The sequence below is a fragment of the Dendrobates tinctorius genome, unplaced genomic scaffold, assembly GCF_039654945.1.
Source record: "Dendrobates tinctorius isolate UK_male_01 unplaced genomic scaffold, ASM3965494v1 ptg000152l, whole genome shotgun sequence".
NCBI classification, from domain to species: domain Eukaryota; kingdom Metazoa; phylum Chordata; class Amphibia; order Anura; family Dendrobatidae; genus Dendrobates; species Dendrobates tinctorius.
Window position 1 is genome coordinate 2,185,988 of NW_027361819.1, and position 72,089 is coordinate 2,258,076.

At 43.2% G+C, this 72,089-nt stretch overlaps 4 protein-coding genes across 5 annotated transcripts in view; 2 read left to right on the top strand and 2 right to left on the bottom strand.

The window, feature by feature from the left end:
* Positions 1 to 921: 921 nt before the first annotated feature.
* CLN3 (CLN3 lysosomal/endosomal transmembrane protein, battenin) lies at positions 922 to 19,506 on the bottom strand. Its single transcript, XM_073547323.1, has 15 exons — positions 19,361 to 19,506; positions 10,582 to 10,657; positions 10,394 to 10,484; positions 9,727 to 9,777; positions 9,550 to 9,629; positions 8,602 to 8,687; positions 8,447 to 8,519; positions 3,706 to 3,849; positions 3,038 to 3,159; positions 2,907 to 2,959; positions 2,751 to 2,819; positions 2,609 to 2,664; positions 2,035 to 2,128; positions 1,806 to 1,952; positions 922 to 1,717 (listed from the first exon to the last, which is right to left on the bottom strand). The coding sequence occupies exons 1-15, from the start codon at positions 19,404 to 19,406 to the stop codon at positions 1,598 to 1,600; spliced, it is 1,308 nt and encodes a 435-aa protein (XP_073403424.1). The 5' UTR covers positions 19,407 to 19,506; the 3' UTR covers positions 922 to 1,597.
* Positions 19,507 to 19,597: 91 nt separating this feature from the next.
* LOC141050718 (uncharacterized) lies at positions 19,598 to 40,176 on the top strand. Its single transcript, XM_073547318.1, has 6 exons — positions 19,598 to 20,674; positions 21,092 to 21,208; positions 32,907 to 32,997; positions 33,174 to 39,043; positions 39,184 to 39,482; positions 40,009 to 40,176. Exons 1-6 carry the CDS (start codon positions 20,618 to 20,620, stop codon positions 40,082 to 40,084), a joined length of 6,510 nt encoding a protein of 2,169 aa, XP_073403419.1. The 5' UTR covers positions 19,598 to 20,617; the 3' UTR covers positions 40,085 to 40,176.
* Positions 40,177 to 42,007: 1,831 nt separating this feature from the next.
* IL27 (interleukin 27) lies at positions 42,008 to 46,412 on the bottom strand. Its single transcript, XM_073547217.1, has 4 exons — positions 45,836 to 46,412; positions 45,048 to 45,146; positions 44,786 to 44,959; positions 42,008 to 44,604 (listed from the first exon to the last, which is right to left on the bottom strand). Exons 1-4 carry the CDS (start codon positions 46,061 to 46,063, stop codon positions 44,434 to 44,436), a joined length of 672 nt encoding a protein of 223 aa, XP_073403318.1. The 5' UTR covers positions 46,064 to 46,412; the 3' UTR covers positions 42,008 to 44,433.
* A 13,507-nt stretch (positions 46,413 to 59,919) lies between these two features.
* Positions 59,920 to 72,089, top strand: part of LOC141050733 (large neutral amino acids transporter small subunit 4-like) — a 20,572-nt gene continuing 8,402 nt past the window's right edge. Inside the window, exons 1-7 of one of the 2 annotated variants that reach the window (XM_073547348.1) lie at positions 59,920 to 60,573; positions 60,649 to 60,711; positions 61,324 to 61,386; positions 61,490 to 61,673; positions 61,778 to 61,833; positions 69,313 to 69,389; positions 70,897 to 70,989. In XM_073547348.1, the coding sequence (XP_073403449.1) occupies positions 60,435 to 60,573; positions 60,649 to 60,711; positions 61,324 to 61,386; positions 61,490 to 61,673; positions 61,778 to 61,833; positions 69,313 to 69,389; positions 70,897 to 70,989 (675 nt within the window). In that variant the 5' untranslated portion in view covers positions 59,920 to 60,434. Of the gene's footprint in view, positions 60,712 to 61,323; positions 61,387 to 61,489; positions 61,674 to 61,777; positions 61,834 to 69,312; positions 69,390 to 70,896; positions 70,990 to 72,089 lie in introns of both variants that reach the window. The other variant, XM_073547347.1, reaches the window with a different exon arrangement.

The window sequence follows — 72,089 nt, forward strand, 5'->3', positions numbered from 1 at the left end:
CGGCTTTTGCAAGCTTAAGACGTTTGGAATGCCCCTTTTTTTAATTAGCTGCGCTACTGCCTATGCACAGCAGCCGGTGATAAAGCCTCAACTGCTGCTCTCTGCACAGGTAGACAAGCAATCAGGAAAATGAAGAAACAGCGCTCAGTGGATTCTGTTGCAGATGGCAGATTTGACAATGGAGCTGGCCCGGGGTGATCCCTACTGCCCCCAAGTTTTGTTGCTGAGTCACATAGTTATTCACATGACCAGCCAGTATACAGTGGGTACAACACTGATCCTTACCCTCCACCATCTTGACTAGTGCAGACGCGGAGGTGACGATGAAATGTAGAACGAGTTAAGTATTGACCTTACAGTCAGGAGCCCAAACAAATGTAATTTTCAAATCGTTTTGCCGGCATGTACATGTAATGGGTAAACTGGGGGTGGGACTGTGGGGAAGCTGCATAGTGAGGCACCTGGCACACTTTTTTGCAAGACCCATCATTATGTATAAACATACAGGACAGATTAAGTGGTACCGTGCAGCGTATGGCTAATTGGACAGGGAAAGGGGTACCGCGCAGCCTACTGGACGGGGAAAGGGGTACCGCGCAGCCTACGGGACGGGGAAAGGGGTACCGCGCAGCCTACAGGATACAGAGAGGGGTACCGCGCAGCCTACGCCTACAGGATACAGAAAGGGGTACCGCGCAGCCTACGGGACAGGGAAAAGGGGTACCGCGCAGTGTACACTTACAGGACAAGGAAAGGGGTACCGCGTAGCCTACGCCTACAGGATACAGAAAGGGGTACCGCGCAGTGTATGCCTACGGGACAAGGAAAAGGGTACCGCGCAGCCTACAGGATACAGAAAGGGGTACCACGCAGTGTACGCCTACGGGACAGGGAAAGGGGTACCGTACAGTTAACACAGACTAATCATAAGAGCTTTTATTACATACAAATAACATGTTCCCCCCCTGATCATTTACAATACAGTACAGCAGTGTAATCATCATTAGGAGCCGATCCTTACGATTCTGCTATAAAGCAGAAAGTTTTTCATTGATTTAATCAGAAAACTAACATTGTAAAGCTTAACAAAAAAAATTCCATGTGTTGGGAATACAAGACTGGAAAAAAAACAAATCCAACATCTGAAGCCCAGTGAATGAGGGCAGTGCTCGCCGCCCGAGAACAGCAGCTATCCTTCCACCGAGAATCACATCTGTTACATACTGAGCGTGACCAGTAGGGGGCGCATCCCGCTCGATATTGACCGCTGGATCAGGCTGAAGAGTTTGCATATGATTGACGACTCCTTTCCTGATGCCATGGAGCTGATATAGATGAGCATTTTTGGAAAGTCCTTCATGAAAATCAGATTTAGAAAATATCACATGATGGACGAGAAAAGCGGTGCTGAGCAATGTCCGTACACCAAGAGCAGATCTGGGAAGTTGCGCTGTGCGGAGTAGATGTATATTCTCCAGACCCAATGCACAATGCAGCTCTGACATATAAGGCTGTAATATCAGTGTTTCCTCCATCCCAGAATACCTCACGTATCGCCTCCTACTGGTACGGATCCAGGCAGCGCTGGATGGCACTGTCATGATAGGCGACAAAAGTAGTTATGGACAGGTATGGCAATGGCTCCTGACAGAGATATTCCCAGGGTGTCTGACACGCAGGCCACAGACATGGCAAATTCCTGGTCTTCTGGTTTACTCTGTGGGTGACAATAAAGGTACAGGTTACAGCAACATAACCAAACAGTCACAAAAATACAAAACCGCGCCGACCGTAGCCTCCATTACCTCAATAGCAATGTTGTTGAATGTGTTGACATAAGCGGCGCCCCCGAGCAGACCCTCGAATATGATAATCAGGAATATTCCTGGCAGCGTCAAACTCGGGAGGAATAAATATGCCACCCCCACAAGAAGAAAGATGGCGAGTCCACACTACAGGGAGAAAAAAAAAAAATCAATGACATTACTACAGACATATTAGGACTTCTCTCCTGCTCTGAGGATGATGAGTTACCTGTAGACAAGCAAGGATCCAAATGTGTCGGATCTTGAAGCACTGGACTGACGATCGAGAAATAAACACACCGGCCTGATACAGCATCTGGTACCTGAAATGAAGGTTGATGGCAGTTAGTTTCGCTCCTGCGAGGGGGTAGGACATGCTATTATGGGAATCATTGAACTGTCCAACTCACAATTTGTTTTAGAGATAGGAACCGTAATGGGGTAATGTGTTATCCCTTCCCAATTGTACCAATGGATCAGCAATGTTTGGGTACTGATTAGTAATAACCCATACTGCTGATGATCTTTGGGAAGGGCACAACCCAGCACCAATAAGATAACCCCCTCTCCGCATAAACAATTTTTACAGGCCTTATGTCTAGCCCCATCACGGTTCCAGATTTTAGAAATGGAAATCAAAGCATATGTGACTGGAGAATTAGTAATTGATGATACTCATGGCTTTTTTTTTCTGCTTAAAAGAAGGCAATAGAAATAATGCACCCTCTTTTTCACTGTAAGCAATTAAATGGCCCCATCTAAGACTCCAGAATACCTCCAAATGGATATCATTTGACCCTTACCATCGGTATTGCATCGAGTGACTCATCTTGATGTTCGGAAAATAGATTAACTCATACTGCAAGAAAAAGAAAAAAGTTAATAAAAGACTACTCACCCCTACCTGCACACAATATCAATACACTGTCATATGTTCACACTTACCAGACCCTGGTTTATGAAATATTCTGCAAAGTAGACAAGCGACAAGGGAAGCATGTACTTCAAGAGAGACTGTATGCAGGAATACAAGGATAGGGGTTACATGACGACTGTATACAGCAGTGATCACAGTGTATATAGAATATTGTGTTTCCTGACCCTGACTATCTTCCACTTTTCCGCCATTGTCCGATGAGAGCTTGTCCCTTTAACTAATGGATAAAGAAAGACGCAGTCAGACTACATAATCCACATTACTACCGCTCCTGTCCAGGAGGTGTCTCCATTACCCGAGACTCGAGGTGATGGTCCATCTAATAGGGGACGCTCGTCAGACCTGTCCACTGAAACATAACTGGCGGGGAGCTTCCATTGTGGGAGAGAGGACGGCGGGAGCAGAAGGACAAAGTAACTACGAAGAGACAGGAAAACAATGGACATTATCCAATATTAGTGGTCAGAGAATTAGGGCCCCGTCACACATAACGACTCACCAGCGATCCTGACAACGATAACTTGTCAGGATCGCTGGTAAGTCGCTGCATGATCGCTGGTGAGCTGTCAGACAGACAGCTTCACCAGCGATCAGCACCAGCGACGCCCGGCGTCGCTGTGTACGTTAGTTACCAGCGCGCTGATCGCTGGTCTCCCGCCTGTCACACGCAGCGATGCATGCTGGCCAGCGGGAGACCAGCGATCAAAAAAATGTCCTAGCTATTCCAGGACGATCAGCGATACCCGGCAGGGGGGCCGGTCGCTGGTCAGTGTCACACACAGCGATCTCGCTGGTGAGATCGCCGTTACGTCACAAAACTTGTGACTCAGCGAGCGAGCGAGTCGCTATGTGTGGACGGGGGCTATAGTGAGAGCCTTCAATCAATTGCTAAGAAAAATAACCGCATGTATGTCCTCGCAGTCATCATTGCCATCATCATCATCATCTCTCCCTCCAACTCACCTTATGAAGAGCAGAGCCGGAATAACAAGCATAACAAGCAGCGAGGTCCGGGGAGAAAGCCCAGCCGCAGTGAGACCCAGGTAGGAGAGGGCACCCAGGATCCCTGCACCACCAGTGCCACTGGACCACCATGAGACCACATCACTAGAGAAAAAACACTGCTATAATACTGCCTATATCTACAAGAATATAACTACTATAATACTGCCCCTATCTACAAGAATATAACTACTATAATACTGCCCCTATGTACAAGAATATAACTACTATAATACTGCTCCCTATGTACAAGAATATAACTACTATAATACTGTCCCTATGTACAAGAATATAACTACTATAATACTGCGCCTATGTACAAGAATATAACTACTATAATACTGCCCCCTATGTACAAGAATATAACTACTATAATACTGCCCCCTATGTACAAGAATATAACTACTATAATACAGCCCCCTATGTACAAGAATATAACTACTATAATACTGCCCCTATGTACAAGAATATAACTACTATAATACTGCCCCCTATGTACAAGAATATAACTACTATAATACTGCCCCCTATGTACAAGAATATAACTACTATAATACTGCCCCTATGTACAAGAATATAACTACTATAATACTGCCCCCTATGTACAAGAATATAACTACTATAATACTGCTCCTATATACAAGAATATAACTACTATAATACTGCTCCTATGTACAAGAATATAACTACTATAATACTGTCCCTATGTACAAGAATATAACTACTATAATACTGTCCCTATGTACAAGAATATAACTACTATAATACAGCCCCCTATGTACAAGAATATAACTACTATAATACTGCCCCTATGTACAGGAATATAACTACTATAATACTGCTCCTATGTACAAGAATAAAACTACTATAATACTGCCCCCTATGTACAAGAATATAACTAGTATAATACTGCCCCCTATGTACAAGAATATAACTAGTATAATACTGCCCCCTATGTACAAGAATATAACTACTATAATACTGCTCCTATATACAAGAATATAACTACTATAATACTGCCCCCTATGTACAAGAATTTAACTACTATAATACTGCCCCTATGTACAGGAATATAACTACTATAATACTGCTCCTATGTACAAGAATAAAACTACTATAATACTGCCCCTATGTGCAAGAATATAACTACTATAATACTGCTCCCTATGTACAAGAATATAACTACTATAATACTGCCCCCTATGTACAAGAATATAACTACTATAATACTGCTCCTATATTCAAGAATATAACTACTATAATACTGCCCCCTATGTACAAGAATTTAACTACTATAATACTGCCCCTATGTACAGGAATATAACTACTATAATACTGCTCCTATGTACAAGAATAAAACTACTATAATACTTCCCCTATGTGCAAGAATATAACTACTATAATACTGCTCCCTATGTACAAGAATATAACTACTATAATACTGCCCCCTATGTACAAGAATATAATTACTATAATACTGCTCCCAATGTACAAGAATATAACTACTATAATACTACCCACTATGTACAAGAATATAACTACTATAACACTGCCCCTATGTACAAGAATATAACTACTATAATACTGCTCCTATGTACAAGAATATAACTACTATAATACTGCCCCTATGTACAAGAATAAAACTACTATAATACTGCTCCCTATGTACAAGAATATACCTACTATAATACTGCTCCCTATATACAGGAATATAACTACTATAATATTGCCCCTATGTACAAGAATATAACTACTATAATACTGCCCCTATGTACAAGAATATAACTACTATAATACTGCTCCTATGTACAAGAATATAACTACTATAATACTGCCCCCTATGTACAAGAATATAACTACTATAATACTGCTCCCTATGTACAAGAATATAACTACTATAATACTGCCCCCTATGTACAAGAATATAACTACTATAATACTGCCCCTATGTACAAGAATATAACTACTATAATACTGCTCCTATGTACAAGAATATAACTACTATAATACTGCCCCCTATGTACAAGAATATAACTACTATAATACTACCCCTATGTACAAGAATATATCTACTATAATACTGCCCCTATGTACAAGAATATAACTGCTATAATACTGCTCCCAATGTACAAGAATATAACTACTATAATACTGCCCCCTATGTACAAGAATATAACTACTATAACACTGCCCCTATGTACAAGAATATAACTACTATAATACTGCTCCTATGTACAAGAATATAACTACTATAATACTGCCCCTATGTACAAGAATAAAACTACTATAATACTGCTCCCTATGTACAAGAATATACCTACTATAATACTGCTCCCTATGTACAGGAATATAACTACTATAATATTGCCCCTATGTACAAGAATATAACTACTGTAATACTGCTCCTATGTACAAGAATATAACTACTATAATAGTGCCCCCTATGTACAAGAATATAACTACTATAATACTGCTCCCTATGTACAAGAATATAACTACTATAATACTGCCCCCTATGTACAAGAATATAACTACTATAATACTGCTCCTATGTACAAGAATATAACTACTATAATACTGCTCCTATGTACAAGAATATAACTACTATAATACTGCTCCTATGTACAAGAATATAACTACTATAATACTGCTCCTATGTACAAGAATATAACTACTATAATACTGTTCCCTATGTACAAGAATATAACTACTATAATACTGCCCCTATGTACAAGAATATAACTACTATAATACTGCTCCTATGTACAAGAATATAACTACTATAATACAGCCCCTATGTACAAGAATATAACTACTATAATACTGCCCCCTATGTACAAGAATATAACTACTATAATACTGCTCCTATGTACAAGAATATAACTACTATAATACTGCCCCCTATGTACAAGAATATAACTACTATAATACTGCCCCTATGTACAAGAATATAACTACTATAATACTGCTCCTATGTACAAGAATATAACTACTATAATCAGGGCTGTGGAGTGGGTAAGCCAAACCTGCGACTCCGACTCCTCAATTTCCCTTACACTGACTCCGACTCCAACTCCGACTCCACGACTCCGACTCCCACACATATTGCTTATATTTAAGTGAAAAATTTATTGTGGTACAATGTGAACCTCAGACATTTAATCATTTTTATGATCCAATAATCAAGATATTTAGATAAAACATAATATGAATATATATTGGTGTACTACCCGGTTTTCATTCTTTTTGGTACAGATACGATATGGATAAATGGATATATAGATAGAGCAGATTTCTAATCTGCTTTTGCTATTGAAAACATTATCTATGAGCTCAAAAACCTTTCAGGTGATGCAGTTTTTTAAAAAGATGATCAGCTTTTGCAGCTGAAAAACGTATCCTCAAAAAACACAGGAAAAACGCTGTGTGTGAATGTAGCCTTAGATCAGGAATAGAACAGCCATTTATAGGACATTTCATAACTTTCCCAAACTCCTATAAAAAAATATTCAGCACATCCTGCATTGAATTACTGTACCCAATTTATTATATATTTTAGGAGTCGGAGTCGGTCCATTTTATACCGACTCCGACTCCACCAAAATGAGCACCGACTCCGACTCCTCAACTCCGACTCCGACTCCACAGCCCTGACTATAATACTGCTCCTATGTACAAGAATATAACTACTATAATACTGCCCCTATGTACAAGAATATAACTACTATAATACTGCTCCTATGTACAAGAATATAACTACTATAATACTGCCCCTATGTACAAGAATATAACTACTATAATACTGCTCCTATGTACAAGAATATACTATAATACTGCTCCTATGTACAAGAATATAACTACTATAATACTGCTCCCTATGTACAAGAATATAACTACTATAATACTGCTCCTATGTACAAGAATATACTATAATACTGCTCCCTATGTACAAGAATATAACTACTATAATACTGCCCCTATGTACAAGAATATAACTACTATAATACTGCTCCTATGTACAAGAATATAACTACTATAATACTGCCCCCTATGTACAAGAATATAACTACTATAATACTGCCCCTATGTACAAGAATATAACTACTATAATACTGCTCCTATGTACAAGAATATAACTACTATAATACTGCTCCTATGTACAAGAATATAACTACTATAATACTGCTCCTATGTACAAGAATATAACTACTATAATACTGCTCCTATGTACAAGAATATAACTACTATAATACTGCTCCTATGTACAAGAATATAACTACTATAATACTGCTCCTATGTACAAGAATATAACTACTATAATACTGCCCCTATGTACAAGAATATAACTACTATAATACTGCCCCCTATGTACAAGAATATAACTACTATAATACTGCTCCTATGTACAAGAATATAACTACTATAATACTGCTCCTATGTACAAGAATATAACTACTATAATACTGCCCCTATGTACAAGAATATAACTACTATAATACTGCCCCCTATGTACAAGAATATAACTACTATAATACTGCTCCTATGTACAACAATATAACTACTATAATACTGCCCCCTATGTACAAGAATATAACTACTATAATACTGCTCCTATGTACAAGAATATAACTACTATAATACTGCCCCCTATGTACAGGAATATATCTACTATAATACTGCTCTTTATGTATATGTATGTTACCTGTAGAAGAACGCTGTGAGACTGAGGAAAGCGATTTCTCCCACTCCTGATGAGATACTGGCGAATACGACCCCTGGTGACAGGAGATTGGGATTAGATAAGATCCAGACTTAATATCTGATTATTTCATTACGTTGTTGTCATACGGATCTCACCAAGGAGACTGATGGCGACATGTGTGGAGAACGACACGATCAAGAAGCTGGCGGCAGCAGTGACGATGCACAGAGACACCCTGTAACTGAGTCATAAGAAGAGCAGATGACCAGGAGATCACAGAAGAGACAGCAGAGGAGCGGGAGATCACAGAAGAGACAGCACAGCAGAGGAGCGGGAGACCACAGAAGAGACAGCACAGCAGAGGAGCGGGAGACCACAGAAGAGACAGCACAGCAGAGGAGCGGGAGACCACAGAAGAGACATCACAGGAGAGGACCGGGAGACCACAGAAGAAGCAGCACAGGAGAGGAGCGGGAGATCACAGAAGAGACAGCACAGCAGAGGAGCGGGAGATCACAGAAGAGACAGCACAGCAGAGGACCGGGAGACCACAGAAGAGACAGCACCACAGAGGAGTGGGAGATCACAGAAGAGACAGCACAGCAGAGGACAGGAGGATCACAGAAGAGACAGCACAGCAGAGGACCGGGAGATCACAGAAGAGACAGCACAGCAGAGGACCGGGAGATCACAGAAGAGACAGCACAGCAGAGGACCGGGAGATCACAGAAGAGACAGCACAGCAGAGGACCGGGAGATCACAGAAGAGACAGCACAGCAGAGGAGCGGGAGACCACAGAAGAGACAGCAAAGCACAGGTCTGGGAGACCAGAGAAGAGACAGCACAGCAGAGGACCGTGAGATCACAGAAGAGACAGCACAGCAGAGGACCGTGAGATCACAGAAGAGACAGCACAGGAGAGGAGCGGCAGATCACAGAAGAGACAGCACAGCAGAGGACAGGAGAATCACAGAAGAGACAGCACAGCAGAGGAGCGGGAGAAGAGACAGCACAGCAGATGACCGGGAGATCACATAAGAGACACCACAGCAGAGCTATAGCTATCTTCAGGGATGGAGGGGACATTGGGATTAACCCTTACTTGTACGGGATCTGGTGGATGTAGAACGGAGCTGTGAACTTTATGATCAGGGTGGGCAGGATGTCGGCCAGGAGCACGGCCTGCAATACAGAGGGCGGTTATCATCAGACCTTACAGGGGTCTCCGCCGTCCCTGAGGCCCGGAGCGGTGGAGTTCACGTCTATGGTGAGTGCTTACAGCGGTGGAGATCTCATTGCAGTCGTATCGGCTGGAGTTCGTCACGTTGAGCTGGAAAGGAAAACGAGATGTGAAAGCTGAGTGACCGGGAGCCGCAGCAGCAGCTCGCACCCCGGGCGCCGGACGGTCACCACGCTGCACTCACACGTTCCAGGCTCTCTGCATCCACAAGTCTCACTTCTTCATATTAACCAATATCACTAGCTGAGATATAAGGAGAGACTACACACAACGCACCCCCCACCACCTCCGTGCCCCCCACCGCCTCCGTGTCCCCCCACCGCCTCCGTGCCCCCCCACCGCCTCCGTGCCCCCCCACCGCCTCCGTGCCCCCCCACCGCCTCCGTGCCCCCCACCGCCTCCGTGCCCCCCACCGCCTCCGTGCCCCCCACCGCCTCCATGTCTCCCACCGCCTCCATGTCTCCCACCGCCTCCATGTCTCCCACCGCCTCCATGTCTCCCACCGCCTCCATGTCCCCCACCGCCTCCATGTCCCCCACCGCCTCCATGTCCCCCACCGCCTCCATGTCCCCCACCGCCTCCATGCCCCCCACCGCCTCCATGCCCCCCACCGCCTCCATGTCCCCCACCACCTCCATGCCCCCCACCTAGGAAATCAGATTTGTTGCAGGGGGTCTCCCCAGACCTCTCTTTAAGGAACACTCACAGTTGCCGTCTGATTGGTCTCCGTCTTCAGGACGTCGTGCGCCGCGCTCAGCATCACCACGTAGGCAAAGTTATTACACAGCCCCAGGAACCTGAGAGCGAGAACCATAGGCGATTACTCCAATCACATCCAAAGCTGCATCATCCGTGCAGAGGACGGCTCCTAAGTATGTGACCCCCAGAGCGTACCAGAAGGCGGACAGGTTCCTCCAGTGAGAGCGGCTCTGGGCCCGGGTTTCAGGAGGTGACGTGCCATCCTCCTCCTCTGTAACACATGACACATATGCGGTAACAAACGGCTGCTGCTGCAGAACCTCTTCATACATTACAAGAAGACATTTCATTTCTGCAACTGTAGTGGTGATAAGTGATGTTGGGACTTGTAGTGCCACCTGGGTCTAGAGCAGGCAGAATGCTGGGACTTGTAGTGTCACCAGGGTCTATAGCGGGTATAGTACTGGGACTTGTGTCACCAGGGTCTATAGCGGGTATAGTACTGGGACTTGTTGTGTCACCAGGGTCTATAGCGGGTATAGTACTGGGACTTGTAGTGTCACCAGGGTCTATAGCGGGTATAGTACTGGGACTTGTAGTGTCACCAGGGTCTATAGCGGGTATAGTACTGGGACTTGTTGTGTCACCAGGGTCTATAGCGGGTATAGTACTGGGACTTGTAGTGTCACCAGGGTCTATAGCGGGTATAGTACTGGGACTTGTTGTGTCACCAGGGTCTATAGCGGGTATAGTACTGGGACTTGTTGTGTCACCAGGGTCTATAGCGGGTATAGTACTGGGACTTGTAGTGTCACCAGGGTCTATAGCGGGTATAGTACTGGGACTTGTTGTGTCACCAGGGTCTATAGCGGGTATAGTACTGGGACTTGTAGTGTCACCAGGGTCTATAGCGGGTATAGTACTGGGACTTGTAGTGTCACCAGGGTCTATAGCGGGTATAGTACTGGGACTTGTTGTGTCACCAGGGTCTATAGCGGGTATAGTACTGGGACTTGTAGTGTCACCAGGGTCTATAGCGGGTATAGTACTGGGACTTGTTGTGTCACCAGGGTCTATAGCGGGTATAGTACTGGGACTTGTTGTGTCACCAGGGTCTATAGCGGGTATAGTACTGGGACTTGTAGTGTCACCAGGGTCTATAGCGGGTATAGTACTGGGACTTGTAGTGCCACCAGGGTCTATAGCGGGTATAGTACTGGGACTTGTTGTGTCACCAGGGCCTATAGCGGGTATAGTACTGGGACTTGTAGTGTCACCAGGGTCTATAGCGGGTATAGTACTGGGACTTGTAGTGCCACCAGGGTCTATAGCGGGTATAGTACTGGGACTTGTTGTGTCACCAGGGTCTATAGCGGGTATAGTGCTGGGACTTGTAGTGCCACCAGGGCCTATAGCGGGTATAGTACTGGGACTTGTAGTGCCACCAGGGTCTATAGCGGGTATAGTACTGGGACTTGTAGTGTCACCAGGGTCTATAGCGGGTATAGTGCTGGGACTTGTAGTGCCACCAGGGCCTATAGCGGGTATAGTACTGGGACTTGTAGTGCCACCAGGGCCTATAGCGGGTATAGTACTGGGCCTTGTAGTGTCACCAGGGTCTATAGCGGGTATAGTACTGGGACTTGTAGTGCCACCAGGGTCTATAGCGGGTATAGTACTGGGACTTGTTGTGTCACCAGGGTCTATAGCGGGTATAGTACTGGGACTTGTAGTGCCACCAGGGTCTATAGCGGGTATAGTACTGGGACTTGTAGTGTCACCAGGGTCTATAGCGGGTATAGTACTGGGACTTGTTGTGTCACCAGGGCCTATAGCGGGTATAGTACTGGGACTTGTAGTGTCACCAGGGTCTATAGCGGGTATAGTACTGGGACTTGTTGTGTCACCAGGGTCTATAGCGGGTATAGTGCTGGGACTTGTAGTGTCACCAGGGTCTATAGCGGGTATAGTACTGGGACTTGTAGTGTCACCAGGGTCTATAGCGGGTATAGTACTGGGACTTGTAGTGTCACCAGGGTCTATAGCGGGTATAGTACTGGGACTTGTAGTGTCACCAGGGTCTATAGCGGGTATAGTGCTGGGACTTGTAGTGTCACCAGGGTCTATAGCGGGTATAGTACTGGGACTTGTTGTGTCACCAGGGTCTATAGCGGGTATAGTACTGGGACTTGTAGTGTCACCAGGGTCTATAGCGGGTATAGTACTGGGACTTGTAGTGCCACCAGGGTCTATAGCGGGTATAGTACTGGGACTTGTTGTGTCACCAGGGCCTATAGCGGGTATAGTACTGGGACTTGTAGTGTCACCAGGGTCTATAGCGGGTATAGTACTGGGACTTGTTGTGTCACCAGGGTCTATAGCGGGTATAGTACTGGGACTTGTAGTGTCACCAGGGTCTATAGCGGGTATAGTACTGGGACTTGTAGTGCCACCAGGGTCTATAGCGGGTATAGTACTGGGACTTGTTGTGTCACCAGGGCCTATAGCGGGTATAGTACTGGGACTTGTTGTGTCACCAGGGTCTATAGCGGGTATAATACTGGGACTTGTAGTGTCACCAGGGTCTATAGCGGGTATAGTACTGGGACTTGTTGTGTCACCAGGGCCTATAGCGGGTATAGTACTGGGACTTGTAGTGTCACCAGGGTCTATAGCGGGTATAGTACTGGGACTTGTTGTGTCACCAGGGTCTATAGCGGGTATAGTACTGGGACTTGTAGTGTCACCAGGGTCTATAGCGGGTATAGTACTGGGACTTGTAGTGTCACCAGGGTCTATAGCGGGTATAGTACTGGGACTTGTAGTGCCACCAGGGTCTATAGCGGGTATAGTACTGGGACTTGTTGTGTCACCAGGGTCTATAGCGGGTATAGTACTGGGACTTGTTGTGTCACCAGGGTCTATAGCGGGTATAGTACTGGGACTTGTAGTGCCACCAGGGTCTATAGCGGGTATAGTACTGGGACTTGTAGTGATTCAAGATTCAAAGAAGCTTTATTGGCAGGACTAAATACACATTAGTTTTGCCAAAGCAGGTGTACAGAAGGGAATAGGGATAGGGACTGTAGGGATGTTGGGAAGGGGCTGTAGGAAAGGTGGATGGGGCAGATCCAGGATGGGGCTATAGAAGTCCATGGTATAGGGAAGGTGGATGGGGGGTTGGGGCATATCCAGGGTGGGGGCCATAGAAGTCCATGGCAAAGGGAAGGTGGATGGGGGGTTGGGGCATATCCAGGGTGGGGGCCATAGAAGTCCATGGCATAGGGAAGGTGGATGGGGGGTTGGGGCATATCCAGGGTGGGGGCCATAGAAGTCCATGGCATATCATAGTTCTCTTTCTCGCAGTCTATGGCATGCGCTCACATATTGCGCTGCTATCTCCACTGCTCTCTCTTCTTCCCCCAGCAGGATGTATGTTTTCTCTTCCTCCTTCATGGTGATGAAATCCGGGAAGAGATGTGAGAGTCTCCTGAAGTGAGTGTCCCTCACTGCTGAGTACTTGGAGCAGTGTAGCAGGAAGTGGGTCTCATCCTCCAGGGCCTCCTGGTCACAGTGTTGGCATACTCTTTCCTCCCTGGGCTTGTAGCTCTGCCTGTGTCGGCCGGATTCGATGGTCAGACAGTGGGCACTGAGTCTATACCGGCTGTAGTCTCACCAGGGTCTATAGCGGGTATAGTCCGGGGACTTGTAGTGCCACCAAGGTCTATAGCGGGTATAGTGCTGGGACTTGTAGTGTCACCAGGGTCTATAGCGGGTATAGTACTGGGACTTGTAGTGTCACCAGGGTCTATAGCGGGTATAATACTGGGACTTGTAGTGTCACCAGGGTCTATAGCGGGTATAGTACTGGGACTTGTAGTGTCACCAGGGTCTATAGCGGGTATAGTACTGGGACTTGTTGTGTCACCAGGGTCTATAGCGGGTATAGTACTGGGACTTGTAGTGTCACCAGGGTCTATAGCGGGTATAGTACTGGGACTTGTTGTGTCACCAGGGTCTATAGCGGGTATAGTACTGGGACTTGTAGTGTCACCAGGGTCTATAGCGGGTATAGTACTGGGACTTGTAGTGCCACCAGGGTCTATAGCGGGTATAGTACTGGGACTTGTTGTGTCACCAGGGTCTATAGCGGGTATAGTACTGGGACTTGTAGTGTCACCAGGGTCTATAGCGGGTATAGTACTGGGACTTGTTGTGTCACCAGGGTCTATAGCGGGTATAGTACTGGGACTTGTAGTGTCACCAGGGTCTATAGCGGGTATAGTACTGGGACTTGTAGTGCCACCAGGGTCTATAGCGGGTATAGTACTGGGACTTGTTGTGTCACCAGGGCCTATAGCGGGTATAGTACTGGGACTTGTAGTGTCACCAGGGTCTATAGCGGGTATAGTACTGGGACTTGTAGTGCCACCAGGGTCTATAGCGGGTATAGTACTGGGACTTGTTGTGTCACCAGGGTCTATAGCGGGTATAGTGCTGGGACTTGTAGTGCCACCAGGGCCTATAGCGGGTATAGTACTGGGACTTGTAGTGCCACCAGGGTCTATAGCGGGTATAGTACTGGGACTTGTAGTGTCACCAGGGTCTATAGCGGGTATAGTGCTGGGACTTGTAGTGCCACCAGGGCCTATAGCGGGTATAGTACTGGGACTTGTAGTGCCACCAGGGCCTATAGCGGGTATAGTACTGGGACTTGTAGTGTCACCAGGGTCTATAGCGGGTATAGTACTGGGACTTGTAGTGCCACCAGGGTCTATAGCGGGTATAGTACTGGGACTTGTTGTGTCACCAGGGTCTATAGCGGGTATAGTACTGGGACTTGTAGTGTCACCAGGGTCTATAGCGGGTATAGTACTGGGACTTGTTGTGTCACCAGGGCCTATAGCGGGTATAGTACTGGGACTTGTAGTGTCACCAGGGTCTATAGCGGGTATAGTACTGGGACTTGTTGTGTCACCAGGGTCTATAGCGGGTATAGTGCTGGGACTTGTAGTGTCACCAGGGTCTATAGCGGGTATAGTACTGGGACTTGTAGTGTCACCAGGGTCTATAGCGGGTATAGTACTGGGACTTGTAGTGTCACCAGGGTCTATAGCGGGTATAGTACTGGGACTTGTAGTGTCACCAGGGTCTATAGCGGGTATAGTGCTGGGACTTGTAGTGTCACCAGGGTCTATAGTGGGTATAGTACTGGGACTTGTAGTGTCACCAGGGTCTATAGCGGGTCTATAGCGTCCCCCTGACGAAGGAAGTTTTATTCCGAAACGCGCGTCGGGGCGCGTTCACAGGCATCCCCAGGCATCATTCTCCGGCTCATTAGGTATTATTTTATTTTCCGCTCCCATTACTTCTTTCCCCTCTCACATTGTGTGACACTCTCGTAGTGTCTTTTTTTGTTCACTGCACTATTTTTTTTTTTTTCATTGCACGGTTCATTTTACACATTATTTGCACAGCTGTTGTTGTTATTATTCTTTATTTATTATTTTTTGTATACTGTGTTTACACAATTTTTTGGATATTCATTATTACATGGTGCACTGTATACACAATTCCTTTTGGGGGATTTATTAAGGTTCCATTAATATTTATTTTAATTTTCTTTTTTCATATTCCTTTCGAGCCTTGCCTTATGGGTATACATTTTACCCTATGTTGTAGGATATCATAATCCAATATTACGCATTTATTTGGGATGCCTTTTTATTATTTTTTATTTTATTTAAGTGTACACCCATTTATATATTAATAAAGGTGTTTTTATCTATCCTCACGTGTTGCTGTATACAGTATATTATTTCTTCTTGGCACTCTGTCAGTATCATCTTCCACCATACTCATTGGTATTAGTACTGGAACTTGTAGTGTCACCAGGGTCTATAGCGGGTATAGTGCTGGGACTTGTAGTGCCACCAGGGTCTATAGCGGGTATAGTACTGGGACTTGTAGTGTCACCAGGGTCTATAGCGGGTATAGTGCTGGGACTTGTAGTGTCACCAGGGTCTATAGCGGGTATAGTACTGGGACTTGTAGTGTCACCAGGGTCTATAGCGGGTATAGTACTGGGACTTGTAGTGTCACCAGGGTCTATAGCGGGTATAGTACTGGGACTTGTAGTGCCACCAGGGTCTATAGCGGGTATAGTGCTGGGACTTGTAGTGTCACCAGGGTCTATAGCGGGTATAGTACTGGGACTTGTAGTGTCACCAGGGTCTATAGCGGGTATAGTGCTGGGACTTGTAGTGTCACCAGGGTCTATAGCGGGTATAGTGCAGGGACTTATAGTGCCACCAGGATCTATAGCGGGAATAGTGCTGGGACTTGTAGTGTCACCAGGGTCTATAGCGGGTATAGTGCTGGGACTTGTAGTGTCACCAGGATCTATAGCGGGAATAGTGCTGGGACTTGTAGTGTCACCAGGATCTATAGCGGGTATAGTGCTGGGACTTGTAGTGTCACCAGGATCTATAGCGGATATAGTGCTGGGACTTGTAGTGCCACCAGGGTCTATAGCGGGTATAGTACTGGGACTTATAGTGTCACCAGGATCTATAGCGGGTATAGTGCTGGGACTTGTAGTGTCACCAGGATCTATAGCGGGTATAGTGCTGGGACTTGTAGTGTCACCAGGATCTATAGCGGGTATAGTGCTGGGACTTGTAGTGCCACCAGGGTCTATAGCGGGTATAGTACTGGGACTTGTAGTGATTCAAGATTCAAAGAAGCTTTATTGGCAGGACTAAATACACATTAGTTTTGCCAAAGCAGGTGTACAGAAGGGAATAGGGATAGGGACTGTAGGGATGTTGGGAAGGGGCTGTAGGAAAGGTGGATGGGGCAGATCCAGGATGGGGCTATAGAAGTCCATGGTATAGGGAAGGTGGATGGGGGGTTGGGGCATATCCAGGGTGGGGGCCATAGAAGTCCATGGCAAAGGGAAGGTGGATGGGGGGTTGGGGCATATCCAGGGTGGGGGCCATAGAAGTCCATGGCATAGGGAAGGTGGATGGGGGGTTGGGGCATATCCAGGGTGGGGGCCATAGAAGTCCATGGCATATCATAGTTCTCTTTCTCGCAGTCTATGGCATGCGCTCACATATTGCGCTGCTATCTCCACTGCTCTCTCTTCTTCCCCCAGCAGGATGTATGTTTTCTCTTCCTCCTTCATGGTGATGAAATCCGGGAAGAGATGTGAGAGTCTCCTGAAGTGAGTGTCCCTCACTGCTGAGTACTTGGAGCAGTGTAGCAGGAAGTGGGTCTCATCCTCCAGGGCCTCCTGGTCACAGTGTTGGCATACTCTTTCCTCCCTGGGCTTGTAGCTCTGCCTGTGTCGGCCGGATTCGATGGTCAGACAGTGGGCACTGAGTCTATACCGGCTGTAGTCTCACCAGGGTCTATAGCGGGTATAGTCCGGGGACTTGTAGTGCCACCAAGGTCTATAGCGGGTATAGTGCTGGGACTTGTAGTGTCACCAGGGTCTATAGCGGGTATAGTACTGGGACTTGTAGTGTCACCAGGGTCTATAGCGGGTATAATACTGGGACTTGTAGTGTCACCAGGGTCTATAGCGGGTATAGTACTGGGACTTGTAGTGTCACCAGGGTCTATAGCGGGTATAGTACTGGGACTTGTAGTGTCACCAGGGTCTATAGCGGGTATAATACTGGGACTTGTAGTGTCACCAGGGTCTATAGCGGGTATAGTACTGGGACTTGTAGTGCCACCAGGGTCTATAGCGGGTATAGTACTGGGACTTGTAGTGTCACCAGGGTCTATAGCGGGTATAGTGCTGGGACTTGTAGTGTCACCAGGGTCTATAGCGGGTATAGTACTGGGACTTGTAGTGTCACCAGGGCCTATAGCGGGTATAGTACTGGGACTTGTAGTGTCACCAGGGTCTATAGCGGGTATAGTGCTGGGACTTGTAGTGTCACCAGGGTCTATAGCGGGTATAGTACTGGGACTTGTAGTGCCACCAGGGCCTATAGCGGGTATAGTACTGGGACTTGTAGTGCCACCAGGGTCTATAGCGGGTATAGTACTGGGACTTGTAGTGTCACCAGGGTCTATAGCGGGTATAGTGCTGGGACTTGTAGTGTCACCAGGGTCTATAGCGGGTATAGTACTGGGACTTGTAGTGTCACCAGGGTCTATAGCGGGTATAGTACTGGGACTTGTAGTGTCACCAGGGTCTATAGCGGGTATAGTACTGGGACTTGTAGTGTCACCAGGGTCTATAGCGGGTATAGTACTGGGACTTGTAGTGTCACCAGGGTCTATAGCGGGTATAGTACTGGGACTTGTAGTGTCACCAGGGTCTATAGCGGGTATAGTGCTGGGACTTGTAGTGTCACCAGGGTCTATAGCGGGTATAGTACTGGGACTTGTAGTGTCACCAGGGCCTATAGCGGGTATAGTACTGGGACTTGTAGTGTCACCAGGGTCTATAGCGGGTATAGTGCTGGGACTTGTAGTGTCACCAGGGTCTATAGCGGGTATAGTACTGGGACTTGTAGTGTCACCAGGGCCTATAGCGGGTATAGTACTGGGACTTGTAGTGCCACCAGGGTCTATAGCGGGTATAGTGCTGGGACTTGTAGTGTCACCAGGGTCTATAGCGGGTATAGTGCTGGGACTTGTAGTGTCACCAGGGCCTATAGCGGGTATAGTACTGGGACTTGTAGTGTCACCAGGGCCTATAGCGGGTATAGTACTGGGACTTGTAGTGTCACCAGGGCCTATAGCGGGTATAGTACTGGGACTTGTAGTGTCACCAGGGTCTATAGCGGGAATAGTGCTGGGACTTGTAGTGTCACCAGGGCCTATAGCGGGTATAGTGCTGGGACTTGTAGTGTCACCAGGGCCTATAGCGGGTATAGTACTGGGACTTGTCACGTTCCCGGCTCTGTGTGATAGAGACTGCTGGGACTTGTAGTGCTCTGCCCCCTCTCACCTTCCCAGTCAGACCCGGAGCTGCCGGTCACTCTCCTCCGCTCCATCTGCGCCGGCTCCGCAGCTTCCTGCAGCCACAGCACTTCCCGCTCCTCTGGCCACGCCTCCTCCTAGTTACTGTAACCAAGCGCAGGAAGCCTTAAAGGGACCGTCTCTATAAAGAGAACCATAGCGATTGAAGGGATCACGGTTGTTATTTTAGATTTCCCATCACTGGAGCTGAGGGTCCGAGGCCGCCACCCCCCATAACAGCCCCCAGCATTATCCCCCTCCACCATCTGTACAGGGGGCACAGTACAGTCAGGGGGTAACGTCCTCCTGGAGTCCCCAGACCCAGACTCCTCCATCAGAGGACAGAGAGAGAAGTGGGATCCGTCACCGCACAGAACACGTCTCCTCCAGAGTCCAGTGGTGGCGGCTTTACACCACTCCATCCGACGCTCCGCATTGGGCTTGGTGATGTACGGACTTGAAGTTCCCGGCGGGGGTGCAGGGTTTGTACAGGGGAGGTCTGGACTCTGCAGTTATGGGGTCCGCAGAGCGGTGGTGTCTTCTGCCCTCAGTGCCCCCCGCTCTGTAACGTTACGGGGTCTCCAATTCGAGGCTGAGCTGCTGCGGTTCTTTCCTTTTTACGACTACAACCCCCATCTGGGCTTTAATCTCCCCGGCTGCAGTGCATTGTGGGACGTGTTGTCGCCTCTGCTGTGCGGTCAGTGTGACATACACCACATCCCATTACGACACGTGCGGCGGCTGAAAACATCGAGTCCTCTGAGCAGCAGCGGACCTGCACGAATCATGGCCGCACCATGAAGTGTTACCTCCGCCGCTCAAACTTACAGATTGTCCCGTAAAAAGAAGGAGAACACCTGGGGGACGACGGACAGAGGAAGCCATGTTGTCACATGAGAGGGGGTCGCGTACGACCTTACAGGGACACATTATTTTCAGACATTGGAGACAGCGTGATTTAAGGGAGAAGTGCGCTAATCATTTGTGATCTCTGCAGACAGAGGCGTAAAATACCGGAGAGGGAGAACGGCGCAGTGGGCGGGGGCGTCTGGCCCTGAGAGGTCGGTGTCTCTGGCAGTGAAGGGGTTAGGGGGACAGAAGAGGAAGTGGATATTGTACAAGGAGAAATGCGCTGTGTACTGACACATTGCTGCGGTTTTATGGCCACTTCCCGCGACAAAGTCACATCAGACAGAAGCAGCCGTGCAGAGAGACGGCCAAGAGACCCTCCAAAGGCGACGGGAGCATGGAGTTCCTGCAGAGACATCTCCCCCGCGTGTACCAGGCCGTGCACAATGCGCTGGTGAGATTTGTGGGGGGAACAAATTATGTGACGCACCTGCGGGGATAATAATGTGACGCACCTCTGGGGAGGAAATAATGTGACGCACCTCTGGGGGAGGTAATAATGTGACGCACCTCTGGGGGAGGTAATAATGTGACGCACCTCTGGGGGAGGTAATGTGACGCACCTCTGGGGGTAATAATGTGACGCACCTCTGGGGGTAATAATGTGACGCACCTCTGGAGGTAATAATGTGACGCACCTATGGGGGTAATAATGTGACGCACCTATGGGGGTAATAATGTGACGCACCTCTGGGGGTAATAATGTGACGCACCTCTGGGGGTAATAATGTGACGCCCCTTCCTCTGTCTCTAGGGGAGGTACCGGTGATTCTGCCCCTTTGTCTGCAGTCGATTTATGTTTCTTTTGCAGGTCTATGTGACCAATATGACGGCGCAGATATTCGGAGCACCACCCAACGCCCCGCAGCCTAGAGACGCCCGCGCCAAGACCCCTCTACAGTCCGAGGACGCAGCAGCAAAGTCACAGGTCGGTGACATCCACATCTGCACCCAGAAAGCTGCTGTTTTGCTAAAGTGTTAGGAAACTACAATTCCCAGCATGCATTTTTTTGTTAAAGGGATTCCCCATATTATTGTGCACATTTGCTGTAGTTTAGCCATCGTCCACTAGGAGGCAGCAGTCTCTATGACTGTCATCACTAAATCTAGTAGATCCCAAAAGTGAGAGAGGAAGAGAGAGAGGACAGAAATCACCTCCTGGTGCTGTGGAGTCACATTGTGATCACATGACATCTCTCGCCATTCTGGGGAGATGAAGAGAGAGAAAGGAAGAGAGAGAAAGGAAGAGAGAGAAAGGAAGAGAGAGAAAGGAAGAGAGAGAAAGGAAGAGAGAGAAAGGAAGAGAGAGAAAGGAAGAGAGAGAAAGGAAGAGAGAGAAAGGAAGAGAGAGAAAGGAAGAGAGAGAAAGGAAGAGAGAGAAAGGAAGAGAGAGAAAGGAAGAGAGAGAAAGGAAGAGAGAGAAAGGAAGAGAGAGAAAGGAAGAGAGAGAAAGGAAGAGAGATGAGGGAGAAGGAGGAAGAGAGAGAGGAAGAGAAAGAGAGAGAGGAATAGAAAGACAGAAAGAGAGAGGGAGAGAGAGAGAAAGACAGAGAGAGAGGAAGAGAAAGAAAGAGAGAGAGGAAGAGAGAGAGAGGGAGAACGAGAGAGAGGAAGAGAAAGAAAGAGAGAGAGGAAGAGAGAGAGAGGGAGAACGAGAGACAGAGGAAGAGAGAGAGGAAGAGAAAAAGAGAGATGTCGCCATATAATATTATTCTACGAGCTTTAACTTTGATTATTTATCGGAAATGGAAACTATAAGAAGTTGCTATTGTTATAGTGCAGAGTGTATAAAGACACAAACATTAAGTGGAGTGTCACTTTAAGGAAATTCATAGGATCTCCTGGCCATGTTTTTTTTTTATGTTCTGGAAAGAAGAAGATTTTGTGGACAAACCTGATATTTATCACTCAGAATAAGTAATGTATGTACACAGTGACTACACCAGCAGAATAGTGAGTGCAGCTCTGGGGTATAATACAGGATGTAACTCAGGATCAGTAATGTAATGTATGTACACAGTGACTGCACCAGCAGAATAGTGAGTGCAGCTCTGGGGTATAATACAGGATGTAACTCAGGATCAGTAATGTAATGTATGTACACAGTGACTGCACCAGCAGAACAGTGAGTGCAGCTCTGGAGTATAATACAGGATGTAACTCAGGATCAGTAATGTAATGTATGTACACAGTGACTGCACCAGCAGAACAGTGAGTGCAGCTCTGGGGTATAATACAGGATGTAACTCAGGATCAGTAATGTAATGTATGTACACAGTGACTACACCAGCAGAATAGTGAGTGCAGCTCTGGGGTATAATACAGGATGTAACTCAGGATCAGTAATGTAATGTATGTACACAGTGACTGCACCAGCAGAACAGTGAGTGCAGCTCTGGAGTATAATACAGGATGTAACTCAGGATCAGTAATGTAATGTATGTACACAGTGACTGCACCAGCAGAACAGTGAGTGCAGCTCTGGAGTATAATACAGGATGTAACTCAGGATCAGTAATGTAATGTATGTACACAGTGACTGCACCAGCAGAATAGTGAGTGCAGCTCTGGGGTATAATACAGGATGTAACTCAGGATCAGTAATGTAATGTACAGTGCCTACAAGTAGTATTCAACCCCCTGCAGATTTAGCAGGTTTGATAAGATGCAAATAAGTTAGAGCCTTCAAACTTCACACAAGAGCAGGATTTATTAACAGATGCATAAATCTTACAAACCAAAAAGTTATGTTGCTCAGTTAAATTTTAATAAATTTTAAACATAAAAGTGTGGGTCAATTATTATTCAACCCCTAGGTTTAATATTTTGTGGAATAACCCTTGTTTGCAATTACAGCTAATAATCGTGTTTTATAAGACCTGATCAGGCCGGCACAGGTCTCTGGAGTTATCTTGGCCCACTCCTCCATGCAGATCTTCTCCAAGTTATCTAGGTTCTTTGGGTGTCTCATGTGGACTTTAATCTTGAGCTCCTTCCACAAGTTTTCAATTGGGTTAAGGTCAGGAGACTGACTAGGCCACTCCAACACCTTGATTTTTTGCCTCTTGAACCAGGCTTTGGTTTTGTTGGCTGTGTGCTTTGGGTCGTTGTCTTGTTGGAAGATGAAATGACGACCCATCTTAAGATCCTTGATGGAGGAGCGGAGGTTCTTGGCCAAAATCTCCAGGTAGGCCGTGCTATCCATCTTCCCATGGATGCGGACCAAATGGCCAGGCCCCTTGGCTGAGAAACAGCCCCACAGCATGATGCTGCCACCACCATGCTTGACTGTAGGGATGGTATTCTTGGGGTTGTATGCAGTGCCATCCAGTCTCCAAACGTCACGTGTGTGGTTGGCACCAAAGATCTCGATCTTGGTCTCATCAGACCAGAGAACCTTGAACCAGTCTGTCTCAGAGTCCTCCAAGTGATCATGAGCAAACTGTAGACGAGCCTTGACATGACGCTTTGAAAGTAAAGGTACCTTACGGGCTCGTCTGGAACGGAGACCATTGCGGTGGAGTACGTTACTTATGGTATTGACTGAAACCAATGTCCCCACTGCCATGAGATCTTCCCGGAGCTCCTTCATTGTTGTCCTTGGGTTAGCCTTGACTCTTCGGACAAGCCTGGCCTCGGCACGGGAGGAAACTTTCAAAGGCTGTCCAGGCCGTGGAAGGCTAACAGTAGTTCCATAAGCCTTCCACTTCCGGATGATGCTCCCAACAGTGGAGACAGGTAGGCCCAACTCCTTGGAAAGGGTTTTGTACCCCTTGCCAGCCTTGTGACCCTCCACGATCTTGTCTCTGATGGCCTTGGAATGCTCCTTTGTCTTTCCCATGTTGACCATGTATGAGTGCTGTTCACAAGTTTGGGGAGGGTCTTAAATAGTCAGAAAAGGCTGGAAAAAGAGATAATTAATCCAAACATGTGAAGCTCATTGTTCTTTGTGCCTGAAATACTTCTTAATACTTTAGGGGAACCAAACAGAATTCTGGTGGTTTGAGGGGTTGAATAATAAATGACCCTCTGAATAAACTTTTCACAATTTAAAAAAAAATTAAACAAAGAAATAACATTCTTTTTTGCTGCAGTGCATTTCACACTTCCAGGCTGATCTACAGTCCAAATGTCACAATGCCAAGTTAATTCCGAATGTGTAAACCTGCTAAATCTGCAGGGGGTTGAATACTACTTGTAGGCACTGTATGTACACAGTGACTGCACCAGCAGAATAGTGAGTGCAGCTCTGGGGTATAATACAGGAGGTAACTCAGGATCAGTAATGTAATGTATGTACACAGTGACTGCACCAGCAGAATAGTGAGTGCAGCTCTGGGGTATAATACAGGATGTAACTCAGGATCAGTAATGTAATGTATGTACACAGTGACTGCACCAGCAGAATAGTGAGTGCAGCTCTGGGGTATAATACAGGATGTAACTCAGGATCAGTAATGTAATGTATGTACACAGTGACTGCACCAGCAGAACAGTGAGTGCAGCTCTGGAGTATAATACAGGAGGTAACTCAGGATCAGTAATGTAATGTATGTACACAGTGACTGCACCAGCAGAATAGTGAGTGCAGCTCTGGAGTATAATACAGGATGTAACTCAGGATCAGTAATGTAATGTATGTACACAGTGACTGCACCAGAAGAACAGTGAGTGCAGCTCTGGAGTATAATACAGGAGGTAACTCAGGATCAGTAATGTAATGTATGTACACAGTAACTGCACCAGCACAATAGTGAGTGCAGCTCTGGAGTATAATACAGGATGTAACTCAGGATCAGTAATGTAATGTATGTACACAGTGACTGCACCAGCAGAATAGTGAGTGCAGCTCTGGAGTATAATACAGGAGGTAACTCAGGGTCAGTAATGTATGTACACAGTGACTGCACCAGCAGAATAGTGAGTGCAGCTCTGGAGTATAATACAGGATGTAACTCAGGATCAGTAATGTAATGTATGTATACAGTGACTGCACCAGCAGAATGGTGAGTGCAGCTCTGGGGTATAATACAGGATGTAACTCAGGATCAGTAATGTAATGTATGTACACAGTGACTGCACCAGCAGAATAGTGAGTGCAGCTCTGGGGTATAATACAGGATGTAACTCAGGATCAGTAATGTAATGTATGTACACAGTGACTGCGAATAGTAAGTGCAGCTCTGGAGTATAATACAGGATGTAACTCAGGATCAGTAATGTAATGTATGTACACAGTGACTGCACCAGCAGAATAGTGAGTGCAGCTCTGGAGTATAATACAGGAGGTAACTCAGGATCAGTAATGTAATGTATGTACACAGTGACTACACCAGCAGAATAGTGAGTGCAGCTCTGGAGTATAATACAGGATGTAACTCCGGATCAGTAATGTAATGTATGTACACAGTGACTGCACCAGCAGAATAGTGAGTGCAGCTCTGGAGTATAATACAGGATGTAACTCAGGATCAGTAATGTAATGTATGTACACAGTGACTGCACCAGCAGAATAGTGAGTGCAGCTCTGGAGTATAATACAGGATGTAACTCAGGATCAGTAATGTAATGTATGTACACAGTGACTGCACCAGCAGAATAGTGAGTGCAGCTCTGGAGTATAATACAGGATGCAACTCAGGATCAGTAAAAGTATGTATGTACACAGTGACTGCACCAGCAGAATAGTGAGTGCAGCTCTGGAGTATAATACAGGATGTAACTCAGGATCAGTAATGTATGTACACAGTGACTGCACCAGCAGAATAGTGAGTGCAGCTCTGGAGTATAATACAGGATGCAACTCAGGATCAGTAATGTATGTATGTACACAGTGACTGCACCAGCAGAATAGTGAGTGCAGCTCTGGAGTATAATACAGGATGTAACTCAGGATCAGTAATGTATGTACACAGTGACTGCACCAGCAGAATAGTGAGTGCAGCTATGGAGTATAATACAGGATGTAACTCAGGATCAATAATGTAATGTATGTATACAGTGACTGCACCAGCAGAATGGTGAGTGCAGCTCTGGGGTATAATACAGGATGTAACTCAGGATCAGTAATGTAATGTATGTACACCGTGACTGCACCAGCAGAATAGTGAGTGCAGCTCTGGAGTATAATACAGGATGCAACTCAGGATCAGTAATGTATGTATGTACACAGTGACTGCACCAGCAGAATAGTGAGTGCAGCTCTGGAGTATAATACAGGATGTAACTCAGGATCAGTAATGTATGTACACAGTGACTGCACCAGCAGAATAGTGAGTGCAGCTCTGGAGTATAATACAGGATGTAACTCAGGATCAGTAATGTAATGTATGTACACAGTGACTGCACCAGCAGAATAGTGAGTGCAGCTCTGGAGTATAATACAGGATGTAACTCAGGATCAGCAATGTAATGTATGGCTTTGTGGGTGAGGGTAATAAGTTTATACTGAATTCTGGAGTGGATGGGTAGCCAGTGTAATGACTGGCACAAGGTAGAGGCATCGGTGTAACGATTGGTGAGGAATATGATCCTGGCTGCAGCATTCAAGACAGATTGGAGGAGGGAGAGTTTGGTAAGAGGGAGACCGATTAGAAGAGAGTTACAATAGTCGAGACGAGAATGAATAAGAGAAACAGTAAGAGTTTTTGCAGAGTCAAAAGTAAGAAAAGGTCGAATTCTAGAAATGTTTTTGAGGTGCAGATGACAAGAGCGAGCCAGTGATCGAATGTGGGGGGCAAAGGAAAGCTCGGAATCAAGTATGACCCCAAGACAGCGGGCATGTTGCTGGGGAGTAATAGTGGAACCACAGACGGAAATGGCAATGTCGGGTGTAGGTACATTAGTAGAGGGAGGAAACACAAGGAGTTCAGTCTTTGACAGGTTCAGTTTCAGATATAGTGAGGACATGATATTAGACGCAGCGTTTAGACAATCGCCGGTGTTTTCTAGAAAGGCTGGCGTGATGTCAGGAGAAGAAGCGTATAATTGGGTGTCATCAGCATAGAGATGGTACTGGAAACCAAATCTACTGATTGTTTGACCAATAGGGGCAGTGTACAAGGAGAAGAGGAGGGGGCCTAGAACCGATCCTTGGGGGACCCCAACAGTAAGGGGAAGGTGAGAGGAGGAGGAACCGGCAAAAGAAACAGTAAAGGAGCGGTCAGAGAGATAGGAGGAGAACCAGGAGAGAACGGTGTCCTTGAGGCCAATGGAATGGAGCATAGTGAGGAGGAGCTGATGATCCACAGCGTCGAATGCTGCAGAGAGATCCAAGAGAATTAGCATGGAGTAATGACCATTTGATTTAGCTGTTAGCAGATCATTAGAGACTTTAGTGAGGGCAATTTCAGTGGAGTGTAAAGAGCGGAAACCGGATTGGAGAGGGTCGAGAAGAGAGTTTTCTGAGAGATAGCGGATAAGACGGGAGTGGACCAGGCGTTCCAGGAGTTTAGAGATGAAGGGAAGATTAGAGACAGGTCTATAGTTAGCGGCACAGTTTTGGTCGAGGGATGGTTTTTTAAGTAGTGGATGTATGATGGCATGCTTAAATGAGGAGGGAAAAATACCAGTAGAGAGAGAGAGGTTAAATATTTTAGTTAGGTGAGGGGTGACAGCAGGGGAAAGGGACTGGAGGAGATGTGACGGAAATGGGTCACTGGTGCAAGTAGTTGGGCAAGAAGATGCAAGGAGCCTGCTTACTTCTTCTTCTGTGACTGGTTCAAAATCAGAGAGTGAGTTAGATGCAGTGGGGGAGGGAGGACGGTGCATGGTATGAGGGGATTTGGAGATAATTTCCTGTCGGATCTGGTCAATTTTTTCTTTGAAGTAATTGGCCAGATCGTCAGCTCGGAGCTCCGTGGTTGGGGCCTGTACTCTTGGATTGAGTAGAGAATGAAAAGTGTCAAAGAGACGTTTCGGGTTATTGGACAGTGAGGTGATGAGGGTGTTGAAATAGGTTTGTTTGGAGAGGTGAAGGGCAGTGTTGTATGTTCTAAGCATAAACTTAAAATGGATGAAATCTTCGTGTAGATTGGATTTTCTCCACAGACGTTCGGCGCACCTGGAGCACCGCTGCAGGAAACGTGTTTGCACCGTGTGCCAGGGTTGTCGCCGTCTGCGTTGTGGTGTTCTATTTATAGGGGGTGCAAATTCATCCGTTTGAAGTGTTTCATTGTAATGCTTCAATGCAGAATCAGGACATGAGAGGGAGGAGATAGGGGCCAATGAAGACTGCAAGTTCTTCATAAGTTTCTGGGTGTTAATGGCCTGTATGTTTCTATAAGTCTGGACAGTGGGGGTGACCTGAGCAGCCTGGCAGTTCTTTATAGAGAATTAAAGAAGATTGTGGTCAGAGAGCGGGAGAGGGGAGTTTGCAAAATCATCCACTGCACAAAGCCGAGAGAAGACCAAGTCGAGGGAGTGTCCGTCTTCATGCGTTGGAGAATTAGTGAGCTGCGAAAGGCCAAATGAGGAGGTTAGAGATAAAAGGTGAGTAGCAGATGGGGAGAGGGGAAGAGCAATGGGGATGTTGAAATCTCCCATGATGAGGGTAGGGATGTCACAGGAGAGAAAATGTGGAAGCCAAGTGGCAAAATGATCCAGGAACTGATGGGAGGGGCCGGGAGGACGATACACCACCGCCACTTGCATGGAGAAGGGGGTGTAGAGTCTGACGGCATGGACCTCAAAAGAAGGGAAGACTAGTGAGGGTAGTTGAGGGATAACCTGAAAGGTACATTTTGGTGATAGGAGCAGACCATCGCCTCCACCAGCTCTATTGTCTGATCTTGGGGTATGAGAGAAGTGTAGCCCCCCATATGAAAGAGCAGCAGCAGCGGTAGTATCTGACTGCTGGATCCAGGTTTCAGTAAGAGCCAGGAGGTTAAGAGAATTAGAAAGGAAGAAGTCATGAATGAAGGAGAGTTTGTTACACACTGAGCGAGAATTCCAAAGTGCACAATTAAGAGAGATAGATTGCATGCAGGGAATATTAATAAGATTAGAGGGGTTTCTGAGTGTAGCAGTCGGGGGTTTTGACTCTCTATAACATGGGGGACCAGGGTTGGGAGCAATGTCTCCTGCGACTAGGAGAAGGAGGATAGAAAGAGTGAGCAGATGGTTAAGTGATTTGTGAGAGCGTCTCTGGTGTTGAATGGTGGGACTGCCTGGATCTGTGCAATTTAACAATGTGAAAAGAGCGTGAGTGCTATACATAGGAGAGGAAAGGAGTGAGGGGCCAATATGGATGGAGTGTGGAGAATTAATGCCAGGGCGGTGGATGTGTGTGAATGCAGCGGCCAGGATATAAATTACACAAATGCATATGGTATAAATTTGTTGTACTCCAATTGTACCGGGAGTAGATGTATATAAATGTCTTACCTGTCTCCTGCCCTGTCTAACATCCATGTTATAACTGCCAGAAGTACTTTGATACATGTACTTAGATTACATGTGCATAAATGCCCCCTGCATAAATGCTCCCCCTAGCTATGTCCGAATATATAGGAGATTAAGGCTAAGTTTTTTTTTTTTTTTTTGGCTCTCTCTTCTCGTTAATCAATCACACTAAATTGAGACACCAGGACCCAATAAAATGTTGTGGTCAAATAAACACATGTCCAGCACTACATGGATCATAAAGCACTTTGAAAAGTTTCTTGACCTCACAACATAAGGGGACAAGCAGAGTAAGTTGAAAAAACTATATACCAGATATAAGTTTGCAGAGTTGAAAACACATAGATAGCATTCAGGATTAACTGCTTGCTGACATTGAATGGAGACACAGGAGTGGATTCAGAGCAGAGATTGGAAAAGCTGGTTACCTGTATGAAGAGAATAGAGATGCGTGTCACATTCATCCATGTTATAACTGCCAGAAGTACTTTGATACATGTACTTAGATTACATGTGCATAAATGCCACCCCTGCACTGGCTACCCATCCACTCCAGAATTCAGTATAAACTTATTACCCTCACCCACAAAGCCCTCCATGGCTCAGCACCACCCTACATCTCCTCCCTTGTTTCAGTATACCACCCTACCCGCGCCCTCCGTTCTGCTGATGACCTGAGGTTAGTATCCTCAATAGTCAGAACCTCCCACTCCCGTCTCCAAGACTTTACACGTGCCGCGCCAATTCTTTGGAATGCACTTCCCAGGTCAATACGATTAGTCCCCAATCCCCACAATTTTAAGCGTGTCCTGAAAACGCATTTATTCAGACTGGCCTATCGCCTCAACACATTAACCTAATCTATCCCTGTGTGGCACAGCCAAAAGTTTTACCATAACCAGGTTCCCAGCATCATGTTCCCACATGCTTTATGCATCCATTAGCCCTCTGTGTCTGTACTGTTACACACTTAACATTATGGCTGGTCCATACAATCAGAGCAACTGTTACCACCCACCTTTCGTGTCTACCTCTTTCCTCATAGACTGTAAGCTTGCGAGCAGGGCCCTCACTCCTCTTGTTATTTGTTATAATCTACTGTATGTGATTATTGTTATGCTGTAATGTCTATTGTCTGTACAAATCCCCTCTGAAATGTAAAGTGCTGCGGAATATGTCGGCGCTATAAAAATAAAATTTATTATTATTATTATTACACAGTGACTGCACCAGCAGAATAGTGAGTGCAGCTCTGGGGTATAATACAGGAGGTAACTCAGGATCAGTAATGTAATGTATGTACACAGTGACTGCACCAGCAGAATAGTGAGTGCAGCTCTGGAGTATAATACAGGATGTAACTCAGGATCAGCAATGTAATGTATGTACACAGTGACTGCACCAGCAGAATAGTGAGTGCAGCTCTGGGGTATAATACAGGGTGTAACTCGGGATCAGCAATGTAATGTATGTACACAGTGACTGCACCAGCAGAATAGTGAGTGCAGCTCTGGGGTATAATACAGGGTGTAACTCAGGATCTGTAATATAATGTATGTACACAGTGACTGCACCAGCAGAATAGTGAATGCAGCTCTGGGGTATAATACAGGGTGTAACTCAGGATCAGTAATATAATGTATGTACACAGTGACTGCACCAGCAGAATAGTGAGTGCAGCTCTGGGGTATAATACAGGGTGTAACTCAGGATCAGTAATATAATGTATGTACACAGTGACTGCACCAGCAGAATAGTGAGTGCAGCTCTGGGGTATAATACAGGGTGTAACTCAGGATCAGTAATATAATGTATGTACACAGTGACTGCACCAGCAGAATAGTGAGTGCAGCTCTGGGGTATAATACAGGGTGTAACTCAGGATCAGTAATATAATGTATGTACACAGTGACTGCACCAGCAGAATAGTGAGTGCAGCTCTGGGGTATAATACAGGGTGTAACTCAGGATCAGTAATATAATGTATGTACACAGTGACTGCACCAGCAGAATAGTGAGTGCAGCTCTGGAGTATAATACAGGATGTAACTCAGGATCAGTAATATAATGTATGTACACAGTGACTGCACCAGCAGAATAGTGAGTGCAGCTCTGGGGTATAATACAGGGTGTAACTCAGGATCAGTAATATAATGTATGTACACAGTGACTGCACCAGCAGAATAGTGAATGCAGCTCTGGGGTATAATACAGGGTGTAACTCAGGATCAGTAATATAATGTATGTACACAGTGACTGCACCAGCAGAATAGTGAGTGCAGCTCTGGGGTATAATACAGGGTGTAACTCAGGATCAGTAATATAATGTATGTACACAGTGACTGCACCAGCAGAATAGTGAGTGCAGCTCTGGGGTATAATACAGGGTGTAACTCAGGATCAGTAATGTATGTACACAGTGACTGCACCAGCAGAATAGTGAGTGCAGCTCTGGGGTATAATACAGGGTGTAACTCAGGATCAGTAATGTAGTGTATGTACACAGTGACTGCACCAGCAGAATAGTGAGTGCAGCTCTGTAGTATAATACCGGACGTATTAGCAGTAATATGATGGCTGTACCCGTTTTCTCCTGCCTCCAATGATGTGACTGAACACGGATCCAGACATGAACAGCTGTTGAGAGGATGAAGTGTCTTTATTACATAGAGAACATGTAAGATGTAGGATCCTTACGGAGAGGGAAGTGAGGTCAGCAGCGACAGTGGTCAGGAATCTCACTGTGATGCATCTGGGGAAATAAGAGAGTTTTCTAATGATGGAAATGGAGATAACACAATGGTGAGCAGGAACATGTGAGGAGCGGGCAGAGACCACAGTTTTGCTTCAAGGCATCTTCCTCTTTCTTTATGCGGCAACATAATAATAATAGAAATTTCAGGTCACCACCGATCATTGCTCTGTCTCCTCCACCTTCTGACAGATGTTAGTCAGGTTTGCAGATTATTACATTTATGACTTCTCTGCAGATCATTGCATCTAACACGGAGCAGGACAAGAAACTGGTGCAACCTGGGCAGCAACTCAAGAGGTAATGGGGCCCACTCCCACATCCAAGGTCCACATCTTGACCTTGCAGAGAGACCCCCTTCTGTGTCTGACCGTCCCTGCTGTAACCTCAGGGTTTCCAGTTTATACATTGTCTTCTACACAACTGTCATTCTTGTACCTTGTTCATTTTAACTGGTTTCATTTTCGGACAGGGTACAGATCAGATGACCTTAGCGGCAGATGTGTCATCAGAAGAAGCCGTTCTGGAGGCCACGGAGGAGCGTATGAAGATGATCCAGCAAGGTAAACCTTGTAAAGAAAAAATAAGTGAATAAATATTCTCACCCATGTCGTAAAGCAATATATCCTGCATCAGGGAACCCTAAGCTGTAACAGGGGTTGCCTCAATTTCCTTAAACATGTCCTCGAGTTATCCGCATAGGTTGGTGACGTTCATATGTTCTTATTCCCAACCTCAGATGTTGAGAGCCAAGCACAGGAGACAGCGGTCAAACATCGGAAGGAAAATATAGCAAGAAAACATGTTGACTATCATCATACAATTAGCGATGCCAATGATACCTTCAGTCACCAAGATGAAAGCCACAGCAAAGCCACCACCACAGATGATCAGAAGCCACCAAAAACAGAAGACGAAATCCTACACAGTGAAGTCCAACCAGTCATTTATGAAAAGGTGCAGAAGGTAAACCAAGAAGCACTTGTGAATGAAGATCACTTAAAGATCAAGACGGAGAAAAAATCTATTTCAAGGCTTGAATATTTGTTGAGGGACCTAGAAACAATGACTTATCAGGAACATGAGGTTTCGCCTAATAGAGATCAAGTTCCCAGGAGAAACTTAGATTTTGAAATGAAAGAAAATTCTCTTAGTAAAGTGAATGTTTCTCCAAGTCTAGGGCAGACCATCACTATTCAAGACATCTCAGAGGAAGCTACAATTTGTCATCTGACAGTAACATCAGAAGAACTTGACCAGGAACCAACCGAAGATGTTTTAGCTACTCCACTCATAATGGAATATGATGACTTAGATGTACCAGATATCAAAGGACAACATAAAAAGTTGGTTACACCAGTCAGTGCAGAAGACAAGTCTCCTAGTGATCAAGGAGAAGAGGCAAGGAAGACTTGGGAACATCTTCATGAGACGGCTGTTCGTCTAGCATTACACTGTGATTTATTTCAAGATATTGACCAAGAGTTTGAGACATTAGAATCTGTAGAAATCCCCCAAAACACTCATGTAGATCAAAGAAATTTAAGGAGCTGCAACAAGCAAGGGGATAGCGGAGAACATCAAGAAAAGGTTTCACATGACCAAAAGGAGGTGAAGGAACTTGACTCAGAAGAGAAGGAACTGCCAGATGAGGTTAGCAGTGTTTCCGAATTAGTAGAAGACTGTCAACCTACTGAACAAGGTCAAAGAGTTGAGAAGATGAGAAGAAGAGTTCACTTCTCCCCAAGTATTGAAGAAAGGGAACAGATGTCAGAGGATATTTTGTGTATAAAGATTGAGGGGGCGCAGGAACCGATCAGTAAATACATGGAACACCCACCAAACTTACACCCAAGAACAGAATCAGGTGTATTACCAATTGATGAAGAAGAGAATATTGGATTCATAAGCAGCAACCAAGTTATTGAGACGGCAATGATGGATCCAAACACTGAGAGGGATCAGGTGAAACGACTGCATGCGGGAAGCTCTGTATGGTACGATGGGCTTGAAATGTCAACACACACAGATGAGGAGACATGTAAATCCATAGGTGACGTGACCTACCAGAGCGTGACTTTAGGCTTTCCATCAGAGGAGAATGCCAATATGTTCCCAAATGAAAAGTCATTGGAGGAACTTTCTAATGATGTTCGCAATGTTGAGGAGATGCAGGATAGTGAAGAGGGCCAAATCAAAAACTCAATGCCTACCTTACATAATAACCTAACTCATTCAGATATGGATTGTGAGGTGGAATATGATCATGGAGAAAGTACACAGAGGTTTGATAAGATTGATGGTCCTTTAGAAAAAAGTTATGAGATTGTCTCCGATCCTTCAAACCAAGAAGGATCACATTTTACAGAGCTCAAAGTTACAGAATCTCTGGAAGTTGAAAGTCAGTCAAGTGAAGAAATCAAGGTGGATCTCTTTTTACATGAGGATGCAGTATTAATGAAACAACAGGTCCATGCAGAAGTAGATAGTAAAGATACTGATAGTAAGCAGAAACTACTTCAGCTATCGTGCCACCCATTAGTGGAGGAAGAGTCAACCGAAGGAGGAATAATACCGATGACTGATAAATTATATTTACATGAGAGCAGACTGGAGGGTGAACCTGGACCAAGTGAGGATACAGTTTTAGTGAATACACCAGATGGACACAACATGCAAACATCTGTCCGAGAGCTGGATACTTCCAAATATGATCAAATACAAGATGACATCATCAGTATTGAATCGAAGAGACGTCTCTCAACAGACTCATCAAATATTGACAATGTCCAAACAGCTGAAGATCCATCAGAAGAAAACAGTGAAGGGTCTGAAGGAATAAACCATCCCACGATGACTGAGGCTCAAAATGAAGACGTCATGGCTGGGAAGCAATATCACGATGTAGGAGATTTAAGAGAAATTAGGCCTCTAAGTGAGCAATTAGAAGAACATATGAGGGTGAAGGTGGAATACCAGATACAGGAAATGGAGGATTACATGTGGTATAAACAAGAAAGTTACCAAAATGATGGCCTTATTATCTACAGTGAGAGCATTGAGGAGGCAGAGGCTCCAAAAGATCCTACAGGGAACGCAAAGGAATCATCTGAGGAGTCTGAAAGTGAAGTCAGCTTGAAAGATGGAGTTGGAGGACAACCCAATCAGAAAGTCATTTCCTCAGATGAAAATGCAACCAATGAGGCCAAATCTAGAAACCAAAGTCTTTCTGTATACACAGAAAGTGCCCTTGGAACAGATTATGAGTTAGAAGGCATCTGTAAGCATACAGAGACAGGATTTGACCTATTATCAGAAATCCAGTCTGTGATCAATACGTGTCCGTCAGAACAGGACATTTCTGAAGTGATAGAGAGATCAGAGATCGCTCACAGTGTTTCTACAGTAGTCAATTTTCTAGCAGATACAATAGAATCAAAATTCCAAATTGATAATGTCAATAAAGATTTAGATCTCCAACATATGGTCATACCAGGTCACTCAGTGGACAAGAACTCAGAAAATCTGCCGGAAGAAATTCAAACTTCTCTGACTTCAGATGAAGCTCAATCTCTAGAAAGAGTCACGGAACTAGAGATTTCATTGGACAGTGGAACGCTTAGCCACTCTGAAGTAATCGTTGACAAAGCCATCTTATCTGAACTTCATTCAGTGATGTCAATGTATCATCCTGCGGAAGTCTTGGAAATTACGTCTATTACGAATGAAGGTCAGTTAGATAAAGGAGTGGACGTTGTAGGTCAAGCTGATGAAGAAATTTTGGAGCATGAAAACAATGAAGAAAGTAGTCTTGGTCTCCTTCTTTCAGAAGAACTTGGATCCCTTATAGAATCCGTGCAGACTTTTAAGGAAGATCATAATTCCTCTATTTGTATTGCTGCCTCTGAGACCATGATAGAAGTTTCTGATACTGGTTTGGACACCAACAATACCTCAGCAGAGATCTCAGAAAATAAGGAAGAAGATGGGAAAATAGGAGAAGATCAATCTTCTGTTATTTTGTTATTTTCAAATGGAAAATCAGGAGATCAAATTCTAGATAGTGTCAAGGAACTGGAGATTTTATTAGATACTGGATCTCCATCTGAAGTTAACAATGAAGTGATCGTAGGTTCCAACTCAGAATCATATTCCGATAAAGTTGAAGGAGGTGATGACCATTTATCTAATATGGACACTTCTGTGGAAGTGATTGTGTCTACTATTAATGTAGGTCAGTCAGATAAAGAGATGGAAGATGTAGGTTTTTCTAATGAGGAAACTATTTGTGAGATCTTTTCAGAGAAAATTACTGCAGAGCATGAAAGTTCTGAAGAACATAGTCCTGGTCTCCATCTTTCAGAAGAACTTAGATCCCTGATAGACGCGAAGCAAATATTAAAGGAAGAATTTAATTCTTCCATGGAAATTGCTGTCACTGAGACTATTATAGAAGTTTCAGATGTTGGTCCGGACACCAACAATACATCAGTAGAGATTCTAGAGGTATCAGAAAATAAAAAGGAAGATGCACAAGCAGAAAATCAACCTTTTGTTACACTAGATGAAACATCAAATGGACAATTAGGATATCAAATTCCAGATAGGGTCAATGAGCCAAAGATTTTATTAGGTTCTGGATCTCCTGCTGAGGACAACATTGAAGTAATCGAAGGATCCACCTTGAAATCATATACTGAAACATTGGAAGGAGGGGATGATCTTTTATCCAACATGAACCTCTCTGATCAAGTCAATGATTCTCCTATGAATGTAGATGTGTCATATAAATGGTTGGAAGATGGGGGTCAATCTGATGATCCATCCGTTGTAGATAGTTTTTCCGAAAGTCTCAAACACCAAGGAAAAGCTAAGGAGAATTACCCTGAAATGTGTTTATCATCCGAACTCGGATCCATTACAGATCTTGAGCATTCATTTGAAGAACATCGTTATTCTTCCATTACCGTCACCAAGACTCAGGTTGAAGCTACTGAATTTAATAATGTCTTGACAGAGACAGAAAATGTTTTTTCAAAAGAAATTGATCCTTCATCAGAAATTTGCAGTGACCACACAGTGGAGAAGACTTCAGAAAGCAAAGAAGATGAGAAAGAAGAAAGTCAACCTTCTGAAATTATAGATTATACATTTAGAAAACAATTTGGGAATCTTGAAGTCTATGAGCCTGTAATTCATACAGAAACTGGATCTATTGCCGAATACATTGACACAATATTGGGATCTACCTCAGAACATTCTCAAGATGAAGGTGTTCTCCTATCAGATCTTCACTTAGTCAAAAAGACAGATCAGAATACAGATGTCATTAGCGTTATCTCTAGTACTGGTAAAGAAGACATATTGGACACACGTAAACCTTGTGATATACTGGTTGAAACAGCTGTTCCAGTTGATATCATTCTAGATAATGTTATTACAGGTGAACCAGAGAATAACCTTATCCCTGACCACACAGTGGAGAAGACTTCAGAAAATAAGAAAGAAAAGAAAGAAGAAAGTCAACCTTCCGAAACTATGGATGATACATTTAGAAAACAATTTGGAAATCTTGAAGTCCATGAGCCTGTGATTCATACCGAAAGTGGATCTATTGTCGAATACATTGACACAATATTGGGATCTACCTCAGAACATTCTCAAGATGAAAGTGTTCTCCTATCAGATCTTCACTTAGTCAAGAAAACAGATAACACAACAGATGTCATTAGTGTTGTCTGTAAAGAAGACACATTCGACACATGTAAAGCTCGTGATATACTAGTTGATTCAACTGCCCAAGTTGATATTATTCCAGATAATGTTATTCCAGATGAACAGCTGAAGAACCAGAATGACACCTCAGATATCTGTCATGCAGAAGAACATGGATCCAGTTTTGTTTGTCGCCTAGAGCCTGAAGAAAATCAACCCAACTGTTCATCTCAAATTTTCATTGAAGAATCTCACATTGCTATGGGCATTGTCAATACTGCAGAAGAAAATGTAAATGTACTGCTGGTAGATTATGAACCCAAAGAAATTGATCTTTTATCTGAAATTCAGTCTGTGATTACCTCAGATTACTCAGTGGAAGCCTCAACAAGTATGTCTACTGTAGAGGTCATTGAAGTTGCTGGAGAAGACCTCTTTATAAAGTCTATTACAAAAGACGAAAAGGAAGATTCTGAGGAGATGAACCAAAAGTTAGGTCCTTCAGAACCTGGTAATGACCTGGACAAGAAGCTTCCTGACCAAGATCACTCTCGACCAACTTTGTCCATAGTCACCCATCATACTGAAGACATCGCTAGTGTTGATATCAATGAATTATCAAATACAGCACATTTTGGTTCATCAGACTTAGAGCTCAGGTTACCTCCAAATATGGATCATATCAAGAAAGAATCGGTTGAAGGTGAAGAAGAAGCCTTGTGTTCAGATCAAAACGAACAAGTCGTCACAATTCTCACCGACAAACGTCCAATACTAAAAGAGCCACCAGCCCGTATGGAAATGAATGAAGACCAAGAGAAACCTCTAGAAGATCTCAGAGGAACAATGAAGGAACCGAGTGTGGAGGAAGACTATGAAATTGACAACAGTCTGGTAAGTGTTGGCCATTTATCTGCTTTGACTACATAGTGTTCACAGCATGCTGTAAAGTGAGCATGATTCTTTATATAGACAGATTTCAGACATGTTGTGCCTTTATATAATGCAGTTGTCAAATGTTGTTTTGCCCATAGTTTCCTCATAATACACTGGACATCAGCGCCCAAAAGAGCCGCGTGCAGTTACGTAGAAAAACATCTATTCGGCGTAAGCAGGGGCAGCGCCAAGTCCCATCAGAGAGTGAACCCGTCGAACCACCTCAGCCAATACCCAGGCCTCGGCCAATGGGAGTACCAATATTTCCAGGAAAATTGCCAATATTTCCAATGGCTCCTGCCGTATCAAATCCTACAGAAGAAAAGAAGGAAGAGAAGCCTGCTGAAGCAGAGGAGAACCTTATCAAGCCCAAGAAGGGAATACCAAGGCACGCTGGGTAAGGATCACTGGCCAGTAGACATTACAGATCATGAAAGGATCCAGTCCAAGGACCTCATAGGGTTCCTCTACAAAAGTTCTGAGACTCTTGATTTGTGCTTGTAATGACAGTATAACAGAAGTCCTAGAACTGGTGTCAGGGAAGGAATTGGGAACCTTCAATATGGGAATGGGTGCAATGACTATATTTGAGGCCCTCTCTATTGGGGTGGAAGGGGATATTGAGGGGTATGCCACCATTAGTTTCAGATTGAATCCATAGCCCAAAATAGAGAAAAAACTATTTCAGATTTTCATCTGGACGCTGACAAACAGTGAAAATCCTAACTTCTGTAATGACATTGAGGGCTGTAAAATTCCCTGCACGGCTTCCAGCAATCACCACCATCGGGAGAAACCCTACTGGGATGTCACCAAGGCATAAATTCCATAATTTCTCCCCCCCATACCTCAGCTAGGAGTAATATGATGGGGGGGGGAAACGTAAGCTTAGCATTAACGATCCCCCCTCTCTGTATGGACAGGTTCGGGATCCCGCACCCCCAGATGATGCAGGAGCTGCAGTCACGCCTGAAGAGGAAGAAGAAGCCAAATGAGTGACCGGCGGGGGGGATTATGGTGAAAATACTTAATGTATTGTAAATAAAAATCATTAATAAAGATTGTCTATGAAATGTACGATGAGAAAAAGACCGCCACGTGTTACTCGCATCATTGTGGTCACTAAGTACTGTGTAATAGGGGAGGTATTCAGTGACCCCCATCACATTACTCGTAACCCCTCTAAATAGTGCGTAATGGCAGTGCCGACAGATTCCGTATAGCAGTACCTCCTACATAAATGCTTGTTCTCATCTATTGAGCCCCCATAACAGCACCAGTCCCAGGGACCTCAGACAGTGTAAATAGGGACCCCATTTATTGCCAACCAAGGAGCCCTTATAACATAGCAGTGCATCCCCAGAGACCGTGCCCACCACAACAACGGCATTTAGACCCCACCACAAAGCCTCCATAACAGTCCCTACCACAGATCCCCCATACAGTCCCTACCACAGCATCCCAAAATTTTACCAATCACAGATCCCTCATAACCATGCTAATCCCAGAGACCCTATAGATTGTTAACCACAAAGACCCCCCAGGGCCCATCACAGTGACTCCATATATTACTCACATAGAGACTCCATGGTTCCAACCGTAGACCCCATACAGTGCCCAAAGTGACCACTATATTTTACTAAATATGGAGACCCCATACATTGCTAACAAGAGATCCCATATGTTACCAACCATAGAGCCCCCATAACAGCTCCAACCCCAGAGACCCCATATAGTGCCCATCACAGCGTTCCTATATATTTACCAACCACAGATCCCCATAACAGTACCAATACCAGAGACCCCATGCATAGCTAACCACAAAGACCATCCCAGTGACCCCATATATTAGTAACCATAGAGACCCCATACAGTGCTAACCACCGAGACCCTATACAAAGTCCATTACAACCTCATATATCATCCACAAAGCCCCCATAATTGTGGTAACCAGAAAGATCCCAATAACAGTGCCAATCTAAGAGACCCCATACATAGCTAAGCACAAAGGTCCCATACAGTGCCCATCACAGTGACCACCTTATACTACTAACCATAGAGACCCCATACAGTGTTAATCACGTAGACCTCATTTATGGCTGACCTTAGAACCCCGATATAGCAACATACACCGATCCTCTATTGTACGAGCCACACCGCCCTATATAGTCTCTTCCCCAGTGACCTAGCATGGTAACAACCAAAGTACCCATGATATTATTCAAGTCATAGACACCCATGGAGTGCCAAACACAAAGCCTCCGTAATAGTGCCAGGTACGTATTTGTTACAAGGTGCTTGCTTTAGATCCCCTAATGACACCTTGCCATGGACCACCATAATAGAAACGTTCTCCTGTAACCTCTGGTCCTACTGAAGTCGTCTAACCAGTCATCCCACTTCCAGGCGTCATGTGCTGTACCAAGTCCAGTCCCTCTGAATCCAGGAGACACGTGATGCGAGGTATCTCATCCTAGCTGTATGTTTATACCCATCCACTCCGACGCTACCCACGTATTTGTCCCTTATATCAAGTGTGAACAAGATGGCAGATGGTCAACCGTGTGAAGTTTTGATACATCGCCCTCGTTGGGGGGGTTGTGAGTTGTGTTTTTGGTAAGACACTGGATTTCCCCCAATTATTCAGTGACTCAAAACAAATGGTCTGAGCTCCACCGGCGGCAGGGATCTTCCAAGTTCTCATCGTATCCTTCCTTTTAAGGAAAAGCAGGTCGATGAGGAACATGATAATGAAGGTGTAAGCCCAGAAGGGTTCCTTGTCCCATTAATAGTGGGGCTTTTACAACCATCCACGTCTTTTTTAACCCATCAACATGAGACAAGAAAATTTCCAAACGCGGAATTTTTTTTTATTTAAGTTAACAAAACTAAAACAAGAACTTAATAGATAAAAGAGCACGGCGGACGCGAAATGTAACAGACACATTATTTACCATAAATTAATCTCATAACATTTCTGAAAAAGAAATACAAAGTTCTCTCGAACCACATGATGAGCGCTGAGTTTTTGAGTTTTCGAAAAAAAAAAAAGCTTGGATGTTTGGTCGGTGGCTTTCCTAACAACGAAAAGCACTTCCACAAAGTCAGACTGTGACTAAACAGAATTGCCTAATGGTGTGATTAACCACTTCGAAGTCAGACCAGTCTAGGAGATGATTTGGCCACCCACGTGGGACAAAGCTGGGAAAGAGGGTGGACCAGACTGAGTGTCTTACATGACATCGATAAGGAACGAGGTCATATGAAGGACTCGTGTCAATGCATCGGTGATGGTTATCTACATCATCGGAGAAGTGTGTGCAGATATGGAACATGTTGATGAAGAGTTGGCCCACTGGGTCATGTAGATGAAGAGGGTTGTAGACTATGACATGAGGAAGTGTTGACCTACTGAGACATAACTGTGAAGGACGCTGTAATATAGGAATTGATGCAAAAGTTGACGTAGAACTTGATGTGTAGAACTGATGAAGGGTCAACCTTAAAAATGGCCTGGCCTGATCTGATTGTTTATGTGAGCCTAAAAAAAAGTTGATGAGGTGGTCTTGAAGTTTCTGACATGTTGGAAAGTGGGACATGTTACATGTTGAGTCGATTGGAAGGATGATCAGAGTTGTAGATTAGGAAATGGTGGAGTAGAGCATAGGGTTTATCTCAGTAGGAAATGTTATCTACAAGGAATGGTGGACAAGAGCATGATTGTCCCAGGAGCGTCGGTAGCACTCTGTGGTGGTAGGTGGTGGCCATACTCCTTAGGAGGTTAAAGGTTAAACGGCCATTCAAAGCTCCATAAATGGAGAGAAGATCTCTCTAGAAATATTCTGCCACAGAAAAATGTCTTGTGATCTACCAGTCGGGGTGGCGGGCACCTTCTTTCCTATCAGTCAGATCAGATGATCGTTCGATGTTATATTTCACCCAGTGATTGATATTTTTGGTTGAAGTCGGCCATTTTTCCATCAATTTTAAAGTAATGTGTATTGGTAGCTTAACAGTCTACGTGGTGATTCCTTGGAGATAAGGTGTTGATGAGTCTGATGGACGTGGATTGGTAAGGTGGGCATGTTGGGTAGCCTGTAGTATAGAGGCACACATTGTGGGTACATTGATAAAATAAGAAGTTTCTCCATAAAAAAATATATAAAATATATCTTAAATATAAAGTGTAAAAATATATAAAATATCCTATAAAAGTGATAAAATCTTCGCATTTCTAGGATTTTCGGCAGTGCAATAACCATTACAATGTGTTTCATTCGACGACAAGTAACATAGCGAGAAAACGCTTTGAACGCGACGACACTGCCCGTTACTCATCACAGAAGCATCCGGAACATTAGCGGCTTATTGTCCGAATGTCAGTGCAATATCCAAGGCAATAAATAATAATAAATAATCACATATAATAACATCATAAATAATGTCAGAGCAGATAACGGAGGAGGCGGAAGACAAGGAGGGAGATCATCAGCTGGGAAACTGGCAAATTAGGTCCCCGATACTAGAAAATGGTCCATGAAGTATAAGACAATGACACTGACACTCTGGGTACAGGATAATGACGCTGACACTCGGGGGACCGGATAATGACGCTGACACTCGGGGTACAGGATAATGACGCTGACACTCGGGGTACAGGATAATGACGCTGACACTCGGGGGACCGGATAATGACGCTGACACTCGGGGTACAGGATAATGACACTGACACTCGGGGTACAGGATAATGACACTGACACTCGGGGTACAGGATAATGACACCGACACTGGGGGTACAGGATAATGACGCTGACACTCAGGGTACAGGATAATGACGCTGACACTCGGGGGACCGGATAATGACGCTGACACTCGGGGTACAGGATAATGACGCTGACACACGGGGTATAGGATAATGACGCTGACACTCGGGGTACAGGATAATGACACTGACACTCGGGGTACAGGATAATGACACTGACACTCGGGGTACAGGATAATGACGCTCACACTCGGGGGACAGGATAATGACGCTGACACTCGGGGGACAGGATAATGACGCTGACACTCGGGGTACATGATAATGGCACGGACGCTCGGGGTACAGGATAATGATACTGACACTCGGGGTACAGGATAATGACACTGATACTTGCGGTTATCAATGTGTCATTGTCCTGAGTTTTTTGCGCTTTTTCCCAGCTGAGTGTCCCGTCTCACCTTCCTCAGCTTACAGTATGAGGGGGTAATAGTGTATCAGTCATCAGTAATATCCATAGAATAGGGAGGATGAAGGAATCCACATGAGTAACAACCCACTTCCCCCACACTCCAACTTATCGCCACTTTCAACCATAGAAACGCTGCAGTATGGTGTACTCCCTCACCGCCCGAAGTAGGGTTTGTTCCATGGTACGAAGAACTTGGTACATTTTCACACGGGTACACCAGTCATTGGCATCACCCCATAGACTCTCCAGGGGCGAAGCTTTGGTGTGATTGAGTCCAAGTGACGACATCTATAAAAGATGAAACATTATTGAACATTTCCTTTATTCAGGAGATAGAATAATCTCCAACCTCCAGGATATCACCCATCCGGTCATAACCCTTGAATGGAGGTAAATCTAGTGACCAATAATGATGAGATTGGTCTATTTTTTTTTGTAGCCATTTCTATGCTTGTGATTGCTCACTGACCTGTCTATGAATGTGATGCAGAAGATCTCGGAGGTCAAGACGTACACAGGAGATGCTTCTTTTGAGCGGCGGTGAGCCCCCCTTGGTCTCCTCCTTCCCCCACTTCTCTAGCTCCTTCAAATACACGGGATAGACCTGGAGAGCATCACTGAGGAACCTGAGACGGTCACTCGGCTAAAGAAAGTAGAAGACGTTATAGGTGTTGCTAAGGTATTAAGGGTCAAGAAAAGAATGGAATGGTCAGAGAACAGCCAAGACTCACCTTTAACTTCAGCCATAAAGTAATGTTGACAGCAACTGAGGTGAGGTTCATTGAGGTTCCTGTGAAGTCCAGGTGGGACCCAGGCAATTTCCACACACGCTAAAGACAAACAGAACATTGTTCTAAGTGTTCATGAAGAAATTAAAATAGTAAAAACATTGAGGAGAACATCAACACTCGAGCTCGGAGAAAATCTTTGGATGAACTGATGAATGGAGGAGAAGATAAAATGAACATCTTCAAAAAGAAGGCGCATTTTTTTTCAAGCTTCCATATAAGAAGGTGGCTTCAGGTCAGAGAAATAAGTCAGAAGAGTTAAGATTTTAGACAGACCCCAAGTAAAATGTCCTACAAAGGTAATGAAGGTCCATGATTAAGGTTCTTTAGTGTTCCCTTTATTTACCAATGGTGACTCTTTACCCTGAATTAACCCCAACATCTCTCGAAATCTACAGCAGCTTACTAGTTTTGGTGGTGTTCGGTAGAGGCATTGCTTTAGGACCCATGTGACTAATTTTACACATGTGGACAAAACATTAAGGGGCTGCCCAAAGTGGACAATCCCTTGTATAAAAACATTATGTTGCATCAAGGGATAAACTTGTGACTTGTAGAATAGAATTACGGGAAAATCATTCCAGATTTTGGGGAAGTTAAAAATCAAGCCTCATAATACAATAAGTACTACAAGAGGGAGGCAAAAAAATCCTTAAGTCGACACCAAAATAATGTACCGAAACTCTGAGCAGTCACCGATACAAGATTACAGGTGATATTTAGTCACTTACATACTGATGGGTCAACAGTCTGCTCTCTCGTAAGAGCTTCCTGGATAGTTTTAACGTCTTCCCAAATTCATGGCTGAGGTTGACGCTCTGCGGTGGAGTGCTGGTACTTATAGGAGCCCCTTCAGCTATCCACCCCATGACCATGCCGGAGAAAACTATGGACAACCAGAATCCACCTGTATAAATAAAGCAATTAATTTGTGATAGGACACAACAATCTCCTAGCATGTACAGGAGACCCTCCTGACCTCCCTTCCTTGAGTTGATTTACCAAGATTATTCCAAGTTTGTTGTCTTAGAAGAAAAATTTGTCTTCACGTCTCTCTCTGTTTCATGTCTATGTCTACTCCCAGTTATCTCTGTCTCATCGACAGTCACAACTGCCTACTTTCTCGATCGGCGTCTCTCCTCTTTGCCTTTTCCACTCCCTTCCCTTCCTCTACGTTGTCTCATCTTCCTTCCATAATCATCTACGGGCAGTTTTTTTAGAAGTTGCAAATTTCCTTCCTTTTGAGCAAGAGATTATCAAGTCAAACTCGGATTGTCTAAAGACGCTTGTCTGCAACCTCTCATCTTATTAATTCTTTGTGGTTTCTTTTCTGGATATTGTACATCCTAATTTGAAAAAAAAAAAAAAATAATATATAAAATGAAAGTCAAGGATTTTTGACATTTTCCAAGACTTGGACTTGCGAAAGTTGATTCTTATCCTCATGCAAGTGCTTCGTTGCCACCAAAGAAGAATAAAACTACCCCTCCTCACAATCTACGGTGCAGATAAATAACAACGGTCAGTGATCGCCAGGACATTTTTGATGGACGCTACCTATTTTGTGTAGGCCAGATAGTCTCTTGTACTGTAGAGTGCCCATATATCTTCACAGAGTCCTAGAAGCCTCCTACCTGCAATGATGGTGCTCATCGTGAGTGTAGACCTTGTCCGAGGATCTACTCCTTGTGTGTCTGAGCTCTGAAGCCTCCATCTGGGATTTTATACCCTGAAGACTTTCGTTTTCTGATCCCTTAAGAGAAACTTTGCGTCGTCTGTTCTCATTATTTGGGGTCTAGTATGGGGATTCCCTCGTTCACATTTCTCACAATTTTGGGTTTCCTCCGTAGATTAGGTCAGCTCAAAATATACTGACACCAAATTGAGGAACTTTCAAAATAGAGGCAGAACTTCATAGCATTGCAGTTCCGCCACGATTGCGTTGCCTGTGTATTTCTGTATTTGATAAGGACTGATCAGCGTGGTCCACCAGGAAGCCAATATCCTCAGCCCCATATGATGGAGACCGGTTCGACTACGTTAATTGCGGAGAAATAGTATTACAACTTTAAAGAAGATATCAAATGGTAGAAATCAGGGACAAATTACTAACGGCCTCCGTGCAGAAACATTATGTGGTTCCCTTCTACAAGCGCAGTGAAAGGGTTAATAGGAAGATCCTTGGTGGGCTAGGGCAGTGTAAAAGTTAATAAGGACCTCCCTGGTGGTCTAGGTCGGTGAAAGTGGTAAAAAAAAACATTTATGGTGGTCTAGGGCAATAAAAACATTAAAAGAAACATACCTGGTGGTCAAGGGCAGCAAAAACAGTAAAAGAAACATACCTGGTGGTCAAGGGCAGCAAAAACAATAAAAGAAACATACCTGGTGGTCAAGGGCAGCAAAAACAATAAAAGAAACATACCTGGTGGTCAAGGGCAGCAAAAACAATAAAAGAAACATACCTGGTGGTCAAGGGCAGCAAAAACAATAAAAGAAACATACCTGGTGGTCAAGGGCAGCAAAAACAATAAAAGAAACATACCTGGTGGTCAAGGGCAGCAAAAACAATAAAAGAATCATACCTGGTGGTCTAGGGCAGCAAAAACAATAAAAGAAACATACCTGGTGGTTTAGGGCAGCAAAAACAATAAAAGAAACATACCTGGTGGTCTAGGGCAGTAAAAACAATAAAAGAAACATACCTGGGGGTCTAGGGAAGCAAAAACAATAAAAGAAACATACCTGGTGGTCTAGGGCAGCAAAAACAATAAAAGAAACATACCTGGTGGTTTAGGGCAGCAAAAACAATAAAAGAATCATACCTGGTGGTCTAGGGCAGCAAAAACAATAAAAGAAACATACCTGGTGGTTTAGGGCAGCAAAAACAATAAAAGAAACATACCTGGTGGTCTAGGGCAGCAAAAACAATAAAAGAAACATACCTGGTGGTTTAGGGCAGCAAAAACAATAAAAGAATCATACCTGGTGGTCTAGGGCAGCAAAAACAATAAAAGAAACATACCTGGTGGTTTAGGGCAGCAAAAACAATAAAAGAAACATACCTGGTGGTTTAGGGCAGTAAAAACAATAAAAGAAACATACCTGGGGGTCTAGGGAAGCAAAAACAATAAAAGAAACATACCTGGTGGTCTAGGGCAGTAAAAACAATAAAAGAAACATACCTGGTGGCAGGGCTGTGGAGTCGGAGTCGGAGTCGTGGAGTCGGAGTCGGTGCTCATTTTGGTGGAGTCGGAGTCGGAGTCGGTGCTCATTTTGGTGGAGTCGGAGTCGGAGTTGGAGTCGGTATAAAATGGACCGACTCCGACTCCTAAAATATATAATAAATTGGGTACAGTAATTCAATGCAGGATGTGCTGAATATTTTTTCATAGGAGTTTGGGAAAGTTATGAAATGTCCTATAAATAGCTGTTCTATTCCTGATCTAAGGCTACATTCACACACAGCGTTTTTCCTGTGTTTTTTGAGGATACGTTTTTCAGCTGCAAAAGCTGATCATCTTTTTAAAAAACTGCATCACCTGAAAGGTTTTTGAGCTCATAGATAATGTTTTCAATAGCAAAAGCAGATTAGAAATCTGCTCTATCTATATATCCATTTATCCATATCTGTCTATCCATATCGTATCTGTACCAAAAAGAATGAAAACCGGGTAGTACACCAATATATATTCTGTTCTATCTAAATATCTTGATTATTGGATCATAAAAATGTAAAAATGATTAAATGTCTGAGGTTCACATTGTACTACAATAAATTTTTCACTTAAATATAAGCAATATGTGTGGGAGTCGGAGTCGTGGAGTCGGAGTCGGAGTCGCAGGTTTGGCTTACCGACTCCACAGCCCTGCCTGGTGGTCTAGGGCAGTAAAAACAATAAAAGAAACATACCTGGTGGTCAAGGGCAGCAAAAACAATAAAAGAAACATACCTGGTGGTTTAGGGCAGTAAAAACAATAAAAGAAACATACCTGGTGGTCAAGGGCAGTAAAAACAACAATAAAAGAAACATACCTGGTTGGTTTAGGGCAGTAAAAACATTAAAAGAAACATACCTGGTGGTCAAGGGCAGCAAAAACAATAAAAGAAACATACCTGGTGGTCAAGGGCAGCAAAAACAATAAAAGAAACATACCTGGTGGTCTAGGGCAGTAAAAACATTAAAAGAAACATACCTGGTGGTCAAGGGCAGCAAAAACAATAAAAGAAACATACCTGGGAGGTCTAGGGCAGTAAAAACAACAATAAAAGAAACATACCTGGTTGGTTTAGGGCAGTAAAAACAATAAAAGAAACATACCTGGTGGTCAAGGGTAGTAAAACCATTAAAAGGAACATCTCTGATGGTGTAAGGCGGTAAAAGTCTTAACGGGAACATCACTAGTGGTCTAGGGGAATAAAAGTGTTAAGAAGAACATCCCTGGTGGTCTAGAGGAGTAAAAGTGTCAACAGGAAAATTAACTGAGGTCTTGGGCAGTAAATATGTTAAAATACAGGAACATCGATGGTAGTATACCATTCTACAAGTGTTAATAAAAACATCTCCGGTGGTGTAGGGCAGTAAAATCATAATACCCTAGACTACCACTGATATTATATTTTACTTTTATGTTCCTATTAAGTGTTAAAAGTAACATTACATGTGCTCCGGGGCAGTAAAAATATTAAGAATGTCTCTTAACGTCTAGGGCAGCAAAAGTGGTAACATGAAAATCTCGACTTTGGCATTAAAAGTGTTAAAGGAATTTTCCATAACGGCCTAGGAGAGTAAAAGTGCTAATAGAAATACCCTTGTGGTCTGGGACAATAAAAGGGTCAATAAAAGCATCCCTGGTGGGCATGGGAAGTGAAAGTGTTAATCTGAACATCAGTGAGGCTATAGGATAATAAAAGCATTAATAGGAAGACTCCTGGTGGTCTAGGGCAGTAACAATGCTAATAAGAACATTATTAACAACATTCCTGGTGGTCTAGGACAATAAAAAATGTTAGTAAAATCATCCCCTTTGGGCCTGGGCAGTAAAAGTGTTAATCAGAACATTGATGGTGGGATAGGGTAATAAAAGCATAAATGGGAACAGTCCTGGTGGTCTAGGGTGCTAACAATGCTAAAAGGAACATCCCTGGTAGTCTAGGGTGCTAACAAGGTTAAAAGGAACATCCCTGGTGGTCTAGGGCAGTAAATGTGTTAATAAGAACATCTTGGCTCAATGGTACCTTTTGTACATTTGCATGGGATGCTACCACAGCTGCCATCATCACTGTCATGGACCTTGTAAAGAATAATGTCGTCAATATACCCACGCATTATAGATGTATGGGAGTAAATATTTACTGGAAAATTCCGTTATAACATTGTGTATTACGTGTTTTCCATGTCTACTGTAAAGTGTTACATGGAACTCCTCATTATTCCTTTTCTCATTATATCCTTACAGAGGCGTGCGACTTTTCCTGACCTGACACATTATAAAATAGCCGCCACCACTAGGGGGAGCTCAGTGGTTACCAGCTGGTACAGCACTCAATGGCAGCAGTATAAATGTGTACTGAGAGATCTGCCCCGAGCAAGAGAAAGCAAGAAGGGCTAAGGGGCTAGCAGTTTACTAGGGCAATTTTTGTACTTATTCTAACAGGGAAACCTAATATTACCAGTAACACTTAGTCATCTAATAAACTTTTTATAACTCCTCAAAAATTGTGGGATTCATAAAGAGGAACCCAACATCAGAGTCGTGAGTAACGAGAAAGTTAAAAACAGCAAAAAACGAAAAAGAAAATGGGAACGAAACAATCTAAAGAGTAACTCTTCTGGTGATACAGAGAGAACAGGTTTCAGTACTCTCCTCACATGTGAAGGACGCAGAGCGGTGCTTTCTACTGACACCGGACCGTCACACTGTGAGGATTGTGTAATAGTGAGAGGATACAACCCGGCCTACACACTGCAACATGCCGCATCAGGAGTCCCAGGGGACCCACATAGGGGACAGTATTATAGTAGTTATATTCTTGTACATAGGGGACAGTATTATAGTAGTTATATTCTTGTATATAGGAGGCAGTATTATAGTAGTTATATTCTTGTACATAGGGGACAGTATTATAGTAGTTATATTCTTGTACATAGGGGGCAGTATTATAGTAGTTATATTCCTGTACATAAGAGGCAGTATTATAGTAGTTATATTCTTGTACATAGGGGGCAGTATTATAGTAGTTATATTCTTGTACATAGGGGGCAGTATTATAGTAGTTATATTCTTGTACATAGGGGGCAGTATTATAGTAGTTATATTCTTGTACATAGGGGGCAGTGTTATAGTAGTTATATTCTTGCACATAGGAGCAGTGTTATAGTAGTTATATTCTTGTACATAGGGGCAGTATTATAGTAGTTATATTCCTGTACATAGGGGGCAGTATTATAGTGGTTATATTCTTGTATATAGGAGCAGTATTATAGTAGTTATATTCCTGCACATAGGGGGCAGTATTATAGTGGTTATATTCTTGTACATAGGGGCAGTGTTATAGTAGTTATATTCTTGTACATAGGAGCAGTATTATAGTAGTTATATTCTTGTACATAGGGGGCAGTATTATAGTAGTTATACTCCTGTACATAGGAGCAGTATTATAGTAGTTATATTCTTGTACATAGGGGGCAGTATTATAGTAGTTATATTCTTGCACATAGGAGCAGTATTATAGTAGTTATATTCTTGCACATAGGAGCAGTATTATAGTAGTTATATTCCTGTACATAGGGGGCAGTATTATAGTAGTTATATTCTTGTACATAGGGGCAGTGTTATAGTAGTTATATTCTTGTACATAGGAGCAGTATTATAGTAGTTATATTCTTGTACATAGGGGACAGTATTATAGTAGTTATACTCCTGTACATAGGAGCAGTATTATAGTAGTTATATTCTTGTACATAGGGGGCAGTATTATAGTAGTTATATTCTTGCACATAGGAGCAGTATTATAGTAGTTATATTCTTGTACATAGGGGGCAGTATTATAGTAGTTATACTCCTGTACATAGGAGCAGTATTATAGTAGTTATATTCTTGTACATAGGGGGCAGTATTATAGTAGTTATATTCTTGCACATAGGAGCAGTATTATAGTAGTTATATTCTTGCACATAGGAGCAGTATTATAGTAGTTATATTCCTGTACATAGGGGGCAGTATTATAGTAGTTATATTCTTGTACATAGGGGCAGTGTTATAGTAGTTATATTCTTGTACATAGGAGCAGTATTATAGTAGTTATATTCTTGTACATAGGGGACAGTATTATAGTAGTTATACTCCTGTACATAGGAGCAGTATTATAGTAGTTATATTCCTGTACATAGGGGGCAGTATTATAGTGGTTATATTCTTGTATATAGGAGCAGTATTATAGTAGTTATATTCTTGTACATAGGAGGCAGTATTATAGCAGTTATATTCTTGTACATAGGAGCAGTATTATAATAGTTATATTCTTGTACATAGGAGCAGTATTATAGTAGTTATATTCTTGTACATTGGGGGCAGTGTTATAGCAGTTATATTCTTGTACATAGGGGCAGTATTATAGTAGTTATATTCCTGTACATAGGGGGCAGTATTATAGTGGTTATATTCTTGTACATAGGGAGCAGTATTATAGTAGTTATATTCTTGTACATAGGGGGCAGTATTATAGTAGTTATATTCTTGTACATAGGGGGCAGTATTATAGTAGTTATGTTCTTGTACATGGGTGCAGTATTATAGTAGTTATATTCTTGTACATAAGGGGCAGTATTATAGTAGTTATATTCTTGTACATGGGTGCAGTATTATAGTAGTTATATTCTTGTACATAGGGAGCAGTATTATAGTAGTTATATTCTTGCACATAGGAGCAGTATTATAGCAGTTATATTCTTGTACACAGGGGCAGTATTATAGTAGTTATATTCTTGTACACAGGGGCAGTATTATAGTAGTTATATTCTTGTACATAGGGGCAGTATTATAGTAGTTATATTCTTGCACATAGGAGCAGTATTATAGTAGTTATATTCTTGTACATAGGGGCTGTATTATAGTAGTTATATTCTTGCACATAGGAGCAGTATTATAGTAGTTATATTCCTGTACATAGGGGGCAGTATTATAGTGGTTATATTCTTGCACATAGGAGCAGTATTATAGTAGTTATATTCTTGTACATAGGGGGCAGTGTTATAGTAGTTATATTCTTGCACATAGGAGCAGTATTATAGTGGTTATATTCTTGTACATAGGGGCTGTATTATAGTAGTTTTATTCTTGCACATAGGAGCAGTATTATAGTAGTTATATTCCTGTACATAGGGGGCAGTATTATAGTGGTTATATTCTTGTATATAGGAGCAGTATTATAGTAGTTATATTCTTGCATATAGGAGCAGTATTATAGTAGTTATATTCTTGCACATAGGGGGCAGTATTATAGTAGTTATATTCTTGTATATAGGATCAGTATTATAGTAGTTATATTCCTGTACATAGGGGGCAGTATTATAGTGGTTATATTCTTGTATATAGGAGCAGTATTATAGTAGTTATATTCTTGCACACAGGGGGCAGTATTATAGTAGTTATATTCTTGTACATAGGAGGCAGTATTATAGCAGTTATATTCTTGTACATAGGAGCAGTATTATAGTAGTTATATTCTTAAACATAGGAGCAGTATTATAGTAGTTATATTCTTGTACATAGGGGGCAGTGTTATAGCAGTTATATTCTTGTACATAGGGGCAGTATTATAGTAGTTATATTCCTGTACATAGGGGGCAGTATTATAGTGGTTATATTCTTGTACATAGGGAGCTGTATTATAGTAGTTATATTCTTGTACATAGGGGGCAGTATTATAGTAGTTATATTCTTGTACATGGGTGCAGTATTATAGTAGTTATATTCTTGTACATAAGGGGCAGTATTATAGTAGTTATATTCTTGTACATGGGTGCAGTATTATAGTAGTTATATTCTTGTACATAGGGAGCAGTATTATAGTAGTTATATTCTTGCACATAGGAGCAGTATTATAGCAGTTATATTCTTGTACACAGGGGCAGTATTATAGTAGTTATATTCTTGTACACAGGGGCAGTATTATAGTAGTTATATTCTTGTACATAGGGGGCAGTATTATAGCAGTTATATTCTTGTACATAGGAGCAGTATTATAGTAGTTATATTCCTGTACATAGGAGGCAGTATTATAGTAGTTATATTCTTGTACATAGGGGGCAGTATTATAGTAGTTATATTCTTGTAAATAGGGGGCAGTATTATAGTAGTTATATTCTTGTACATAGGGGGCAGTATTATAGTAGTTATATTCTTGTACATAGGGGCAGTATTATAGTAGTTATATTCTTGTACATAGGGGGCAGTATTATAGTAGTCATATTCTTGTACATAGGGGGCAGTATTATAGTAGTTATATTCTTGTACATAGGGGGCAGTATTATAGTAGTTATATTCTTGTACATAGGGGGCAGTATTATAGTAGTTATATTCTTGCATATAGGGGGCAGTATTATAGTAGTCATATTCTTGTCCATAGGGGGCAGCATTATAGTAGTTATATTCTTGTATATAGGGGCAGTATTATAGTAGTTATATTCTTGTACATAGGGGGCAGTATTATAGTAGTTATATTCTTGTACATGGGGGCAGTATTATAGTAGTTATATTTTTGTACATAGGGGCAGTATTATAGTAGTTATATTCTTGTACATAGGGGGCAGTATTATAGTAGCTATATTCTTGTATATAGGGGCAGTATTATAGTAGTCATATTCTTGTACATAGGGGCAGTATTATAGTATATTCTTGTATATAGGGGCAGTATTATAGTAGTTATATTCTTGTACATAGGGGCAGTATTATAGTAGTTATATTCTTGTACATGGGGGCAGTATTATAGTAGTTATATTTTTGTACATAGGGGCAGTATTATAGTAGTTACATATTCTTTCTGGTTATGTGCTGGAGATACAAGCTCCACCGTGATTATATGAAGCCCCTGGCCGCAGACCACAGGAATCCTGTTGTTTCGTAGGGAAGTAACAAATGACGATGATGACACCAGTAACAATGAAACCCGCTGCTCTGGGGCTTGAACTCCCCATGCTCGTGCAGGATACATGTCTCCATAAGAAATGAGAGAAGTCAGAACTGTGGGTCCTCTCTGTAGAGCGGGAAATGTCATGGCGGCAGGGGAGGTGGTCGCGCTGATGGATATGTGATGGTCAAACAACCTTCTGACTGAGCACTCCACCTCTTAGCCGCAGGCGTTTTTAATCACATCAGGGCCACCACCCCTCCACAGAGATATAGATTTCAGTCTAAGGAGAGGATTTACATAGGTTCCCATACAGATGAAGACTTTAGTCTAAGTGAGGATTGGCAAGGTTAGGGTCTTGGAAAAAGAGAAACGCCTTACCGTGGCTTCCAGGTACACATAAATTGGCCATTTTATTCGCTAAGCTTTCTCCATTTTTCATATTTCTAATGCAGTAATGCAATTCATTTTTCATATTTGCATGCCATGGCGCTACAGTGTGCTTCCTCTTTTGAGTGTATATGAGTTGGTGACTCTAGGTTAAGCACCTGTTCACATATAGTTTTTGCTTGGATGTGACAGTCAGTTTTTTTAAACTTGGATATGTGACGGTGGCAGGGGAGGTGGTCACGCTGCTGGATATGTGACAGCCGCAGGGGAGGTGGTCGCGCTGCTGGATATGTGACGGCCGCAGGGGAGGTGGTCGCGCTGCTGGATATGTGACGGCCGCAGGGGAGGTGGTCGCGCTGCTGGATATGTGACGGCGGCAGGGGAGGTGGTCGCGCTGCTGGATATGTGACGGCGGCAGGAGAGGTGGTCACGCTGCTGGATATGTGATGGCGGCAGGGGAGGTGGTCGCGCTGCTGGATATGTGACGGCGGCAGGGAGGTGGTCGCGCTGCTGGATATGTGACGGCGGCAGGGGAGGTGGTCACGCTGCTGGATATGTGATGGCGGCAGGGGAGGTGGTCGCGCTGCTGGATATATGATGGCGGCAGGGGAGGTGGTCGCGCTGCTGGATATGTGACGGCCGCAGGGGAGGTGGTCGCGCTGCTGGATATGTGACGGTGGCAGGGGAGGTGGTCACGCTGCTGGATATGTGACGGCGGCAGGGGAGGTGGTCGCGCTGCTGGATATGTGACGGCGGCAGGGGAGGTGGTCGCGCTGCTGGATATGTGACGGCTGCAGGGGAGGTGGTCGCGCTGCTGGATATGTGATGGCGGCAGGGGAGGTGGTCGCGCTGCTGGATATGTGACGGCCGCAGGGGAGGTGGTCGCGCTGCTGGATATGTGACGGCCGCAGGGGAGGTGGTCGCGCTGCTGGATATGTGACGGCGGCAGGGGAGGTGGTCACGCTGCTGGATATGTGACGGCGGCAGGGGAGGTGGTCGCGCTGCTGGATATGTGACGGCGGCGGGGAGGTGGTCGCGCTGTTGGATATGTGACGGCGGCAGGGGAGGTGGTCGCGCTGCTGGATATGTGAAGGCGGCAGGGGAGGTGGTCACGCTGCTGGATATGTGACGGCGGCAGGGGAGGTGGTCACGCTGCTGGATATGTGACGGCGGCAGGGGAGGTGGTCACGCTGCTGGATATGTGACGGCGGCAGGGGAGGTGGTCACGCTGCTGGATATGTGACGGCGGCAGGGGAGGTGGTCACGCTGCTGGATATGTGACGGCGGCAGGGGAGGTGGTCACGCTGCTGGATATGTGACGGCGGCAGGGGAGGTGGTCACGCTGCTGGATATGTGACGGCGGCAGGGGAGGTGGTCACGCTGCTGGATATGTGACGGCGGCAGGGGAGGTGGTCACGCTGCTGGATATGTGACGGCGGCAGGGGAGGTGGTCACGCTTAGGTCTCTTTGACCGTTACATTGCACACGTTGTTGTACGGTGGTGGGGAAGGGGCATCCAAATCACAACCCTGATTTCCTGGAGGTCCTGGAGCCTAGAAGGATCCAAAAGGTCCCAATGGCCTATATGTAAGGAGAAATAGGCCTGTGATGGCGGGGTCATGGGATGTGTTATATTGGGGCCGACCATTTCTCCTTTTTGCCCCACTGACCACGGGTCCTGCGTTACGTCACTTCCGCACTAAACCACGTGTATCAGAAAGTCGTGTGTGTCTGTAAACGATCCTGTGTTCCATCGCCTCCGCTATCACAACCCGCCATGTCAGGCTCACAGACGACCGCCCTCCACAGAGAAATACCGACTGACAGGGAGGCGATGTGGGCCGCAGTCATGTCTTACACTGCTGAGGTAAACTGAAAGATGAGCTCTGATTGGTTGCTCTGGTAAAATGGAAGCTGAGCTCTGATTGGGCAACACAGCAGGTGAGCTCTGATTGGGCGAAATGGAAGCCGAGTTCTGATTGGTTGCTATATATATATATATATATATATATATATATATATATATATATATATATAGTCTAATGTTAATACACTATCTTTGTTGCCTATAGAAATCAGAGTTCAACTTTTATTTCTAACACTGCTGTGGTAAAATGAAAGCTCAGCACTGATTGGTTGCCTTGGTAAAATGAAAGCTCAGCACTGATTGGTTGCCTTGGTAAAATGAAAGCTCAGCTCTGATTGGTTGCCCTGGTGAAATGAAAGCTCAGCTCTGGTTGGCTGTTCTTTTAAAATGAAAGCTGAGCACTGATTGGTTGCCTTGGTAAAATGAAAGCTCAGCTCTGATTGGTTGCCCTGGTGAAATGAAAGCTCAGCTCTGGTTGGCTGTTCTTTTAAAATGAAAGCTGAGCTTTAATTGGTTGCTAAGGGCGACGAAGACCGTTTCACACACTTGATAAACGAGGCCGATCAGGTTTATCAATTTCTATGGGAGTTATAGAAAATCTACGCCGGCGCAGAGATGGGAGTAACCCTTTGAAGGGGGTGTCCAGTCAGAATGTATCGCTGACTCAGGATGGGTCATCAGTGTCAGATTTGAGGGGTCCGGCCCCCGGCCGATCAGCTGTGACCACACACATTGGATGGAAGTTCCCTTCCGGCCGCTGCCGCGCTCCTATCATTGTCGCAGCTGATCGGTGGGCGCCGGCGCGGTCGGACCCCCACCTATTTGATATCGATCATCAATAGATTCTGACCGGACGGCCCCCAATTACTAAGGACAGAGTTATTTTTATTTATTTTGTAGATATAACTCTGATATTTGATCATTTATATTTCATAATTTTATGTATTTTTTATTTCATTCATTTTATTATAAATTGTCACTTGGGTTTTGAGCACCTTTTACACTTGGCTAGTTTTGATATTTTTACGCTGTGATGCCTTTTTTTTTGTCGTTGTTTCTTTTCAGATTCACATTTACAAAGAGAGGAAAAATCTTTCCATGAAACTATATAAAACCCTCTCCCTGCGGTCGCCCCGTAGAAACTGCTGAGGCGCGACTTATTGCACAATGTATGGAGGCGGACTCCTCTTCAGTGGTTACATGTGTAATGTCCCTTTAACTGAGCACCAGGGAGGAGGCGCAGAGGCCTAAACCGAGTCCTGAGCCTAACCACGACATTGAGCCTAGTCTACCTAGAACCCTAGCCCTAACCATATTTCTAAGCCTTATCCTAGCCGTAGGCCTGACAACCGCCCGAACCACAAACCTAGATCTGTTTCTCAACGAAGACAGCTATACTTACTATAGGGCTGAGCACCGTGAGATCTCATTAGTCACGTGGTGGGTCCCAGTTACCGGAGAACGAGGCTCTTTGATGGTGTCTGATCAATACTGTGCTACCATCCATAAACCTAAACCTGATCTCAGCCCTTATCCTAAACCCAGCCCCAATCCTAACCCTAGTCCTAATCTAAACCCAGCCCTAATCCTAACCCAGCCCTAATCCTAACCCTAGTCCTAATCTAAACCCAGCCCTAATCTAAACCCAGCCCTAATCCTAACCCTAGTCCTAATCTAAACCCAGCCCTAATCCTAACCCAGCCCTAATCCTAACCCTAGTCCTAATCTAAACCCAGCCCTAATCTAAACCCAGCCCTAATCTAAACCCAGCCCTAATCTAAACCCAGCCCTAATCTAAACCCAGCCCTAATCTAAACCCAGCCCTAATCTAAACCCAGCCCTAATCTAAACCCAGCCCTAATCTAAACCCAGCCCTAATCCTAACCCTAGTCCTAATCTAAACCCAGCCCTAATCTAAACCCAGCCCTAATCCTAACCCTAGTCCTAATCTAAACCAAGCCCTAATCTAAACCCAGCCCTAATCCTAACCCTAGTCCTAATCTAAACCCAGCCCTAATCCTAACCCTAGTCCTAATCTAAACCCAGCCCTAATCCTAACCCTAGTCCTAATCTAAACCCAGCCCTAATCCTAACCCTAGTCCTAATCTAAACCCAGCCCCAATCCTAACCTTATTCACTTCAGCAACGGGAGATCTCAGACATTAGAAACCCGCAGAGGAAATAGAGACTGACCAAATGTGTGTTAGGAGCGACTGTCAGGGACGAGTGCTATGTCAGGGACATGTTTATGGGGCCGCTCGGGACTATAGAGAGCCAATTGTGTGCGCCTGTTTGTGTATGTTTATGGTCCTCCTGTATTGTACACACTCCGCTGCTCCCTCCTGTCAGTCAGGATTGGCTTTTTACAGCTGTGGGTCCGGATTGCAGCTGTGTTACCTGTAAATATAATGTCACATGTGTACAAGCAATGCACAACCTCAGTGGCACTCAGACCGAACCTACACTCCTGGTCAGAGACCAGCAAGAATTATACACTATTGTATACCGCCTGCGATACAGCGGCTGCAGTCCTGCAATCTACTGCACATCGGATACTGATCCAATACCGCCTGCGATACATCCAATACCGCCTGCGATACACCGGCTGCAACCTACTGCACATCGGATACCGATCCCATATCGGCAGATACACCGCCTGCAGTCCTGCAATCTACTGCACATCGGATATTGACAAAATACCGCCTGCGATACATCAGCTGCAGTCCGGCAACCTACTGCACATCGGATACCGATCCAATATCGCCTGCAATACATCAGCTGCAACCTACTGCACATCAGATACTGATCCAATACCGCCTGCGATACCTCAGCTGCAGTCCTGCAATCTACTGCACATCGGATACAGCTCCCATACCGCCTGCGATACACTGCTGACCACTCGGCAGCAGACGCCACTTTTCCTCTCATCTTTCCATGCGGAGACATGGGGCGAGTGCTCCGCCTGTGGCTTCTGACCTCAGCCCTAGTGGAAACTCTGCTGTTTTCGGGGTGTCTTCTCGGCTGGAATTCCCTGAGCCCCATCTTGATGGATGAGGGGGTGCTGTATGGGGACTGTCAATCAGGTCGGTATCCATTATCTCTCTATTATTGTCTCCGACTATTTGGCGGCACGTCAGATTTTTGTCTGTGTCCCCCAGAGCTGGAGCAGTCGGAGGCGCGGAGTAACGAAAGCTCCGGAGGTCGGAGTCGTGGACACGTGGGTGAGTGCGTGATGTATACGTTTAGTATATACCTCCAATATGCCGTAAGAATTGCCACAACGCAGTGGCGGTGAGTGAGGCCAGGGCCACAGGGGAGTTTGCCATGGCTGCTTAATTCTATGGGGTACAAAAATTTGCCAAACCCCACTTGCTGTTATTCTTTAGAGGGGCAAGGTGGGAGCTTGCTCGATAACCATCGACCTAGATAAAACAGGGATCCATGGGCTGCTGCAACTTCTGGGTCGGTGCTGCTATGCTGCAGGTTGCTAGGCAGAGCACGGCAGATGAGATGCTAAAGGTGTTAATAAGAAATTAGCTTTCTATCTCACTTGCTGCCTATGCAGAGCACAGCAGTTGATTTCATAAAGCTGTTAATATGAAGAAGTTAACTTAGTCATCTTGGTCACTGTCTATGCAGAGCACAGCAGCCGCAGATAAAATAATCCCAATGGCTGCTCTCTGCATAGGCAAAAACTGAGCTGACATTGAGCACAGAGCAGCCTACCAGTTACACTTGTAATTTTATGGGACGTGAGACAGCTACTCTCCAGTCACTATGCTCTTTGCGTACGGCAAAACCTAGAACGCCATGGTTCTCTCTGTGTCCCCCAGGGCTGGAGTGGTCGGAGGTCGGGGGTAATGACAGCTCCGGAGGTCAGCACGCTGCTCGTGTGGGTAAGAACAGAACACAGATCAGACCCCGATATACTGTGTGTCTCTGCCTACGTTTGGGCCTCTGTTCTCTCTCTTCATCTCTTCCTTATTTTTTTTTAATTAGAGCTGGTGTCTCCCCTGATGGAGAAAGAGCCGGGACCCCGCGATCCACAACATTCCTGCACATCCCAAGAGAGAAACCTCAACTTAGGCTTCACAGTAGGAACCTTCTTTGTGTGGGGGGCTTTCCTTCCCCTGCAGCTACTTCTGGGATATGCTCATATCCGGTCCCTGCGTCAGATAGGAGGGTGAGGAATATACTGTATATAGGCACCCCAATGTCAGTGTCACACCATACAGCAGCCATATTGTGTCCTGTCCATCACTCATCACCGACATGTCTTCCCAACAGAGCCCTGATGTCCGTCTCCTACCTTATGCTGGCGTATTGTCTTACTAATCCTAAAAGTGAGTAAAAACCTTGTACATAGGGGCAGTATTATTGTAGTTATATTCTTATACATAGGGGCAGTATTATAGTAGTTATTTTCTTGTACATAGGGGCAGTATTATAGTAGTTATATTCTTGTACATAGGGGCAGTATTATAGTAGTTATATTCTTGTACATAGGGGCAGTATTATAGTAGTTATATTCTTGTACATAGGGGGCAGTATTATAGTAGTTATATTCTTGTACATAGGGGGCAGTATTATAGCAGTTATATTCTTGTACATGGGGGCAGTGTTATAGTAGTTATATTCTTGCACATAGGAGCAGTATTATAGTAGTTATATTCTTGTACAAAGGGGCTGTACTATTATAGTAGTTATATTCTTGCACATAGGAGCAGTATTATAGTAGTTATATTCTTGTACATATGGGCTGTATTATAGTAGTTATATTCTTGCACATAGGAGCAGTATTATAGTAGTTATATTCCTGTACATAGGGGGCAGTATTATAGTGGTTATATTCTTGCACATAGGAGCAGTATTATAGTAGTTATATTCTTGTATATAGGGAGCAGTATTATAGTAGTTATATTCTTGTACATAGGGGGCAGTGTTATAGTAGTTATATTCTTGTACATAGGGGCTGTATTATAGTAGTTATATTCTTGCACATAGGAGCAGTATTATAGTAGTTATATTCCTGTACATAGGGGGCAGTATTATAGTGGTTATATTCTTGTACATAGGGGCAGTATTATAGTAGTTATATTCTTGTACATAGGGGGAGTATTATAGTAGTTATATTCTTGTACATAGGGGGAGTATTATAGTAGTTATATTCTTGTACATAGGGGGCAGTATTATAGTAGTTATATTCTTGTACATAGGGGCAGTATTATAGTGGTTATATTCTTGTATATAGGGGCAGTATTATAGTAGTTATATTCTTGTACATAGGGGGCAGTAATAAATTAGTTATATTCTTGTACATAGGAGCAGTATTATAGTAGTTATATTCTTGTACATAGGGGGCAGTATTATAGTAGTTATATTCTTGTACATAGGGGGCAGTAATAAATTAGTTATATTCTTGTATATAGGGGCAGTATTATAGTAGTTATATTCTTGTACATAGGGGGCAGTATTATAGTAGTTATATTCTTGCACATAGGGGCAGTATTATAGTAGTTAAATTCTTGCACATAGGGAGCAGTATTATAGTAGTTATATTCTTGTACATAGGAGCAGTATTATAGTAGTTATATTCTTGTATATAGGGGCAGTATTATAGTAGTTATATTCTTGTATATAGGGGCAGTATTATAGTAGTTATATTCTTGTACATAGGAGCAGTATTATAGTAGTTATATTCTTGTACATAGGGGCAGTATTATAGTAGCTATATTCTTGCACATAGGGGCAGTATTATAGTAGGTATATTCTTGTACATAGGGGGCAGTATTATAGTAGTTATATTCTTGTACATAGGAGCAGTATTATAGTAGTTCTTGTACATAGGAGCAGTATTATAGTAGATATATTCTTATACATAGGAGCAGTATTATAGTAGTTATATTCTAGTACATAGGGGCAGTATTATAGTAGTTATATTCTTGTACATAGGGGGCAGTATTATAGAAGTAGTTATATTCTTGTACATAGGGGGCAGTATTATAGTAGTAGTTATATTCTTGTACATAGGGAGCAGTATTATAGTAGTTATATTCTTGTACATAGGGGGCAGTATTATAGTATTTATATTCTTGTATATAGGTGCAGTATTATATTATTTATATTCCTGTATATAGGGGGCAGTATTATAGTAGTTATATTCTTGTACATAGGGGGCAGTATTATAGTAGTTATATTATTGTACATAGGGGCAGTATTATAGTAGTTATATTCTTGTACATAGGATCAGTATTATAGTAGTTATATTCTTGTATATAGGGGCAGTATTATAGTAGTTATATTCTTGTACATAGGAGCAGTATTATAGTAGTTATATTCTTGTACATAGGGGGCAGTATTATAGTAGTTATATTCTTGTACATAGGGGGCAGTATTATAGTAGTTATATTCTTGTACATAGGAGCAGTATTATAGTAGTTATATTCTTGTACATAGGGGGCAGTATTATAGTAGTTATATTCTTGTACATAGGGGGCAGTATTATAGTAGTTATATTCTTGTACATAGGGGGCAGTAATAAATTAGTTATATTCTTGTATATAGGGGCAGTATTATAGTAGTTATATTCTTGTACATAGGGGTCAGTATTATAGTAGTTATATTCTTGCACATAGGGGCAGTATTATAGTAGTTAAATTCTTGCACATAGGGAGCAGTATTATAGTAGGTATATTCTTGTACATAGGAGGCAGTATTATAGTAGTTATATTCTTGTACATAGGAGCAGTATTATAGTAGTTATATTCTTGTACATAGGGGGCAGTATTATAGTAGTTATATTCTTGTACATAGGGGCAGTACTATAGTAGTTATATTCTTGTACATAGGAGCAGTATTATAGTAGTTCTTGTACATAGGAGCAGTATTATAGTAGATATATTCTTATACATAGGAGCAGTATTATAGTAGTTATATTCTAGTACATAGGGGCAGTATTATAGTAGTTATATTCTTGTACATAGGGGGCAGTATTATAGAAGTAGTTATATTCTTGTACATAGGGGGCAGTATTATAGTAGTAGTTATATTCTTGTACATAGGGAGCAGTATTATAGTAGTTATATTCTTGTACATAGGGGGCAGTATTATAGTAGTTATATTCTTGTACATAGGTGCAGTATTATATTATTTATATTCTTGTACATAGGGGGCAGTATTATAGTAGTTATATTATTGTACATAGGGGCAGTATTATAGTAGTTATATTCTTGTACATAGGGGGCAGTATTATAGCAGTTATATTCTTGTACATGGGGGCAGTGTTATAGTAGTTATATTCTTGCACATAGGAGCAGTATTATAGTAGTTATATTCTTGTACAAAGGGGCTGTACTATTATAGTAGTTATATTCTTGCACATAGGAGCAGTATTATAGTAGTTATATTCTTGTACATATGGGCTGTATTATAGTAGTTATATTCTTGCACATAGGAGCAGTATTATAGTAGTTATATTCCTGTACATAGGGGGCAGTATTATAGTGGTTATATTCTTGCACATAGGAGCAGTATTATAGTAGTTATATTCTTGTATATAGGGAGCAGTATTATAGTAGTTATATTCTTGTACATAGGGGGCAGTGTTATAGTAGTTATATTCTTGTACATAGGGGCTGTATTATAGTAGTTATATTCTTGCACATAGGAGCAGTATTATAGTAGTTATATTCCTGTACATAGGGGGCAGTATTATAGTGGTTATATTCTTGTACATAGGGGCAGTATTATAGTAGTTATATTCTTGTACATAGGGGGAGTATTATAGTAGTTATATTCTTGTACATAGGGGGAGTATTATAGTAGTTATATTCTTGTACATAGGGGGCAGTATTATAGTAGTTATATTCTTGTACATAGGGGCAGTATTATAGTGGTTATATTCTTGTATATAGGGGCAGTATTATAGTAGTTATATTCTTGTACATAGGGGGCAGTAATAAATTAGTTATATTCTTGTACATAGGAGCAGTATTATAGTAGTTATATTCTTGTACATAGGGGGCAGTATTATAGTAGTTATATTCTTGTACATAGGGGGCAGTAATAAATTAGTTATATTCTTGTATATAGGGGCAGTATTATAGTAGTTATATTCTTGTACATAGGGGGCAGTATTATAGTAGTTATATTCTTGCACATAGGGGCAGTATTATAGTAGTTAAATTCTTGCACATAGGGAGCAGTATTATAGTAGTTATATTCTTGTACATAGGAGCAGTATTATAGTAGTTATATTCTTGTATATAGGGGCAGTATTATAGTAGTTATATTCTTGTATATAGGGGCAGTATTATAGTAGTTATATTCTTGTACATAGGAGCAGTATTATAGTAGTTATATTCTTGTACATAGGGGCAGTATTATAGTAGCTATATTCTTGCACATAGGGGCAGTATTATAGTAGGTATATTCTTGTACATAGGGGGCAGTATTATAGTAGTTATATTCTTGTACATAGGAGCAGTATTATAGTAGTTCTTGTACATAGGAGCAGTATTATAGTAGATATATTCTTATACATAGGAGCAGTATTATAGTAGTTATATTCTAGTACATAGGGGCAGTATTATAGTAGTTATATTCTTGTACATAGGGGGCAGTATTATAGAAGTAGTTATATTCTTGTACATAGGGGGCAGTATTATAGTAGTAGTTATATTCTTGTACATAGGGAGCAGTATTATAGTAGTTATATTCTTGTACATAGGGGGCAGTATTATAGTATTTATATTCTTGTATATAGGTGCAGTATTATATTATTTATATTCCTGTATATAGGGGGCAGTATTATAGTAGTTATATTCTTGTACATAGGGGGCAGTATTATAGTAGTTATATTATTGTACATAGGATCAGTATTATAGTAGTTATATTCTAGTACATAGGGGCAGTATTATAGTAGTTATATTCTTGTACATAGGGGGCAGTATTATAGAAGTAGTTATATTCTTGTACATAGGGGGCAGTATTATAGTAGTAGTTATATTCTTGTACATAGGGAGCAGTATTATAGTAGTTATATTCTTGTACATAGGGGGCAGTATTATAGTATTTATATTCTTGTATATAGGTGCAGTATTATATTATTTATATTCCTGTATATAGGGGGCAGTATTATAGTAGTTATATTCTTGTACATAGGGGGCAGTATTATAGTAGTTATATTCTTGTACATAGGATCAGTATTATAGTAGTTATATTCTTGTATATAGGGGCAGTATTATAGTAGTTATATTCTTGTACATAGGAGCAGTATTATAGTAGTTATATTCTTGTACATAGGGGGCAGTATTATAGTAGTTATATTCTTGTACATAGGGGGCAGTATTATAGTAGTTATATTCTTGTACATAGGAGCAGTATTATAGTAGTTATATTCTTGTACATAGGGGGCAGTATTATAGTAGTTATATTCTTGTACATAGGGGGCAGTATTATAGTAGTTATATTCTTGTACATAGGGGGCAGTAATAAATTAGTTATATTCTTGTATATAGGGGCAGTATTATAGTAGTTATATTCTTGTACATAGGGGTCAGTATTATAGTAGTTATATTCTTGCACATAGGGGCAGTATTATAGTAGTTAAATTCTTGCACATAGGGAGCAGTATTATAGTAGGTATATTCTTGTACATAGGAGGCAGTATTATAGTAGTTATATTCTTGTACATAGGAGCAGTATTATAGTAGTTATATTCTTGTACATAGGGGGCAGTATTATAGTAGTTATATTCTTGTACATAGGGGCAGTACTATAGTAGTTATATTCTTGTACATAGGAGCAGTATTATAGTAGTTCTTGTACATAGGAGCAGTATTATAGTAGATATATTCTTATACATAGGAGCAGTATTATAGTAGTTATATTCTAGTACATAGGGGCAGTATTATAGTAGTTATATTCTTGTACATAGGGGGCAGTATTATAGAAGTAGTTATATTCTTGTACATAGGGGGCAGTATTATAGTAGTAGTTATATTCTTGTACATAGGGAGCAGTATTATAGTAGTTATATTCTTGTACATAGGGGGCAGTATTATAGTAGTTATATTCTTGTACATAGGTGCAGTATTATATTATTTATATTCTTGTACATAGGGGGCAGTATTATAGTAGTTATATTATTGTACATAGGGGCAGTATTATAGTAGTTATATTCTTGTACATAGGATCAGTATTATAGTAGTTATATTCTTGTATATAGGGGCAGTATTATAGTAGTTATATTCTTGTACATAGCAGTATTATAGTAGTTATATTCTTGTACATAGGGGGCAGTATTATAGTAGTTATATTCTTGTACATAGGGGGCAGTATTATAGTAGTTATATTCTTGTACATAGGAGCAGTATTATAGTAGTTATATTCTTGTACATAGGAGCAGTATTATAGTAGTTATATTCTTGTACATAGGGGGCAGTATTATAGTAGTTATATTTTTGTACATAGGGGGCAGTATTATAGTAGTTATATTCTTGTACATAGGAGCAGTATTATAGTAGTTCTATTCTTGTACATAGGGGCAGTATTATAGTAGTTCTATTCTTGTACATAGGGGGCAGTATTATAGTAGTTATATTCTTGTACATAGGGGGCAGTATTATAGTAGTTCTATTCTTGTACATAGGGGGCAGTATTATAGTAGTTATATTCTTGTATATAGGGGCAGTATTATAGTAGTTATATTCTTGTACATAGGGGGAAGTATTATAGTAGTTATATTCTTGTACATAGGGGGCAGTATTATAGTAGTTATATTCTTGTATATAGGGGCAGTATTATAGTAGTTATATTCTTGTATATAGGGGCAGTATTATAGTAGTTATATTCTTGTACATAGGGGGCAGTATTATAGTAGTTATATTCTTGTACATAGGGGGCAGTATTATAGTAGATATATTCTTGTACATAGGGGCAGTATTATAGTATATTATTGTACATAGGAGCAGTATTATAGTAGTTATATTCTTGTTCATAGGGGGCAGTATTATAGTAGTTATATTCTTGTATATAGGGGCACTATTATAGTAGATATATTCTTGTACATAGGGGCAGTATTATAGTATATTCTTGTACATAGGAGCAGTATTATAGTAGTTATATTCTTGTACATAGGGGGCAGTATTATAGTAGTTATATTCTTGTACATAGGGGGCAGTATTATAGTAGTTATATTCTTGTACATAGAGGGCAGTATTATAGTATATTCTTGTACATAGGAGCAGTATTATAGTAGTTATATTCTTGTACATAGGGGGCAGTATTATAGTAGTTATATTCTTGTACATAGGGGGCAGTATTGTAGCAGTTATATTCTTGTACATAGGAGCAGTATTATAGTAGTTATATTCTTGTATATAGGAGCAGTATTATAGTAGTTATATTCTTGTACATAGGAGCAGTATTATAGTAGTTATATTCTTGTATATAGGAGCAGTATTATAGTAGTTATATTCTTGTACATAGGAGCAGTATTATAGTAGTTATATTCTTGTATATAGGAGCAGAATTATAGTAGTTATATTCTTGTACATAAGGGGCAGTATTATAGTAGTTATATTCTTGTACATAGGGAGCAGTATTATAGTAGTTATATTCTTGTACATAGGAGCAGTATTATAGTAGTTATATTCTTGTACATAGGGGCAGTATTATAGTAGTTATATTCTTGTACATAGGGGGCAGTATTATAGTAGTTATATTCTTGTATATAGGAGCAGTATTATAGTAGTTATATTCTTGTACATAGGGGCAGTATTATAGTAGTTATATTCTTGTACATTCATTTTTTTTTTCAGACCTTTCTCTCTTTTTGCCGTTTGCGTTGATTTCCCAGGGTCTCGGGGGAAGCTGCATTCTCTTTTCCTCCCTCATGGTAATGTGATATTGTTAGGGTATTTAGCCTTTAGTGACACAAATTATGTTATTATAATGACCATTTTATTGTGTTTTTTTTGTGAACTGTTTGTGACGTCTAATGTGTCACCTAATAACATCCAAAGCGTTTACACAACATATCCCTGATGGCACCCAAGAGCAGGATTTTATAGCAAAATATATCAATCAGTGACCTGCTGAGCTGTGTATCTAATCCTATCCTGTGTGATGCTGACTGCTGAGCCGTGTATCTAATCCTCTCCCGTTTGATACTGACTGCTGAGCTGTGTATCTAATCCTATCCTGTGTGATACTGACTGCTGAGCCGTGTATCTAATCCTCTCCTGTGTGATACTGACTGCTGAGCCGTGTATCTAATCCTATCCCGTGTGATACTGACTGCTGAGCCGTGTATCTAATCCTATCCCGTGTGATACTGACTGCTGAGCCGTGTATCTAATCCTATCCCGTGTGATACTGACTGCTGAGCCGTGTATCTAATCCTATCCCGTGTGATACTGACTGCTGAGCCGTGTATCTAATCCTATCCTGTGTGATGCTGACTGCTGAGCCGTGTATCTAATCCTATCCTGTGTGATACTGACTGCTGAGCCGTGTATCTAATCCTCTCCCGTGTGATACTGTCTGCTGAGCCGTGTATCTAATCCTCTCCCGTGTGATACTGACTGCTGAGCTGTGTATCTAATCCTATCCTGTGTGATACTGACTGCTGAGCCGTGTATCTAATCCTATCCCGTGTGATACTGACTGCTGAGCTGTGTATCTAATCCTATCCTGTGTGATGCTGACTGCTGAGCAGTGTATCTAATCCTCTCCCGTGTGATACTGACTGCTGAGCCATGTATCTAATCCTCTCCTGTGTGATACTGACTGCTGAGCCGTGTATCTAATCCTCTCCTGTGTGATACTGACTGCTGAGCCGTGTATCTAATAATATCCCGTGTGATACTGACTGCTGAGCCGTGTATCTAATCCTATCCCGTGTGATACTGACTGCTGAGCTGTGTATCTAATCCTATCCTGTGTGATGCTGACTGCTGAGCCGTGTATCTAATCCTCTCCCGTGTGATACTGACTGCTGAGCCATGTATCTAATCCTCTCCTGTGTGATACTGACTGCGGAGCCGTGTATCTAATCCTCTCCTGTGTGATACTGACTGCTGAGCCGTGTATCTAATCCTATGCTGTGTCATACTGACTGCTGAGCTGTGTATCTAATCCTATGCTGTGTGATACTGACTGCTGAGCCGTGTATCTAATCCTCTCCTGTGTGATACTGACTGCTGAGCCGTGTATCTAATCCTCTCCTGTGTGATACTGTCTGCTGAGCTGTGTATCTAATCCTATGCTGTGTCATACTGACTGCTGAGCCGTGTATCTAATCCTATGCTGTGTGATACTGACTGCTGAGCCGTGTATCTAATCCTATGCTGTGTGATACACTGTAGCAGACCCTCTGATATTTCCTCTGTGTCTGCTCTCAGCTCTCTCACCTCCTGGATGATGTCGGGTCGCTCTTCTCCGCTCTGGTCATCGCTTGTTTCTCTTCCTCAGCGACAATCTTCACCCTTATTAAGGTAAAACATAACATGACGTCAGTCCTCACACCGCGGCACAGAGGTTTATACATATATATATATATATATATATATATATATATATATTTTCATTCATTTAGCCCCCGGTGGCCTAGCGGTGCATATAGCTCTCTGCCCCTGCTGGCCCAGTGGTGTATATAGCGCTCTGCCCCTGGTGGCCTAGTGGTGTATAGAGCGCTCTGCCCCTGGTGGCCTAGTGGTGTCTATAGCGCTCCATCCCTGGTGGCCTAGTGGTGTCTATAGCGCTCCTTCCCTGGTGGCCTAGTGGTGTCTATAGCGCTCCATCCCTGGTGGCCTAGTGGTGTCTATAGCGCTCCATCCCTGGTGGCCTAGTGGTGTCTATAGCGCTCCATCCCTGGTGGCCTAGTGGTGTCTATAGCGCTCCATCCCTGGTGGCCTAGTGGTGTCTATAGCGCTCCATCCCTGGTGGCCTAGTGGTGTCTATAGCGCTCCATCCCTGGTGGCCTAGTGGTGTCTATAGCGCTCCATCCCTGGTGGCCTAGTGGTGTCTATAGCGCTCCATCCCTGGTGGCCTAGTGGTGTCTATAGCGCTCCATCCCTGGTGGCCTAGTGGTGTCTATAGCGCTCCATCCCTGGTGGCCTAGTGGTGTCTATAGCACTCCATCCCTGGTGGCCTAGTGGTGTCTATAGCACTCCATCCCTGGTGGCCTAGTGGTGTCTATAGCACTCCATCCCTGGTGGCCTAGTGGTGTCTATAGCACTCCATCCCTGGTGGCCTAGTGGTGTCTATAGCACTCTGCCCCTGGTGGCCTAGTGGTGTCTATTGCGCTCTGCCCCTGGTGGCCTAGTGGTTGTCTATTGCGCTCTGCCCCTGGTGGCCTAGAGGTGTATATAGCGCTCTGCCCCTGGTGGCCTAGTGGTGTATATAGCGCTCTGCCCCTGGTAGCCTAGTGGTGTATATAGCGCTCTGCCCCTGGTGGCCTAGTGGTGTATATAGCGCTCTGCCCCTGGTGACCTAGTGGTGTATATAGCTCTCCATCCCTGGTGGCCTAGTGGTGTCTATAGCACTCCATCCCTGGTGGCCTAGTGGTGTCTATAGCACTCCATCCCTGGTGGCC

What these genes read in the sequence shown, in the direction of transcription:
- CLN3 (XM_073547323.1), bottom strand. Translation starts at nt 19,406, where the DNA reads ATGGAGCGGAGGAGAGTGACCGGCAGCTCCGGGTCTGACTGGGAAG. An exon ending in CTCACAGCGTTCTTCTACAG is followed by an intron (nt 3,850 to 8,446) that starts GTAACATACATA and finishes TTTTTTCTCTAG; the next exon opens with TGATGTGGTCTCATGGTGGT. An exon ending in TCAACAACATTGCTATTGAG is followed by an intron (nt 1,718 to 1,805) that starts GTAATGGAGGCT and finishes TGTCACCCACAG; the next exon opens with AGTAAACCAGAAGACCAGGA.
- LOC141050718 (XM_073547318.1), top strand. Translation starts at nt 20,618, where the DNA reads ATGGAGTTCCTGCAGAGACATCTCCCCCGCGTGTACCAGGCCGTGCAC. An exon ending in ACGCAGCAGCAAAGTCACAG is followed by an intron (nt 21,209 to 32,906) that starts GTCGGTGACATC and finishes ATTTTCGGACAG; the next exon opens with GGTACAGATCAGATGACCTT. An exon ending in TATGAAGATGATCCAGCAAG is followed by an intron (nt 32,998 to 33,173) that starts GTAAACCTTGTA and finishes TCCCAACCTCAG; the next exon opens with ATGTTGAGAGCCAAGCACAG.
- IL27 (XM_073547217.1), bottom strand. Translation starts at nt 46,063, where the DNA reads ATGCTAGGAGATTGTTGTGTCCTATCACAAATTAATTGCTTTATTTAT. An exon ending in GACTGTTGACCCATCAGTAT is followed by an intron (nt 45,147 to 45,835) that starts GTAAGTGACTAA and finishes GTTTGTCTTTAG; the next exon opens with CGTGTGTGGAAATTGCCTGG. An exon ending in CTTTATGGCTGAAGTTAAAG is followed by an intron (nt 44,960 to 45,047) that starts GTGAGTCTTGGC and finishes TACTTTCTTTAG; the next exon opens with CCGAGTGACCGTCTCAGGTT.